Raw genomic sequence first — 72,089 nt, 5'->3', positions numbered from 1 at the left:
CAATCTGTTTTGCCTACGCTCAGATGCAGCTGTAAGGTGAATTTTCTATCAATTCTTTTGCAAATTAACATTGAAATCAGTGGATTTGTAGCAGTTTGTATTATCTTAGAATCTGTGTTCCTGCATATATTCTTCTTGAAATGCAAAATGACAGCTGAGAATGCTGTTGTCTCTAGTAATGTATGTGCCAGCGTAGGAAACTCTGCTTGCATTCACATGTCTTAACATGTGCCTCTAATTCCATTTTGAACATGCGTTTGTGTTCAGAAACACTAAGAGGTCACAGGGAAATTTTAGCAAGATCTTTGTCTATCAAAAGTATTCAGGTAAATTTAAATGCTTAGATTTATTCACATTTTGATACATACTTTTAACAAGCACATGTGTTCAGATTACCCAAACTCATTTTTAAAGATCTTCTATATCACTTTGAAAGCATAAATGCAGGGTTAAGTACAGCAGTATTCACCCATGTAAAAGCAAGATATTTATACTACTACATGTCAAAATTCAGTATTTTGTTTAGAAGATGTATTAAATTACTTCACCATTTAAGTAACTCTAGAAAATGTAGTAAATACCAGGATCACTTTATTCTTTTATAAAAGGTAGAAAAGCAAAGCTTACTTTTTTTTTAATCAGTTTTGCAGGTGCAAGGCACTTCTTTGTGCTCACTGAAGGTAGATGACATGTGAAAAATATATAGAAAATATTTAGGGGTTGTTTTTGTTTAGATTTCTATTGTAGTCTTTGTGACTTGCAGAAATATGTACTTTAATAATCACCTACATATGTATTTTGTAGCTATAGAACACTATTAAACGATGTGTTATGGCTTTCTCAAGGCATAAAGAATATTTTCATGCTGTTTCCTTTTTTTTAAGGTGAAAATGTCAAAAAAATAACTGCTTTTATGACCCATGATGTGAAAATCTTTTTCCTCTCTCTTTTTAAAAGACAGTGGAATTTAAACAAAACTCAAGAGGAAGAACATGAAGAACAACCTTTATGATACTATAAAAAGCTGAATCACTACAATAGGTAAAAAAATAATTATTTTCTCACCAAGTGCCAGAAGATTTTACAAAGAACAAATCACCCTAACAACTCCATCACAAAGCAGTGAGGTCAGTTAGAATGACGCTTGCAGTTAACATACATTGTTATTTTCGAATGGTGTCAGCAACTCCATAGCTCAGGTGTTAATTTTTTTCAGAAGTTGCTATTCTCAGCGGTTATTAGTAACTTGACCATTTGGAATTGTATCAAAGACTTGGCATGCATGTTGTCATTATGGACACTTTTGTTACATGCAAAAGTTCAAATTTGATAAGATATTTTCTTCAGTTTTTTGGTAAAATGAGCAATGATACACTTCAAAAGCGCTAAGAAGTAAATAGCTTCCTCTTTCATTGTTGGATAGTAGTGGGGTTTTTTTGCAACTTCTTGAAAGTGTGCACCCATCATGATATTCAGAAGCACTTGTAAATGGTATAGGTTCAACTTAGAATGAGAGCAATTAAATATATGAGCTTTTGAAGCTTACAAATGTAGTTTCTTGACCACAGCCTAATAAAAGAACTCATGAAATAAGTGCATGAACTGAACTCTGCTACATTATCATTCTACATGGAATTAACTATATCTAAATTAATACTGAGAAATTAGGCAAAAGCTAATTTACATAAATTCCTCAACACTACAGACTTCTTTTAAATATACTAAAATCAACTGATTTCCCAAATGTTTTTTGAAACAATTCTAAAAATAATGTTCACACATTCTCTGAAAGAACTTGGATTATTTTGGAGAAGCTTTCTTAGCATCCAGTTTTATAAATAGATAGATATACAATATTTTGTGGATAACTGTGGTACAAACTCAAGAAAACAATGGCAAGAAATGATCGGGTAGAAAGTTATTGAAATAATACCACCTATGCTTGTTTTCAAGCAGTAGCCAGAATCTCATAACCTCTTTATGGTTTTCCTGAAATTAAAGCTCTGTTTTCATGCAATTTTGACACTAGAACTGATTCCAAAATAACCATTTAAACATCTTAGAAAGAAGTTCAATATCCTAAAATTAATATACTTTCCTCTGCTTCTTTTCAGATGCTTATAAGCCATGTGCTGGTTTTAAATGTTAAAGAACAGATTTATAACAAAATACATAAGGAAAGATTATTTTAGTTTAGAACTACAATGTGTTCAAGATTTTAAATGGCTGCTCTAACACAAACAACATTTCAACTTATACATCTTCAGGTTTTGATCTTCACAGGATTTACCTTATGAAAAACTAGTGAGTTGTTTATTACATCTCTGCATAGAGTATACATGTATATATTTACTCATAGGTTCACACACATACAAACATACTCACACAGAGCCTACAGATCAGACTTTCAAAAGGGTTACTCGAAAGAAAAAAGTGATGAACTACACTAAAAATGGAAAGAATCATAAAGTCATATAAAAAAGGAGGTTGAAAGGGACCTCAAAAGGTCACATATTCACACATCCTGCTCAAAGAAGGAGCAACTTCAATATTAGTTCAGGTTGTTCATGGCTTTATCTAGGTGAGTTTTGAAGATCTTCAAAGAGAGAAATTCTTCATACTCTTGAAGTAAGCTGTTCCAGTGCTTAAACTCTCACTATGAAGAATGTCTGTAACCAGTAGAAATTTCCTTTCTTTCAGCCACAGGGTTTTTGCATCTTGTCCTTTTGCTGTGCATGTATAACAAGTGTCTGACTCCATCAGGTATACAATACCTCTTTAAGTAGCGGTAGAATAATGTGAGCTCCCTACCCCAGTCTTCTCTTCCTCAGGCTGGACAAGTCCTGCTCTCCATCCTCTCTTCCTACATCTTCTGCTTCAGAGCTCTGAACACCTTGGTGTCCTTGGCTGGACTCTCCCCCATTCGCTGACACTTTTCCTATGCTGGGGAGTTGTCTTAGTTTAGCAGGTGGGACCAGTTAACACTGTGTTGGGGTGATCAAAGCTGTGTATTCTACCCCCTCTATTCATTTCCCAAGGACAACGGACCATTAGCAGCAGCTTCCCAGGGAGCCATTAGCACCTTCACACCTAGCCTGGGGGGGGGGGGGGCATGTCTGCTAGTGGACCATCAATGGTTCAACAATGCCCCATGACTCCCAGAGTTAATCACCCATTGTGCGAGTCCCCACCCTGGGGGAAGGACTGGGTGCTCCCTGAGGGTACATAAGTGGTGGGTAAGAAGACCTTGAAAACCTCTCATCGGATCCAGAGAAGCAGCAGGACCTCAACAGGAGGAGATCACCGCTCTCAACCAGACTACAGCCATCACCTGCACCAACAGGTTTCTCACTTCTTTTTGCTTTGGACTTGGGGGGAACTATGCGGGTCTCAGCACAAGGGCTAACAAACCCCTTTGGGTTTGTGCTCCAGGACACTGGGTTATACTGCTGGGTTTTGTGAGTTGAAAGCAATTTCTCTTTGTGTCAGTGTATTTATTGTAATATTATTATTAAATTTTAGCCTCTGACTTATAATCTCTCTCGTGGTGATTTCATTTTCCCTGCTGGTTCACCTTTGAACCAGCACAGGAGTCCAAAACAGAACACAGTATTCCAAAGGCCATCTCATGAGTGTCAAATAAAGAAGAATAATATTTTCCTTAACATGTTGACTATATTATTGCTAAAATGACCCAGTTAGTCTTTTTGCTGACCAGGTGCACTGCAGGCTCATGGTCAGCTTATTCTATATTAGGACTCCTGGGTCCTTTTTTCGTAAGAAAGCTTTCTGTCCAACCAGTTCTGAGCCAATACTGGTTATCAGGTTATTTTAACTCAGGAAGGACTTGCCTTTCTTTTTTTTTTTTTTCCACAGAACATAATGAGTTGTTGGTTGGCCTATTCCTACAGTTTTCCCTGATTTAGTATCACCCACAAAATCGCAGCTGGTGCATTCCATCTCATTGTCTAGGTGACTGCTGAAGATACTATCCTTAAAGGCAGACAGAAAGGATGTTATTTGGAACTCAAAAAATTGCTGAAAAATGTAGTTTGCATTTTCTTCTTAATTTTGTCTGCAAAATGGTGAATATCAAGTTTCAAAGTTATAGGAAAAGCACCCCTAATATTAACTTTTATCGTTTGAGAAGATTCTTAGCATAAAACAGTTAAATTATATTAATCTGAAATTATCACTGAAGCAGAAGATTAATGGCAGTTTGTCTCAACAAAGTTCTTTCAGATTGTCTGAACATTCCTATGCCTTTAGGTTTTGAATACAGAATACACCACTCTTACAAGGAATGAAGACTAAATAATAAGCAAATCATTTTAAAGTCAACTTCGCAAATTTCACCACAGAACCTTTATTTGCATTTTAATTTAGTCTGTTTCTCTACTGAACATATAATAATTTATTTTCATCTGAAAGCTGAATCATTGCCTAGAAGTAGGATGTCTAGCAGTTTTGATGGTAAACACACAGAACAAAAAAGAAGCAATGAATACAATGCTCTATGTCTGCCAAATCACTTCCTCTCTCTGTAATATTAAAAACTAATTTAAATAGAGAATTTTTTTCTAAAATTTTGGGAAAATTTCATTCCTCAAAAGCATAGTTTGTTTGCATTTTTACTATATTTTTTACCTTTTAATATTTTTGTTTTGCTATTTACTGTTAGTGATTTACAATTTCAACAAAGACCTTTTCTTGCCAGCATTCAGCCTCAATGCTTTTAATTTTTTCATAAATACTAATATACCACATAAAGAATGAGAACCTCATTCTTTATGTTGAATGAATACACCTTTTGGAGGAACTCCCCTTTTTCACATCTAAAATAAATGAATTTCTGTATCTTTTTCTTTCCTTCTTATTTTATTCTGTCATCTTGGGGTTTTTTTCATTGTCAGCTTCCCTCTTTCCTACTGATCTTTCTCTATTTATCTAGTAAGAATTGCTTAGTCTTCTTAATAGGATCTCTCTACTCTTTATTTTCACCTTTTCTCTCTCTGGGAATTTTCATTTCTCTTCTGCCTTCTTAGAGAAGGAGTTCAGTCACCCTTGAGCCTCTCTTTGCTCACCTCTGCAACTCATTGAAGACTTCGTGGTATTAAGTGGGAAAGGACAGGTTCCCTCAACTTCATTTAGCTTTACAATAAATAAGTAATAGATAGCATTCTATCTTTCTCCAGAATAACGTCTTTTTTTGTTTAATAATGTCAATAATGTTAGGACAAGGGTATTTTGTCCTTGTACTGTAAATTGTGCCCTATATGTGACATATGATGTTCATACCATAGTATGACAAACAAATACAGTGATTTCTTTTCTAGAGATTTGTTTCAATTTTCTTTATGTGTTTTACAAAGACATGATGGAATAGAAAACATTTTTTCAGAGCACAGCTTCCTTAGATTAGCTATAGCTTCATTTACAGTGGTTCCTTTATGATTAATATAATATATAAGAAATTAATTTCCATTGAAAATACTGAAGATTGAAGTATAAGAAACTTCAAAAGTCTGTCATGATGATTAAAACAAAAAAAACCAAGCAAGCAAACAAGAAAATATATTAAGTAGGTGAGTATTTGTCAACAGTGGTCAAAATTTTTTAGAGCCTCTGATTAAAGCACTAAGTAATAGCGAAGAATACCTAGCTCATTATTACTCAACCCTAATTAAACAAAACAACAAAATAATAAAACAACAAAAAAACAAAACCATGGTTTCTTTCTAGTCAGTCTCAAAACTTGATGTATTGGTGTGCTGGTTTAATGGTAAACCGGCAGGAGAAATGGACCCACTACAAGAGAGATTACAAGTCAGAGTTACAATTTAATGAAAGATATTAAAATAAATACATTGACACAAAGAGAAATTGCTTTCAACTCACAAATCCCAGCAGTATAACCCAGTGTCCCGGGGCACAAACCCAAAGGGGTTTGTTAGCCCTTGTGCTGAGACCCATCTGGTTCCCCCAAGTCCAGAGCAAAAGGAAGTGAAAAACCTGTGGCTGCGGGTGATGGCTGTAGTCAGGTTGAGGGTGGCAGTCATTGTCTGGTCAAGGTCCTGCTGCTCCTCTGGATCCAATGAGTGGTTCATGAGGTTTTCTTACCCACCACTTATGTACCCTCAGGGAGCACCCAGTCCCTTCCCCAGGGCGGGGACTCACACAATGGGTGATTAACTCTGTGATTCATGGGGTATTGTTGAACCATTGATGGCCCCTTAGCAGCCACGCCCCCCCAGGCTAGGTGTGAAGGTGCTAATGACTCCTGGGCAGCTGCTGCAAATGGTCCATTGTTCTTGGGAAATGAATAGAGGGGGTAGAATATAGACCTTTGATCACCTCCACACAGTGATAACTGGTCCCACCTGCTGAACTAGGACAATTGGTAAATCAGATTTATTTTATAAATTAGTATAAAGCTGAACCTGATTTAAATACGTTCTTATTTAGAAAATGTATGTTGCATCTTCACAGTATGAATCCTTTTGCTTTCATTATTTGAAAATTATGTGATCTATTAGTAGACAGAATATCTTACATAGTTCGCTCTTTGCTATGCTTGTTTTGGTCACTTTGATATTATGTGTAATTAGGAGTGCAATGATGAATCATAAAAATATTAAGCAAATATAAAAGCTACTTACTGGAATATTTTATGCTGAAAACAACTCAGCTTTCAGAAAATTGTCTCAAGGCTATCTAACATTATGTAAAGCAATGAAGTAGCCACTTCATGAAAAGTTACATTAAAGATACCTATTATAGGGTTTATACAAGTTTATGTATATTGAAGATTTTTTGTTGTTTGTTTTTTTTTTCTGTTATTCACTTGAAAGTGACTGCATTTAGCTTAAAATAGCTAATGATAGTGCAAAATGTTTGAATTTGGAAGCACACATCTTCAGATTTCTAATTGAATACTTATATCATGGGGATCTAAATATCATAGAACTGAAGTTGGAAGGGACCTCTGTAGACCATCTCACCCAAATCACCTGCACAGGTGTGGTTACCTAGAGCCAGTTGCTGATGACCATGTCCAGATTGCTGTTGAATATTTCTAATGATGGACGCTCCACAACCTCTCTGAGCAACCTGTGCCAGTACCTGGTCACTGTGACCATAAAAAGCAAAACAAAACAAAAAAATGTTTCCTGATGATCAGGTGGAATCTGATGTTTCACTTTGTATCCATTACCTTTGGTCCTGTCATCATCATTGAAAATGGCCTAAATCTACCCCGTTTGCACCCTACCTTCAGGTATTTATAGATTTTCATAAGATCCCCCTAAGCCTTCTCTCCAGTGTGGAGAATAATAAAGAAGACATTGCAAGGACTTCAAGGGGAAAAAGAAACAACAACAACAACAACAAAAAACAACAGCAAACAAAAACTAGTGTAAAGTACTTCTTTCTGAGGTTACATCCTATGACCCAAAAGTGTTTGTGTTAAATGAACTTCAGGGTGGCTTTATTATAGCTGAGTTTTTCACTTCTGAGGTCAGCCCTGACTATCACTGTAATTGTAATTATAACGTTTTTTACATGTGATATCAGCAACAATAAGGTCCCTTTAATTACAGGACATGAAAGGTCACTTTCATTCTCCTTTGTTCTCTTTTCCCACTCTTCTTCTTTCTTTTGTCCTTGACCCTGAAGATAGGCCATACTTCTGAGCCCTGTCTTCATATTCCAGATAGGTCGCAAGGGCTCTTTCCCCTACAAGACATTCTCAGGTTTGAAGAACTTCAGCATGTATCCTCATCAGGGATCAGAAATGGAAGGATTTTACAAAGGGTGTGGAGTTAAGAAAATAAGCATATGCTGTGAAGTTCAAAAATGATTCATTATTTCCATTGAAAATCATCAGAAAACCAGCAAATAAATAATGTACTGTTGCCAAAAATAAAATAAATTCAATAGCTTCACCTCCAGATGTAAGGGTATGGCTGAAGGCATTTTAATTGCCTAGTGTAGACAAAACCTTTGAGGTCAATGCAAGCGAGGCATTGAAACTGCACAGGGAAGCAGAAAATGTGAGAAACCTTAATACAGAATGGATGGAAAACATTACTGCCAGGAAGGAAAAAAGATGAGAAATAAAAGAAATAGGAGTTCCCCATGCCAATTTATATTTGTTGCTGAAATTATTCCATGAGAGTTCCTTCATCCAATTAATATTCCTCTTTTGAAATATCAAATTCTGAGCAGATAAGGTGATATGCACAATCTGAATAAAAAAGGCAATATGCAATTGAACTTTTGTCTAATGTAATATATATATATATATTCATCCTATATATCAGGAAATGGACAAGCTGTCCAGGGGGAAATTAGGCAGATAGTTCTGGTCATTTAGTAGGCAACAAGTGTGCGAAAAAATGCCAGTCAAGGCAATGGATATGTTATGCACCCATAATCGGGCTCAAGGATTTGTGTGGCTATGAGGACTATGCCCTAGCAATAATGTGCCCATGAACCCTGCTAGAATAATCCAAAGCAGCATTAAATATCAATAGCCTTATATGTGCAGTGCCCACCTAGGAATATGGTAGTGTAAGGTTGACATGCCCCAGACATGGAGTATGGGAATGCCTGTAGAGTGGTGGAAGATAATACTCAGACACTTTGTTGAAGCCATAGAACAACAGAATCCATGAGTAATCATGAGCAGAATGTATGGGGACTTTCCTAAACAACTGGGAGCTGTACTGGATCATGAACTCAAGGACAAAACTCTCTCCTTTCTGGCAAGTGGCACAGAACTTGTTGAACAAATTGCAGAAGCAGTGCACAACCGCATATCAAGGCATTCTTAATGCAGAAATTACTCACTGCACAACCAACCACTGGGTACATAGAAAATACATAGCTACCCTTGAGTACACCTCCTTTGTATTTCAGTTTTGTCAGATGGTTGCTGTTGGCTTCCAGGCTATTATTAGATTCAGCATTACATCCTATCCTAATACTGTTCATAACTGCTATGATTTCTTAACTTTCTATGGTTATAACTGTACTGTTGTGCACTGGTAACAGCATAAAGAGCAGGAAGTGTGGATTGCATCCAAGGTGATCTCTGAGCTCTGAAGTATTCTGGAGCAGCTTACAGAGTGGCACACTGCCCTGGATGACAGCAGGTTACAAAACTTAGTGCTGAGAGAACAGTGTCTTTGCCCAATATCCTGAACAACAGTGATTCCCTTGGGGAAATCAAGCAGTGGATTGTTACACAGTGTCACAGATGCCTTAATCTTTGTAATGCTAAAGACCCTCCTATTTGCAATTCAGTGCTTTGTTTTTCACTTGCATCTGTGTAACTTTTGACCTAAGCTATTGTGATATTTTTCTGAAACTATTGTGGCAGTATTTTTTCCCTTGTTGCTTTCATGCATACTTAAGAGTTGCTGTCTAATAAAAATGAGTTGAGTCTATCAAGTCTTCTCTTAATGAACAGTTTTCTACTGATTTTTAAAATTTGCCAGTGTTTTTCTTATGTCTAGCAAAATGGATTGAAAAATAAAACCATGTGAGTATTTTTTTAAATGGAACAGATGTTCTGTTTTGTTGTGTTTTACCTGGATTTTCTTTTTTTTGTCCTAATTTTTTTCTGTGTCTGTATCCTTTAGAATTTCTCTCAGTCACCTCTAAAATGATCCTATGTCCTGTCTGCATCTGCATCTGGATTAGGAGACCACTGCAGATGTCTTTTCTTATCCCTTAATCATAAGATAATGGAAGACATCAAAGTGTCTATATATGTGCATTTCTGTAGAACTCATGAAAACTCCTTAGAATTATTTATGTATTTTCTTATCTCAGAAATATAGTGGCCTGACTATGCCATTTCAAAGAAACATGACCTTTTCTGTCTTACACTTGTTTTTCCAGAAGATCAAAGTCAAAGTGAAGAACTGACTTGAAACACTTTCTTGTTAATATATGATTTTTGGTTTTGATGACTGCTCAGGTATGGACAAGAGAATAATTACCTATTCCAGTAATTATTACACCAAAACAACAGTACGCTCTGGGTGTATTTTACATTCTCATGTCAAGAGTTTCAAAACATTTATAATTGGCTTATAAAAAAGTCTTTTCCTTTTTTTCTCCACACCAGGATAGAAAACTGAGAATTAAATACTTGCAAAACAGCATTGCTGCCTAAGTATAATATACTTACAAGATGCCATGCCATAAAAGGTTATTGTACCATATTCATGACAGGATACATTTCATTACTCTTTCAAGAATAGAAATGTAGACTGATCTGTTTATGGAAGATGTATTGCCATAGGCTTTATTATATGAAATTGTTTAGGAACTTCAATTTATGCAAAGAGTATACATATATATTGATTCAATTCTGGAAAGTCCATACACATTTGCTGTGCTAGTGTTTTCAATATGTTATATTTTTACAGTTGGAAAAATGTCAAATTTAATTTTTACTCATTCTCAGTTCATAATGCATCAGCATTATATTAACTGAATTTCACATATATTAGAATATTTATATGAAAGTATTTCTCACCACATACTAATTTACAGAAGAAAGATAGTTCTCTCTTTCAAGGCATGAAATTATTACGCTGTGAGAAAACACAGAAATAGCTAATGAAGAATTTCAAAATCACATTTTCCTCCATAAGTATGCATTCAAGTAACTTCAATGAAATGACTGTTTGACTAATCAAATTGTAGCATTAAAAAAGATGGAAATATTAAACAAAAAAGCCTGGAAAATAACCCCAAACTTCCTTACTCTGCATGGTTGTTTTCCAAACTCATCTAAAAAGCTTACAGGGATTTAATATTACAGTTGAATTTCTCAGCTGTATTTAGATATTGTGTGGGTGGATTGAAAGAAAAAAATTGATTAGCTGTTTTTGTTTGTTTGCTTGTTTGTTTTTTCCTGACTTTAAAATTGTGGATTTATTTTCTATTTATTTCTCAATATGTCCTTTTTGACTAACACTCAACAACAGATTCTATCTGTTAGAATTTTGTCCTCTAGGTGCCATAGAATAGTGTAGATTATAAAAATCTTTGAAATGTCTGCAGAAAAATAAACACAGTTCCATACTTACCATTTTATTGATAACATTAGAGAAAAATAATAGCCAGTTTGAAGATTTTGCATAGGGAAAAGCTTATTTAAAAAAAAAGAATCATGAAGAATTAAGGTTGATGATTAAAAAACTAAATAATTATCCACAAAATGAAAGTACACTACCACAAAATAAATGAAAATACACTAAAATGAAATAACCTCTGCTAGTCAGGAGGTGAGATCAGATGATCTAATGTTTCCTTTTGACCTTAAATCCATGATACTTTGAAATTTCTCATCTCGTTATGGTGCAGCAATTTTTTCTTGAAGAAGTGGTATGTTCAGCCAGACTCAGGATCAGCTGAAGAAGAAGCCTTTAAGAGGGACAATAGCAATTGGATTTGGGGAATAAAATCCAATGCATCAAAAGTGACAAGACACAGGACAAAAAAGTATGAATTGGAAACTGGGGAAAGTAAATGATGGGAGTAAAGGACAGAGTAAAAGGAGGCATGAAAAGGTTTAGCTGTGCTAAATAATCTAAATGCAAATTGTTAGAGTTCTATCTTCCTCTTACATCTTTCATAAGGCATATGCTTCATTTCACAACTTGCTGTGCTTGACTCCTTGTTGCACACACATTGATGTGATTCCACTAAAGGATTACCTGCACTGTGTATAACCTGGGATGTGCAAGTAAATTGACTAGTTCTGCCACTTTATGCAATCACTATCCATCTCTAAAGAAAAGCCTGTTTCTTGTAAGATCCATCTGCTCCTACTGCCTGGCAGCTCCGTGAAGTGGCAGAAATCCAGGGCTTGGCCAAGTTTCCAAAATAATGAAAAAATCTTGGCTTTTGTAAACCTATCTGGAAGGTCATGACAGACATCTGACAATGAAACCTAAGGGCTTTCTGGGAAATATGATCACATTAGCACTGAACTATTCAATGTGCCCATTGTGATGAGATCATATTATTTCATATTTAGTATTTATTCTACGGGAACTATGGTATCAGTATTCATCTCTCATCAGTAAATAGTAACTGTCAGAATCCATGTGGTTTGGCAAAACACATGATAGACTTTGGTGACAGACAAGCATTTCCTAGCCCACTGTGAAGCAAGTTGTTAACAGAAAAGCCCATAAGATTCACTAAAGGTATTGGGAACAGAAGTCTGAACTGGAGTTTAATGCCAGGGTAAGCAGGATATTTTAGGCTGCTGGCATAATTACACTCTTCACAGAACAATGGCTTTCATTTCAAAGCCAGTTCAGAGAAATGTAGATAAACTTCCAGTTTATGGAAAAACTTAAAAATAAATCCCTAAACTAATGTAAAACTGTTTAGTTTTTTAATCTCATCCGAGGTTTGATTAGTTTTTTCCTACCATTTACTTTTCCTGCATCTATATTAGATCTATATATATGTGTGCTTTTTTCTGTGTTTTGTTTTGTTTTGTTTTTTCTTTTTTGCTTGCTCATTTTGATCATATGCACAGTATTATTAAAGTCTGCTCCAGAGAAACACACAAAAACAGATCTAGAATCCACTCACATTTCTATTATAAAATGCTTTTCTATTTCATGGCTTTCAGATCACTAAATGTTTTTTACTTGTGTTGTTCTCCAAAGTAAACCATCTTCCCCATTATGTTAAGTTCTACCCCAGTCTTGGGTTTGACCTCTGAAAGGGAAACATGCAAAAAGTGGTAAGGTAATATTCATCTATGATTATGATAGAAGTATAGAGGATAGAAGTATAAATTTCAGTGATAAAGAGTAATACAAAAATGTAAAGCCAAGTTAGAAAAGCTGTGAGTAGAAACCAGAAGCAGTAGACTGGATTTAGATGCAGGTTGATCACATGCTTAGTAAGTTTTCTCTCTTACATGTTTAGATAGTCTTTAACTGGTCTGTCTTTACAGTGTTTACAGAGTTTTAGGCAGTTATGCCCCATGTGATTAGTGTTATTAGTATTAGAAAATGCCAGTCATTAAAAGCAGACATTCTCTATAACCTTAAGACCAAAAGATACTGCTAAGCACAAAGATGCATCTGTCACACATTTATTCTTGTTGTAGTCAAAGCATTGTTTAATTCTCATCTGTTTATAATATAACACATAACATCAGTATGTTCCAGAAAAGACACAAGTGATAAAAATTGCAAAAAAAACATATTTGAGCATTACATCAGGTGCCTTCTGTTCCCTGGAATTACTGGCCGTCTGTCAGAAGTTAATATACTTGACAGAATCATTGTGCTGTTTGGCATGAAAAGTTTTTATAAACCCTCTTTAAGTACTGGAAGGCCAAAATGAGATCTCCTCAGAGCCTTCTTCAACGCCTCTGATTAGTAAGCCATTGATTTTTCTTTGTTGCTAATTTTCAGGAATAACTGTGTCAAAATACATTCCTAGATTCCTGTTTCCCATTTCTGGCCAACTCCTCCCTTCTTTTATGTTTTGCAGTTCAGGTAAATGAATACATTTGATTTGTACACTACAAGATGTTCTCTTTTCCTTGTGAAAATAAAGACTGTCCCTTGTTCTTGTGAAAATAAATTCATTCTGTTCAACTTTCCCTGTATCATACACATCCTGGGATGAAAGATCACTCCACTGTGAAGGCTCTGAACCTAGTCAGCTGCAATTGTTGTTATATACAGTGCTAAAGACTTTCTTGATTATGTTGTGCTTTTTATTCCCCCTCCCCCCACCCAACCAAAGAGAGTAATTTTTATATCAGAAATTAAGCCAAGAAATTGTATAAACAGTAGATCTGACCTTTCGTATATCATTCGTATGAAAAATTGAATTAAATGAAATATTATCATAATTAAAAATACTATAAGTTAAATGGGACAAAAATTATCATGCTTTTATTGAAATAAAATTATAAATAATAGAAAATCACACAGGAATTTTGATGCAATAAAATTACCTGGCTGAAAGGAAATTTATAGAACCCATCTTCAAGAATTTAAAAAAATTAGAAAATTTCATAGCTATTTATAAGGAAAATCATACATGTTGAAGGCTAAGTCGATTTTATTTTTTGATTATGTTATTATCACAAATCATAAGAAGTCAAAAATTACAGATCCAATAACATTAGCTGTTGATAACTGAAGTTTCACAAAAGGTAAAAAGATTTAAAAAAAAAAAGAAAAAAAGAAAAAAGAAGCTTACAGATTTCTTTACAAAACAGTATACTGCCACGAAAATGCTAAAGTTAGTACTTCTGTACTGGAGCTCAATAGGTACATACAACCACTTTTCAGCACATCAGGTCTCAATGTGCGCTAAGTATGTTTCGGGATGTCTTACAGTGTCATTAAATGGATTGGAGAAGGATGGATTGGGAAAGGGAGGCCAGTATATTAGTATAATTTACAATTATTTGATGTATGCACAGACTGGGAAACAAGAGGCTGGAGAGCAGTGCTGTGGAAAAGGACCTGGGGGTGAAATGTAGAGAAGGAAAGACACACGAGGAGCAGCTGAGGTCACTTGGTTCGTTCAGCCTGAAGAAGAAAGTGAGGGGACACCTTGTTGCAGTCTAAAACTTACTCATGAGGGGATGAGAAGGGGCAAGCACTGATCTCTTTTTTCTAGTGACCAGTGACATGACCCAAGAGAATGCCTTCAAGATATGTCACGAAAGGTTTAGATTATGTATGAGGAAAATGTTTTTCACCCCGAGAGTAACTGGACATTTGAACAAGCTCCCCAGGAAAGTGATCATAGCACCAAACCTGAGTTCAAAGAGCAATTGGAAAATGCTCTCAGCAACCAGGTGTGACTCTTGAAGCTATCCTGTGCAGGGCTGGGAGCTGGATTTTGATAATCCAAGTAGATCCCTTCCAACTCTGTGACTCTGATTCAATAGTAGGCAGTTGTAGTCCACTGGGTGAACGCATAATAGTAAGTAGTAATATGGACAGGAATATCTTTATCTTACAGTCAATATCTACATTTGCAATGTGGAGATCTGGGCATGAAACTGGTCAAGGGCAAGCAAGCCCATGTATGTAGTCTTCTGTGATAGTTTTTATATTTTCATATGATATTTTTGCCTAGATATTAATCACTGCAATAACAGAAGAATGTTTCTATAGAATGGCTAAAAAGTATAGAATAACTGAAAACTAAAAGTCTTATGTTGCATATATGCTGTATGTATGACTATAATAACCTGGAATGTTTCTTGAACTCTAGTCTGTCAGGCCAGTGTTTCATAATGCCATAGAAGATTTGATTTTTTTCTGACCTTCTTGAAAAGTTGCTAATTTCTTTTTTATGGAACATAGTGAAATCATTTGTAGAACTGATAATGTTATGTCAAGTGGGTCTATCTTTCCAAATATCTAAAATTTATGTCAAGGAATTTTTCTTTTTCTAAAATCAAAGAATGTCATAATTATCTGATTACTATAGAATAAACCTATGTGTTTTGGTAATCATTTGACTTTTCTAGTGAATTTGAAGGTTGTTTGTTTTATCCCGTTAGTTTGATTATATCACTTTGGATTATAGCTACTTCAGTTTTTTTCACCTTTTTGCATAATTTAATAGAGCATGAATTTTACCAAATGTTATATTATTATTATTATCATTATTATCATCATCACTATTATTATTATTACTACTACTACTGAAGAAATTGTGGTATAACTGAATGTAGTTGAATTGCATTAGTGAAATACAAGATGTCAGAGAAAAAAAAGAAAGAATGAAGCTTTTCTACAACTCTCAAAAAGAGAAATGATGGAGATATAGCATAGCCTTTGAAAGCAAGAGTTTAAGAAGTTTTCAAAAAGTTGCTGCTTGTGTATGAAAGGAAAATTAGAGGGAAAAAAGAATAAACTACAATTTCTGTGTGTATATCTTGTAAGCAGTAGTGGAGAACATATTTTGAGTGCAGTATGTATGAAAAAAAAGGTTACCACACTGAGTGAGATGTCTCTTTTCTGCTGGTGATTGACAGCCATAGTGGAGCAATCTAAGGCAGAGTAATATTTGCAAGACTGAAGAACAAGAATTTATTTGAATATTAAAGGATCAGCATACCAAGAAGGAGAAAAGTTCAGTTCTTAATGCAAGATGAATCTGTAATGCAAACCACTCAGGAAGTTACTCTTCAAGAGCAGTAGTAAAAACCCCCATACCTTTGTCTTCTTACAATGATGAAAAAATGTATTGTTAGCATCACATCTGTAAGAAAAGGCTTAGTGAATATGACAGGGTGATTATTTCTCCTTGTCACACCACTTATCTTGCCATCTGTGCATATAAATTATAAATACACTGTGACACTAAGATTTTCCTTCAAAATCTTCCTATATTCCTCACTGCAGTAGCCACCACCTTTCTGTTATCAAAACTGAACTACCTTTTTCCTTGAAAGGTATTTTAAGTGACCTCTGCTAAGATATAGTGCACCTATATGATTTTCTTTTGTGCTTTTATTTATGACAGATCATTTATCTAAACATGTATTTAGAAAAAAATTATTCAGTAAACATATGTAAAAAGAAAGGAAAAATATTTTCTGTATTAAAGTGTGTCCATCAAACTTCACTTTTAAACTTATATAATTTAAATTGTGTTACTTTAACACTATGGCTGATTGTTATTTTTCAAATAAGTATAAGCGTGTATTTCTGATTTAATTTGTGTTTGTATTTTATATTATTTTCATTTTACCAATATTATTCTATCAGTAACAATTCCATTTTTCTTTAAGAATACTTGAACATTTTTTGAAAAAAAGTACTTGTAGCTCTTGAAATACATTATTTGATATTTGCTCATTACTTTATATCCTTTTGGAGTTGTTTCATAAAGACCCTGGAGAGGAGTTCATATGACATGAATTTGTCACCTCCAGTAAAGATGACTGTATATCAGCTGGTCATTCTTGGCTTGTTTTTTTAATTAATTAGGAGCAATGTCATTCTTGGGGTTAACAACATCTTGTCACACCAATAAAAAGAACACAGAAGTTCAATTCGATTGTCTTGACATAGGCATCTTATGCTTTCTAATCCACATTACAGCCTCCAGAGCATCTCTCCAAGAGTGACAGAGAGGAATTAGAAGCACACTCCCTTGATGGGGCAGAAGAGAAACTAGAACTAACCAAGTATTTTGGTGCTATAAACCTAGGTTTAAGCAGCAAATGGAGCTCAAGAACATAAGCTCTTAAGTAGGTATCTACAAATGTTTACACTTAGTCAGAGGAATCATCCTTTTATAGACACAGTTGTGCTTCATAAAGATGCTTCATTCTCACCGTAGAATGGAGTGGGTTTGTTTTTTTACTGTTACTTTATCAATTTCCTCCAGTCTGATTTCTAGTCTATAGATCCCTTAGAGTTACACCATATGGTAGATTGTTGAAAAGGGTCAGGAGTAAGTAAGTTTTAGCACTGCTTTTATAGCCAGCCTATTCTTGACTAATCCTTGACAGGATGTCTGACATATTCACACCAACATATACAGCTCACACCCTCATAAAAATGGAAAAGGGTGTCCTCAGAGGATAATCTTCAGCCAGGCTTTCATAATGTTTGGTAGAGCTCTCCATCAGACTGAGTTGGGATTAATGCTTATTCTTGTGTGAAGTGCCTGTATAAGGTAAAAGAGATCATATGTATCTGAGTGCACGTGTGCTACTGTGTGGCCTGATTTATTGAAACACTGTACATTTAATAATGTAGGACTTATTTTAGGGACTATTGATTCAAATTTCAAAAATTTTTTGAAGTGTTGCAGCATTTAACATCAGCAAATTTACTATTATCACTATTTCTCCAACTTTATCAATCTGTGCTTGTCATGGCAATTATTTTATATCAAAAAATGTGCAGTAGTCTTCATTGCTTTATAATGTTGATTTATTAGATAGGTGTGTTATTACTTTTTGAAAATTTCCTTTCAAATAGAGAAAAAAAATCTTGCACTTTTATGTTTTTGCTGTTCTTGTTCACTTTGCTTAGTTGATAAATAATGTGAATGCTACATATATTATTTTAGATTGCCAGAGAAAATATAGTGAGAAGAAAGAATAAGACTTATTTTCTGTAGTCATTGCTTAGATGTTTTTACTAAAGATAGGTGTGAACACAGAAGGCATCAAAGCCTGTCATAGAAAATGCAATTATTGTCAAGTCTGAAAGTTTGATTATTCTTCCTGATATTTCAAATGTGCTGCTTGCAATTTATTTCAGAGAGTCAACAAAAACATGACAGAAGAAGGTTAGAACCGTAAAGTGCTAAGAATTGACATATCTACTTGGTAAAAGCAGAATCAGAAATCTAGTTGGTTATCTGCACACTTAGAGTAGTAAGGCTACAGAAATCTACCCTTACAGATCTTCCACTCACATCTTCTGATGGTGACTAAGTACTGCAGAGGTGGCTGTATAATAGCAGTAGGAGTGGAAGGATTTTGAATGCTAAAGCAAATATAATTTGAAATGTCAGATAGGAAACTCTAAGATGTCTCTGTCTTTTGCCCACAGGTAGACATTCCCATGGCAAAGAGTTTACACTCATTATTTATGAAGTACATAGGTGAGTTTGATGGTTTTGATGTAAATCCAAACCATAGCCCTGTACCAGCTACTATGAAGAAAATTAGCTCCATCCCAGCCAAAACCAGGACGCTGAGCTACAAACCTACAGCTTTGTAAGGAACACTGCGGAGGCCCTTACAACTGCAGAAGCATAATGGGTGCAATTTCCCGTGACTTAGTTTTTGCTAATGGTGGCAAAACATAGATAATTGCCTTAGAGCAGTACGCCTGTTGAGAGACAGATGAGCAATAGTCATGCATCTTCATGTTCTCACTCCATCATAGGATAAAGAAGCAATGAGAAGTTCTTATGAATTATTTTGTTATCCACCTTAATGCATTGAGGCTAAAGAGGAAGCTCCATGGCTACCTTTTCTTCCATTAGTTAGCATAAGAAATATTTAAATCTTGTCTCTTGGATTAGAAAATTTGGGTTACAAAGTATACAGATACCAAACAATCCTTTTGCTCTCTCCTGTTTCAAAGTTCTTTCTTTCAGCTAATTCCTGCTAATGTTTGCTATTTGCTGTTAACCTGAATATGGCATATTGTTTGTTCTGTTTCATGCTACAGATAGTAGGGACAAAAATCTTTAAGAGAATTTTAGAGTGGCCTTTCTGTTGCAAAGGACCAGTACAAGAATAGCATAGCACTGAGTTTCTACAGTGCTTTTAATGACATAATAACAGCAAATATGATTTATTATGATTGAAAGAAAATGATAGAATGAGGAAATTCATTTAAATGAGAACTGACCACCTCCTAGTTCTTGGTGTCTTTTAAATATTGCTAGCTTGTATGTCAGACTGCAGGAACCCTTGAAAGTAAATCTTAGAAGGTCTATCTAGGAAAAAAGTTTTGTGCTATAATATATCAGAACAGATTTTTCCTCTCAGTCAGTGGATCTTGCTGATACAAACCCTCAGAGAACTAGACTCAGTTAATAAATTCTTCAGTATATTCAGCCACCTTTTATTTTTACCTGGAGTATTAAACACTTCAACTGAATTGAATTATATAAACCTTCCTTTCATAAATCTAAAGGAAGAGGAATATAGACACTCAGTGTGCATGTAAAGTATAAAATCTCTATCTATTCCGTCTATTATAAAAGTCATATTAATTGGCTAAAGCTCAAGCTCATCAGTAAATCTTGGATAAATTCTTAAATGCCCATATGACAGTATGTCACACATATATAGAACAAAAATATATGATTTGTTCCCTTTCAGTATTTTTCACAGAATCAAAAAAATGCTGAGTTGGAAGGGACGCACAAGGATCATCAAGTCGAACTCCTAGCCTTGCACAGGATCATCCCCAAGAGTCACACTATATGTCTAGGACTATCATCCAAACACTTCTTGAACTCTGTCAGGCTTGGTGTTATGACCACTTCCCTGGGGAGCTTGTTCCAGTGCCCATACTCCCCCTGGGTGAAAAATCTTTTTCTAATATCAAACTTCAAACTCTTTTGACACATTTTCAGGACATTCCCTCAGGTTCTGTCACTGATCACCACAGAGAAGAGGTCAGTGCCTGCCCCTCCTCTTCACCTCACAAGGAAGTTATAGACTGCAATGAGGTCTTCTCTCAGTTTCCTCTTCTCCAGGCTGAGCAGACCAAATGAACTCAGCCATTCCTCATACAGCTTCCCCTCAAGGCCCTTCACCATCTTCATTGTCCTTTGAACGTTCTCTAAAAGCTTAATATCTTTCTTATATTATGGTGCCCAAAACTGCACACAATATTCCAGGTCAGGTTGCACCAGTGCCAAGGAGAGTGGGATAATCCCCTCACTCGACCAGCTGGTGATGCTTTGCCTGATGCCCCCCAGGACATGGTTGGCCCTCCTGGCTGTCAGAGCACTGCTGACTCATATTCAACTTGCCATCAACCAGGACCCCCAGGTCCCTTTTGGTGGCACTGTTTTCCACCATCTCATTCACCAGTCTGTGCAGACATCCAGGGTTATCCCATCCCAGGTGCAGAATCTGGTGCTTCCCCTTGTTGAACTTCCTATGGTTAGTGATTCCTAAGTCCTCTAATTTATCAAGGTCTCTCTGCAGGGCCTCCCTGCCTTTGAGGGTGTCAACAGCTCCTCTGACTTGTGTCGCCTGCAAACTTGTTTAGTATCCCTTCCAGTCCTGTGTCCAACTTATTTATGAAGATGCTGAAGAACACAGGATCTAAGATGGAGCCTTGTGGAACCCCACTATTGTCAGATCACCAGTCTGATGTTCCCCCATTCACTATTACCCTCTGTGCTCAACCCATGAGCCAATTGCTCATCCACTGCATGATGTGTTTATCCAGCTGTGTGCTGGATATTTTGTCCAAAAGGATCCTGTGAGAGACAGTATCCAAAGATTTACTGAAATCCAAAAAGAGTGCCTCAAATGTCTTCCCTTGAGCAGCTAGGTGGATTACTTTTGCATAAAAGAAATAAAGTTTGATAAACAGGACTTTCCTCTCATGAAAGTCTGCTTTTTTAAATAACACAATATTTTGAACTGAAATACACACATGCAAATTAAAAAAAAAGCCTAAGAATGTATAACCATTGAAAATTCTATATAAGTTTTCATTCATCTGCCACTATCCTTGTCCCTTTCCCTCTTTGTCACATATGAAAAGCTGCTCACCAAGATGAGAACAATGTGGTTAAGCCTAGAGACATTTCTGAGCAGCCTTTCTTACAGGATGGATATGAGTTCTTTAGCATCTATTTGTGACTGAATCACCAACAGAAGCACCAGCTATGCCAAAACAGTCCCAGCCAACAAAATGAGAACGTTGACTGAGAGGATAAGGTACTTTCCCCCCCCCCCCCCCCCCCCCCCCCAGTTTATTGGAGATTGTGTGTGAGATAATAGAGACAAGATAAGCAAAGTGTATTTAGCAGGTACATGGATAGCTGGGGAAATCAAGGCTCTGGACTAGGCTACACAGGGAAAACCATGTTTTGGGAGGAGCATGCCAGCCTGCAGCCATTAGGGACTGTCCTGACCAGTGATTTGTGGTTCACTGCTCCTATGTCTCTTTTCTCACAGCATATCTCAGTGTCACTCCATGCTTCTTTATTCCTCTTTCTGTACCCTCCAATTACCTTTGTGCTTTCAATGTACTAGCCCCTTTCACTTTTCTTACTACTGAGCCTGTAACTTCCTTAGTATTTTCCCATTTCCCACTAATCTGTATTACTGAAATGTTTATGTTTTGAGCTCTGTCCCAGACCGGTGTCTGACCTCTTCATTTGGATCACCAACTCTATCCAATGAGCTTAATTTTAACAAAACCCATTGAAATGGTTGTTTTAGATTAAACACATTTATTTTGGATTCGGGTTAGAAGGAGATACTCACCTGATTTCTCCCCCTTTCAGGAAAGTAATTAGTGATGTGTACAGTTTTGGATCAACATTTGCTTTTTTTATTTGCTGGCTCCCTATAGGAAGGGAATTGTCTACTGTCTGCTAACATCATACCACAGAGATAATATAGACAAAAGAACAATCATGAGGACAATGTGGTTGTTAGTGTAGTCTTGTATTCATTTTATCCTCTGGAAATGAAAATGTTTTCTTTCTTTTTTTATAATGCAGACTGATCTGGTTTATGACATGACTCCAGCAGTTACACCATCAGCAAATGTCAGTGCATTTGTAGAAATAGAGAGCTGAGAAAGAAAGCAAAGCAAAAGGTGGCAAAAATTTATTTAACAGATTTTGAAGTGCAAAAAACATTTCATTAGATTAAATGTCATGGAACTTAAGAACTGTTCTGAAAGGTATGGCTAAAATCACAGCTTCATGTTCTGTAGAAAAAACTAAAATTCAGTAAGACTATACTAGGCATTTAGTAAAAAAAAGGTTTAGTTCTCTCTTCATCAAATTCAGGGGTTAGACACAAAAGGGTTTCTCTGCATCAACTCATTTCATAGTACCCCATCCTAATCTGCTCTCTCCTAGGCTGTTTTCCTCCTTCTGTGTCCTTTCAGTATTCCTACAAAAAGTGGTAGTCATTCTAGACTGAGGTATTTTGGTCTAAGTGTCTGACCATAGCTGCTTAAAGAAAAGTCTAAGTATTGACAAAATCAACAAGATCCCTTCAGTACACTCACATGAGGAACTCTATAGGATGGATGACAATCCCTATACACATTGTTTGCTACATGGACTAGAAACTTGATCCAATTGAGAACACAAATTTTTAGTCAAACTGAAGATACAGGAAGATTATTGACCTCACCTCTAAGTGAGTCTAGTATCTTAGGGCAAAGAAAGAAGAGGTTCCATCTGATATTTTCAGTCCTTGGGGGGACATGGAACAGGGTGTTTCAAATGGTTCTACATACTTAAGTTTTGGTAATTGAATTAATCTTCCAGTTTATGTATAAAAAATACATGGCAGACCTCCCAGAGAAGTCAAGTCACCGTCCCTGGAGTTATTTAAGAAGATACTGGGTGTGGTACTCAATGATCTCAGAGGTCTTGTTCAAACTAGTTGATTCAATGATTGTATGTTTTAGATTTTGAGTATCACTGAAGATGTTGAAAGGGCTAAGTCATACTGTAAAACATTGTCTTTTTACTGTGTCTATAGATGCAAGACCAAAATAATCTATCTATCTATCTATCTATCTATCTATCTATCTATCTATCTATCTATCTATCTATCTATCTATCTATCTATCTATCTATCTATCTAATATGCTTAGCAAAACAGGAACAACTTATTCAGAAAATTGGCAGATCATGTAACCTTGTAAGTGTGCAGATTTTTTTCTAAGAAACCTGATTGTCAGACATTATCTACTGTCTCAGAATCTGTTACATAAAATTGGAAGACCATACTCATATTTTTTTAGCATTTGTTGAACAACTCCTCACATTAAATAGAAATATTAGAAAGAACAGTAAAAACCTATTCAAAATGTTCATGGAAGTAAACCTGCAAGTATGTTCAGATTTAAGCAAATTTTAATGGACTGAGTAGTAGCCATTTGCATACTTCTATGTTTGTAAGATCACTTGCTTTTTTTCATTTCTTTTTTATTTTCTCTGGGTCCCACAACTAATATTATATTCTATTATGTATTTTCTTGGCTTGTTCTTTTGTTGCTTTGTGCATTTTAACTTCATATAATTCACCAAAGTAGTAACAGTAGTAGCAACAAAAATAAGTAAACAAAAGATTCCTAATAGACACCAAAAGGTGTACTAATAGGACAAAAAAAAAGTATTTTTAATTTTAGACTACTCCTCTAATACTTTAGTTAAAGTGTTTCATCGGTGTTAAAACAGTTCATACTTTGTGTAGTATGTTATTGAGCAAATAAAGATATATTTAGGATATGTTGTCTACTGATAACTATCAGAGTTATTCTCAGAAATGTCAGAAATCTATTAAAAAACTTGGGTTAGATAGCTAATTATAATTAGAAAAGTATCTGAAACTTTCCGAAAACTATTGCTGTTCTTCAGTTGCTGTCCTGAAACAGCCATACACTGACTAGAAAAGGGGTTTTTATTATTGTTGACAGTTCAGACAGGTTCTTTATGTTGTTGTTTTGTTGGCTTGTTTTTAATTCCTTTAAAGAATGAGAATTTGAAAGTAAAATTACATCCTTTTTCACCCAACAAGATTTTGTTTTTTCCTAGTCCTGTTGTAATCAGGGTACGTCTTACAGTGATGACTCATCATGATTGCAAATTACCTATATCCTTCAAGGATTATCAAGACTGCTAAGTCAGACTGTTTTTGTTGGTAAAAGTAAAATTTCTGGAGCAGTGAACTGTCTTGGTCACAGACTCTTCATCCCAATCTACACACAGTCACAGAATCATAGAGTATTAAGGGGTTGAAATGGACCTTAAAGATCATCTGGTTCCAAACCCCTCTGCCAAGGGCAGGGACACCTCCCATTAGACCACGTTGCTCAAGGTGCCATCCAGCCTGGCATTGAACACAGCCAGGGTTGGGGCATTCAAAACCTCCCTGGGTAACTTTTTCTAGTGTCTCACCACACAAAGAGTAAAGAATTTTATTCCTAATATCTAGCCTAAATTTCCCCTCTTAAAATTTGCACCCATTACTCCTTGTCCTATCACTAAAGTTACTGATGAAGACACCCTCTCCAGTTTCCCTGTAGGCCCCCTTCAGATGATGAAAGGTTGTTTTGAGAGCTCCACACACACTTCTCCAGGCTGAATCCCAACTTTCTCAGCCTGTATTCATAGGAGTGGTGCTCCAGTCTTCTTATCATCTTTCTGGCTCTCTTCTAGACTTGCTCCAACAGTTCCATGCCCTTCTTATGTTGGGGTACCAGAACAGTGTGCAGTACTCAGGTGGGGTCTCTCAAGAGCAGAGCAGAGAGGGAGGATCTTACATCATATGTAAGACCAAAGATCACAAATACAACCATGTCTCAGACTTGGCCATTTGGTTGTCTTCATTGTTTATGGAAATATTTTGAATTGCAATAATTGCTTCTTCAAAATGCACATAAAATTACGCACATTTCTTTCAGCCAAAAAGCATATTGGATTTGTAGTAAAACCCAGGGAATGTTGCCAATATTAGATACTTGTTACGCACGCTATTCTGCTATAAAATGTCTTCCAAACTCAAAAGCTTATGGCCAAAAAAGCAGTGTAATCTAATGCTAGAAAATAAGGAAGTATCACTCTCACCATGACTTTCACCATTTACAGGTGGTAAGATATAGTCAATTAATTAACTTTTCAATGTAAACCATATTTGTTCATTTACACATTTGTATGAAATACCTAACACAAGAAAAGATTATATCCAAATCATTTTCAGTTTATTGACAGTAAAATTGTCCTTTAGATAATGTGCTTGTTTCAGACACACTTGCATTGTCCTATATGTCACTGAGGTCTCTTATTAGAGTACTGAGTTTTCTCCATACTATTCACAACATTGTTTGACATCAAAGCAATGTTTTCTTGAAAGAATGATTTTATGGGTACTCTGAAAATACATGCAACATATCCACCTCTCATATTGCTGAAGAATATTTTACTCATATTTTATCTCTAATTTTTTGAAGAAATTAATATGGCTTGTCTTAGCACTTTGTTCCAGGTGAAATGTTTTTTGTGTAAAATTCCTTTATAAAACTCAGTGAAAAAGTAATCTTTTTCACTTCGCTTTAGTTCTTGTCATTTTATGTCTTGACATTATAATTCAGTTACATTTTTTTCATCATTACCAATCCACAATACTGTATGTGAGGGGAACTGCTATGCAAATAATAATGACTTTGTTATGCATGTAGGCAATACTATTAGTCAGAAATATTTTCCCAGAGATTTAAGGCCATATATTTTAACTTTGGCTACGTCCTCATTTTCTTATTATTTTCTTTTAACAACTTGTCTACCGCATATGTGTTTAATTTCTCTTCCCAGGTGCTTGATTTGTCGCCTTTTTTTTTCAAGAATTAAATCTGTAAGTTATTCCTGGAGTTTTAGTAATGTTAAAGAAACTCTCTTATACATGTAATAACTTAGGGCCTTTGGATTTTAGGGTTGGGTTTTTTTCCCCCTACTAATAATGTCAAAAAAAGTTACATTTTTGGTATTGATAACAGCAATAATGTCAGAGGTTTCCCTTGGTTACCTTCAGACACTGAACACTCTATATTAAGCAGTTCACAGGAAACAGAATGAAGAACTCAGACTGGTCATGACAATGCTTGTCTCTATCCCAGGTTCCACTGCTATAGTGCAAATAAACTGGATTAATGCAGTAAATAAAATAGATAGTCTTCCTGCTAGCCAGTTATTTTAAGAATTATTTATAGATCTATATGTTTTCCCAAGCCAAGCAAAGATCTGAAGAATCAGTTGGTCTTGACTAATGCATAACAATGCTTTACATAAAGTTTTGAGTTGCTTAGAAATTATGAATGTCAATGCCATATGTTGACACTAAAACTATTCATGGAAAGGCACCAGTTTTGAAGAAACTCCAGAACATATGATGTTTGTTCTAAACTGCAGAAAATGTAAGTACAAATCTTTGTCCATTTAACATTTTATTACTTATACAAAGTGGAATATTCCCAGCAAAAATCATTATACAAAGTGCATGTAGTTAGGCTAGCACCTCAGCAATTATGATAGTATGATCTGATACTCTAACCTACAAGCTTCTGGGTCTTCTATATTCTCACTCTTTTTTCTGTAGAAGGTAATGTACCTTGTAAAACATAACAAAAGAAAATCAAACATATTAAAGACATCTCATTGGAAGGAAAATTGAAAGGAAAATTGTTTCCTATGCAACTCTGAGACATGATTTTCTAAGTTTTATCCATGTGTAGGTAGAGAGGGATTTTTCTACGTCGTACTGAAACACCAAAATTGTACATACTTGTGCACTTTCTGGGGAAAAAGAAAGGACTAAAGGAAGTGTCTGAGTTATGAGAAATGAGGAGAAGCTGTACTTTTAAATGCTACCAGAGGTCAACCCTTCTCAATTCAGAGCCCTTATGCCTAAATTAGTCATTAATGGACTTTGTTTCTGGTGGGTAAGGAGAAAACATTACCTGGAACAAATAATTGATTTTTTTTGCCTTCCCAGTAGAACAAAGTGCATCTTAGTTATGTTTCTGCTTCATGTAAAGGAAAATGAGAAGAAAGTGAAACACAACAGGAAATAGAAAAGACATAAGTTCTATTCTACTTATGTCTCCACAACTGGTCAGGAAAATAAGAAAAAAAATATAATATTTGAGACAAACAGAATACCACAGGGACAAATGAAGGCAGAGTCACAGGAGACAGAAGCAAAATCTTGATCCATTGAAAGCAATTAAATCAGTGGTGATTTAATAAAGTTGAAGATGTAGTGAGAGTTTCTGGAGGACCTGATCATCTTCTAGCCTGTTTGTGAAGCAAAGGATTGTTTGGATGTACTAAAGAGGTATAGTGGAAACACCTGTAAATTTAAAAGATTGCTTTATGAAGCAAAAAGACTCACTGTTGGGTTACTTGTGGTTCTGTGAGGATGATACCATGTACACTAGCCCTTCTTCTTCTGCACCATGGCTTAAGAAGTCTCTCTCACTGAAGATATTTAAGAACCATTTGAACAAAATCTTGTGCAATGTGCTCTAGAATGACTGATTGAGGAGGTAGGCCCTTCCAACCTCATTTTGTGATTCAGTTGTTTTTTCCTCTGCATGATTACACAGCTAAGAGAGAAAGGGATCATAACTGCAGGTAGCAATACATGGCCATGGAACAGAAAATAACTTAATGCACTAGAGTGCATCAGGACAACCACTTTCAAATAACAGAGAGCTAATTTATGTCCAGACATGTTTTTCCTCTTTCTCACCGCTGTTCTCTGGAAGTCAATCATAAAACCTTCTCTTTATGAATTGTATACAGCTTCCAAATAAAACTCAAGACAGAGGATGATGTACACAGTACAGTCATAAGTGAAAAAGAAACATAACCACATGCTTTTTTGGCTTGTTATATGAAAAGTCTCACAAGCTTTAGGAACAAGTAAAAATTTGAGTACGATAGGGAGCATAGCTTCCCCAGTGATTAGAGCTACTAATACTAAATATATTGAATTATCACTTTTGAAAGTATTTTTGAAGGTGTTGCAATTTATAGAAATCATAATGTGGTGTATATCTTATTTAAAACTGAACTTCAATTTTATTTCAGATGCTCATTACATGATATCAAAATTCTTAAATAGAACTGCTCTGAGTCTTTTAAATAGTTAATACAATTACGTTTAATCAAACTTCTTAAAATTTTTAATTTTAAGCTGCAATGAACATTTTAAAAAAATCCAATGTCCGTGTATGTAAAGCAGGAACTTGTAATGGACCATTTCTTGAAATTCTGTTGATTTTTAGCATTAATAAATATCAGCTTTAATAATTTTCTATTATTATTAATAAAATCAGATATCCACTTCATTGTCTCAAGTTGTAATATTAAAGCATGGAGTAAATGAGAACATCAGGTCCCCATGATCTAATGGCTACAGTGCCTTACCCTCAGTTAATTCACTAAACCTATATGTGTAACATATTTCAAACATAACCCATATGAATGGAGGAAAAAAAACAATGCGTGACATAAATGTAGAGGGAATTAAAATTTAGGGTAAAAAATATGAAAATGTACTAGACTAGAATTGTATAGAAAATCATGTAAATCCTATAGCAGGCAGGAATGGAGGATGTCATGTAGACAGAGCTTCGATTTATCATCATAGTAATTGCAATTTTAATAATCTCGTCAAATTATTGCTAACAGCTACAAGTAATTCAGCCCTATAAAACAAAGATTTATTGTTTCTTCCATCACAGGGTCTTTCAGGCCTGTGATCCAGGCCTAGGCAACTTAGTCATTCACAAATATTTTTACCCCCTCCTCCTCCCTCCTCTGCAGATGGCAACAAAAGCCTTATAATCCTACCTTAATTTGGTTAATTCAACATTCTTTGAAGAAATGTTGGATGGAAAAATCCTCCAGAAGAATTTTTTGGAGTGACTCCTTAAGGCTCCACAGACAACCTGTATGGTGGTCTATGAATAACAGAACTGATTTCAAAGACTCTTCTGATTAGAATCAGTGTCTGGTTAGGTTGATAAGGTAGCACTTGATAACCTGTAGTGAACAGCAGGACTGGGCTAGAATAAGGTCTAAAATCATACTGTTGAAAGCCCTAGAGAAGGGGAAACAGAAAGTAATTTAGAAGATTTGTAAGATTAAAGGGAAAAAATGGATAAATGTCCATTTAGATAGCCACAAAAATGCTTTGAAGAGACCAAAGGAGACAGCATTTATACTACCTAGACCTGAGAAGACAGTCCAATACTAAAAAGGAAATGGATGGAACTGTGAAAAGTCTAGTGGAAGTATTAATTCAGAAGTGTTACATCTTGGATATGACATATATGTATGCTAAATAATGGTCTGAAAATATGAAACTCTCAATATTGCCCTGAATGCTGAATCAGGTGGCACCTAAATCTTTATAGGCTTTGCTAGAAACACTTTTTTTTTTTACAAAATTTTCCCATCTCCTTATCACTGAAAAAGTGCAAGTACCATTTGAGTTTGTTCATCATTAAATCAAATCTGTATATTTCTTTATTCCTCATGTTTTCATTAGAATGTTAACACACTCTGTTATCTCCACTAGAACAAGAACTAGACTCCCAAAAGCAAGGCATTGGATTTTTTTTTCATGCCTCTCTCTGCCTCATGCTGTTTACCATTCCATCTATTTTGGTGATCTTCTCAAGGTGAAAACCTCAGAAAACAATTACAAATCAAAGACCACAAGTTCCTCTAACATTACAGCAGTGGTTTGGGATGGTGATTGAGATGTAAACTGTTTTCTACAGATTAATGTTGTGTTTTTATTATATTTTTATGTTTTGCCTCTAGCTAGGTCAGGCTGTAGAAATATTGAGTTAGGAAAATAAGGAAGAAATGAAGGAACAAAAACTTAGCCTTTTGATTTGCAGATAGATAGATAGATAGATGTAAATCAAATCTATGTTACCTTGAAACTATGTGGAGGGAAAATGTTGGGATTTCTCTGGATGGATAATTCTAGTAATTTACTAGTGATGATAAAAGTGATAAGAAAAGATGTGCACATATCTGCTAATGCCAAATGAAAAATGTAGTTGAGAAGAACACTTTGTACTTGATCACCTTGGACAGCTACTACTAAACTGCTTGAAGGCATTACCCTGTGTTTATTCCTTTCAAATATTGCATTACCCTGTGTTTATTCCTTTCAAATATTGCATCTAAACACAAGAAACACTAGATATCTTCTTTGAAGAATCTTCAATGAAAGAAATATAATTTACATGTGAACAAAGGAACCAAGAATAACAAAATCTTCAGTCTTTCAAGATTTAGGATGTACTTCTTTCTGATAACACATAAATATTTTGCACATATGTAACTGCAAAGATGCTATAAATAACCAAGTAACCTGGCTACTATTTTTCTGCCTGCTTTCATATCACACTGAAATGTCTCTCAAAAGAGAACATTTATTTTCTCATAACTGCCTAGAATGTGGAGGTTTTCCAATCATATTATTAAGAGGCTATTTAAAATAAAACTTGCTGCACATATAGAAAATCTTGAAAATGTGATTAGAGTATGTTGTTTCATCAAACTATACCAGAAATACTGAAAAAGCTTACTCATAATTTATTAAGTTCTTTTCCTTTGTCATCAAACAAATAGCATGACAGAACCAGAAAACAAATAAATTCAGAAGTCTGGTCTGCAGAGAGTCAGATCAGTTAGATCCAGCTAAAGGTACTCTCAATATCTTACAGCACTTGAAAACATGGGGTTTTTTTTACATCTCTATCAAGGACAGAGGAAATATTTTAAATACCACAATTTATTATTTAATAGAAAGAGGTGTGCATCTGCAGAGTCAGAAGTAAACTTATCTTTACTATTTCATAGAATGAAAGAATCATAGAATCGAGTGGGTTGGAAAAGACCTCTGAGATCATCGAGTCCAACCCTTGGTCCAACTCTAGTCCATTTACTAGGTCATGGAACTCAGTGCCACGTCCAATCTGTGTTTAAAAATCTCCAGGGATGGTGAATCCACCATCTCTCTGGGCAGCCCATTCCAATGCCTGATTACTCTCTCTGGAAAGAATTTTTTTCTGATATCCAACTTAAATTTCCCCTGGCAGAGCTTAAGCCCGTGCCCCCTTGTCCTATTGCTGAGTGCCTGGGAGAAGAGACCAACCCCCACCCGGCTATAACTTCCCTTCAAGTAGTTATATATATATTTATATTTATAGCTATATATGTATTTGTCCCTACCTTGTCTATTAAACTTTGAAATTTACATCGCTACTTCTACAGCTTATTTGAGCTTAACAGCTTTTACATGGCGTATTTCTGATAGTTAGATCATGACTCTGAACAAGGGACATTTCAAGTGATGTTACTTCCTTTGGAAAAATATAGATAGGGGTCATCCAAATTGTTAAAGTATACTTTAGAAAAGACAACTTCTATTGTGTCATGTGTTGTACAATAGGAAAGAGTAAGGAATGCCACCATTTAGCATATGAAGTCTAAATACACAAGGAATGTAGTCAGTCTGAGATATATTTAAATATGTTTTCTTTTTGTCTGTGTGTGTGTGTAATCATATACATGTAATTTTTACTTATGTGATTAAACAAGGAAAAATATAAAAACATGTATTTACCTTTCTAACTAATGATGTCTTCTCCAGAAAATGGGTATATAAACAATCTGTCCCACTGATGAAAATTAATATATTTTCTCTCTCTCTGTAGTTCTTTTAAGAAACTACTATTAATAATAATTATTATTATCTTTCCATTTTCCTCTCTTTTTCCTATCCACAGAGCTGTAGGTTGGATCAAAACTAATGGAAAAGGACAAAGTACAACAGGTAAATGATCTTTGCAGTCTTTTTAAGTTTAAATTTAGTAAGAGAGAGAATTTCTCTCTGTGTGTGGATGTGTGTGTGTGTTCTACTGTTCCAAAATCTTCGATTTTTTGCAAAGCTAATATTTTAACACTGTCGTCAGGAAGAAGGAAAAAAAAAAGCAAGCACAATCTGCTGTTATGAAAACACTGCTCTTGTAATTCTAGGCTTATGTTTAGTGTCCCCCTGAGTGCAATTCTTCCAGTACCATTGGCTTCTCTTCTGTTCTTACAATTTCTGTTGATTGTGTGTGAATGGCCTTTTTCATCTGCTGACATTAGGTCAAGGAAATGAGCAATATTGGTAAATACTTTTCTTTACATAAATAACACTAAATTTTGAGTTAGACAAGAAAAAAAAAGTAAGGTCAAACTTACTGATATTTTCCCTCTAGCAGTGCTCATCATATATATTTGTGTAATATATGAGGAAAATACTTAGGAAAATAAAATTATTTGAATAATTTGGATATGATACTGCTACATGTACTTTTCTCAGCAATATGTTGCATCCAAGTTAAAGAGTAAACTAAACAAACTCAAACCACGATGGGGAGAGAAGAAGAGAAAGAGAAATCCTAATCTAGTTCATACTGTTAGTCAAAATGTATTGGTTAACACACACTCAGGTAGTTCCAAGTGCTTTTTACACACACACAAGTGCACTCATGCACACAGACAGACATGCATTAATTGAGACAGATGTACAGAAGTACCTTAAGTATCCATAGTTACTGCAATTACATTTTTCCGCTATGTATCACAAATTGAAAGCAGACATTAGTGTTCAGAGCAATACCTATATCTGTTCCTAATATCTGTGATAGCTTCCCCAAAGCAGCAATATAAAACACCAATATTATGTAGCAGTAACAGGAATTGCACCATCACGTCTTTGTTGGTCCCCACCTTTTTCACCCTCTTATCACCAAAACTGGCTCTAGTTCCTAAGTTTGCAACGGCTTGATAACTATAATTGACATCTATAGCCTTGAGGCCTTTGATAACATATTCCTGGACTTTTAAGGCCCCTAAACATGCACCTCCAAGCTCAATGTTTTACCTTAAGGTCATAGAAAATTCATTCTACTTATCTCTGTCTTTATGGTTATATTCCAAAATTACTGTAACCATAGTCATTACATTAAATAATTGTATTACACTGAAACTTGATGGAATTTTTCATGTTACAGTTTGAAAAAGTATTCACTCTTAAACTACTAATAACATTTCTTCCTCTTCTTCTGTCCTCCCTTCCCCTATATTTTTTTTCCCCTCTTCTATTTCCTTGGGGTTTCTTTCAATCTAAATTAACTGGTTACCATAACCTTCTTCATGTTTTTTTTTTCTTTCTGAGACTAGAGGTCTACGGAAAATAAAGGAATCAAATTCCATTACTTTACTGAAATAATACCAAACTATTTTTAGGTAAGCTTATACAGAATCATTAAGAACTCAGTTCTCTCCTTTGTGTTCAAGGCCAGAAAGATGAGAAAGTTATGAAATGCTTGAAAAAAACTGTGACACGTAAGAAAATAAATTTTTTTAAGATACTCTGAAGTCATGTTGAGGAGACTTAATTTTCAATAGCTTTTTCTGAAAAAAATATGTATTTATTACATAATAATTTGGTTCTCTTTCACCAAACTATTTTCTGTGTAGATAGCGTTCCATGCAGCAGTAATTTCACACTGATTACAGCAGCAACTTTGGGTTGAGGAAACAGGAGGAGCTGATAGTTGGCCAGTAGAAGCCTTACCAGGTCCACAATAAACCTTGTTTCGTAAATCCTATTGAAAAGAATATTCGTCAGGAAACAAAAAGGACATAGTGCCTTTAGACTGCTCATATATACTTTGAAAAAAGTATTGACTTTGAGCTAGAGTAATGAAACAGTAGCATATTCCTGCAACTTGGTCCACATAAGACGTCAATCTGCAATTGTTGATTGGATCACTGCATACTGTATGAAAATTCAATGCAAAATTAGTTCTTATTAAAACATACATATTACAGCATTCATAAGACTACCCTGAGAATTGCTGCTGGTTTTAAACAGGATGGATTACACAATTGTATTATTAAACTATTTCCCAACAACCATAACAATACTATATTTTTCATTTGCAAGGAATTTATTTTGCAGGCAGTATAAAGATTATCATGTCATAGTTATTTTTTTAATACATCTCAGTTATGTTATTCCAGAGATTATGTCAATGAAAAAGTGAAATTGCATCTACTTTTTTGACCTGTGATAAGTTCAAACCATGATAAATCTGGTGGCATTGTGTGCTGGTTTAAAGGCAAACCAGCAGGGGAAATGAACTCACCATGAGAGAGATTATAAGTCAGAGGTAAAATTTAATAATAATATTACAATAAATACACTGACACAAAAGGGAAATTGCTTTCAACTCACAAAACCCCAGCAGTATAACTCAGTGTCCTGGGCACAAACCCAAGGGGGTATGTTTGCCCTTGTGCTGAGACCCCTGTGGCTCCCCCAAGTCCAGAGCAAAAGGAAATGAAAAACCTGTTGGTGCAGGCGAGGGCTGTGGTCTGGGCAAGGGAAGTGATCTCCTCCTGTTGAGGTCCTGCTGCTCCTCTGGATTCGACGAGAAGTTACCAAAGTCTTCTTACCCACCACTTATGTACCCTCAGGGAACACCCAGTCCCTCCCCCTGGGCGGGGACTCACACAATGGGTGGTTGAATCTGGGAGCCAGGGGGTATTGTTGAACTGTTGATGGCTCATTAGCAGCTCCGTCCCCTCAGGCTGGGTGTGAAGGTGATAATGGCTCCCTGGGCAGCTGCTGCTAATGGTCCATTGTCCTTGGGGAATGAATAGAGGGGGTAGAATACACAGCTTTGATCACCCCACACACAGTGTATACTGGTCTCTCCTGCTGAACTAGGACACGTTGTCATTACAAACTCTGGATTATTAACACTATTCTGACTGTGTATACATTTATGATTGCCATAGGGCCAGTCTTCAAAAGTTTCAGAGTGAAAATGAAGACCATGTGAGTTTTCAGATGGTGAGAAAAATAAGCCTGCAATTTCTAAAGGAAATGTTGGATGTACCTGCTGAAGTAGGAGTATTGAGAGGTCAGCTTTTACACTAGATGAAAAGACAACTCTGGAAAGATGTTTACACATGACCATGAGAATAAGGCAGATGAAGAGACAGACTAGTGAAGACATAACAGGAATGGGACTTCTCTGTAAGGGAAGATGAGCCCTCAGCTAAGGCTGACCACAGCAAAAGGACAGGGCAGTGACTGGACAGCAAGGAACAGAGGTAATCCAAAGAAAGCTGATTCCCACTGATGGTCTAGTGATCCTCAGGCAAGGTGCAGAAGCCAGGCAGGTCCAGGGTCCATCCAGAAAAGCCAGTCAACAAGCCAGGACACCAGGACATGGGAAAAGACCTGTCAACTGGATTATTTATCATATAGCTCAGGCAAGCCCCGGGAGTCTGAGTGCCCTGACTATCAAAGCTATGAAAGAAGGTCCCAGATAATATCTATGAGGGTAGGAAAGACCTATTGGTGCACACTGGAGTCTGATATATCTAATGGAAATATTTTAAATCTGGGGATATTACTTTGAGACAAAGAATTCCTTCTGTTGTGAATATATTTTATCATGATGGCCATTTTGGTAGAAAAAAGAAGAGATTTCCATAAAGGTGTTTAAAATTTTTTTCCTTCAATCATGTTATGATGATCTATATCTACACAACCTACAGAAATATATTCACAATCTAATATGTAAAGAAGGAAATATAACAGAATTTTTTATCTTATTAGTGATTTCCATTTTTGCCCACATACTAATAAATATTGCAGCTCTTTGTGTAGGAAATCAGACATCACGCAGCATCTCTAATTAGCTGTATTATATTTTGTACACACAGAGTGTTATACAATGCTTTCACTTAATAGAAATCCCGGAGTAGCACTGCATTTTATTTTTTGAAATAATAATTTTCAAGGCTTATAAAATGATTTTTCTTTTCTTTTTCAGCTTTTTAAAATTTTTTTTATCTTCTTTTTAAGATGATCATAGAGAAAAGATAGTTTAACAAAATCTCAGTTATCGGGGCATGCTGTCAAAGCATAGCACTTTTGCATGTCCTTAGGTATTTGGAGACCATGCTATAGACAAAAAAGCTTATCATAAGGAATTTCAAGACTGAACTTATTTGACTGTATTTTCCTTTAATAATACCATTTTTCGTTGCCATGATTTTCTGAGTAAGACAATAAAGTTTTCCATTTTGGATAAGATGTGAAGGCATAACATATGTGGCCTGGAAAAGAAGCAATCCGTGTAACTTGCATCCCTTAGAAATTAGGCGTCTAGATTTAATTAGTCACATGGAATCTCTGTGAGGATAATGGAAGACAGCTTCAGAGGGAAATTTGTCTTTCATTGTATCAACTCTAAAAAACAGATGGACTTTCTCTTCTTTTTACTTTCACTCTTAGTCCGTTACCAGAAGGAAACCATTTACCTTAGTCCAGATAGAGTAGGTGTCTGAAGTTAGAGAAGATGGATTATTTTCTTGGTATGTTCACTATGTACCAGTTAGGTTCCTAGCCCAAAGTAAGTTTTCAAATTTATATCAGTCATGATTTATTGGTTTTGTTTACTTGTTTTCATTGTAAGTAAAATATTCTTCCAAAAGCACTGCAGAATATAATTGATAACCTCTCACTGGTTAAAAAAAAATCAGAATGTTTGGATATTGTTTTGCTGTTTGTTCTTTGTTTTGAGAGTATTTTTTAAAAACTATGTTTGAACTAGTCAGATTAAAGTCCTTCTATAATTGGAAGGAGTATTTTTATTATGCTTTGTTCATCAATAATTTGAGATGTCTATAGGAGGATGAGGTAAGTGTACACATAAATGATTGGTAAATGAATTTCATCTAGTAATACCCTATTCACTAACACATGCATGGGGAGAAAAGGACATAGGAAACCATTACAAAGACACTCAGTTTATGCTTATATGGAAACATATGAGTACATCTTGGTCCAAAAATCATGGAACCCAATGGGCAGGTGGTCATTGACAGCTGCAAGACTTGAATCAAACTCCCTAAGTACCCATACATTTTGCAGAAACAATGTGCTCCCAATATTAGCTTTTTAATGAAAAAGTTGTGTAAGGGTTTATTTGCTTGGCTGTAATCCATTCTAACAAGGGGTATATTTTGGAGGAGGAAAGAGGTACATCCTGTTCGAAAGGGCTTCAATAATTTTTTCTGTTATGCAGATTTATTTCACTGTTCTTGAAGAATGACATTCAAAATGCAGATAAATACTAACCTGTATGAAAATGAGCGTGATGAGTACCAAATATTTGTCTACTATCGAACTTATTTCTTGTTTCATAAGTCTTTCTGAGTTAATTTCAGCTTGATGACATATATGCCTTGCTTTGTAAAAGCAAAATTATTTGAGTTATACTCTGCATCATACATTAATTCAACTCTAAAATCAACCTCTGTGTGTGTCTGCAGTAGGATCTTTCTCAAAAAAATAAAGAAATATGAGTTCAAAAATTTTAAAACCAATAAGATTTTAATTTTAATGTCTTTTCCATGTGTAAAAAAGGATCTCCTCATGTTCCACATATTAAACAGGCTAACACAAAGTCAAAACTTGTATGGAATTTGGTGGAAATTCAACAGTGTCTCGGTTTGAGATAGCAAACTGCTAACCTCTCCCTCCCCCCGAGTGCAGAGAGAAAAGCCTCCCTCCTATCACCAAGGAAAGGGAGGAAAAGAGGGGAAAGAAAAAAACACTTCAAACCGCGTTTATACTAAAACTACATATATTTTTCACAGAAAGAAAGAGACAATTAGAAGAGAGTACAAATATACACTCACATAAGTCTGCAACAACAAAGTCCCCACTTCTTAACGAACACATAAATTCTACTGTCTTAACTACACATTACATAAGAAAAGAGTTATTCCCCAGGGAGACAAACTCAAGCAGAAAGGAGAGACCCAGAACAACACAGTTTACTTTCCTGAGATACCCTGTGAGCCAGTGGTGGGCCTGGTCCTCTCCATCCCCCCTGGGACAGCATCGTGCATCCTCCCAAGAGGAAGGCTGAGAAGCGACTGCCTTAACCACTCCCACACTGGTTCCTACTTCCCTGGAGATGATGTCATAATGTGGTATGGAATACAAAATTACTGGCTAGAAGAGGTCAGCTGTTAACTCAGCCCAGCTCAAGTCAGCTGACAGCTTTGGCCTAGTTCAAACTTCAGAGCCCAAATCTAGGCCCACCTAGGTGAACCCATACCAAACAGTGAGTAGCATGGGAAAAAAGTTTTACATAAAAGACTTTTTTTTTAATGAAGCCCTATTTCTAATTGAAGAATTCCAACTAACTCACAATAAAAAGGTTACAACAGATGCAAGACTAAAAAAATACATAAATTCATGCCATAATTATCTGTGATGAACAGTAAGTTCTTTAGGAGACATCACTGTTAAAACAATTTCTTTTTTGGCAAAGAAGGTGATGTCCTAGAATTTTTGAAGGTTTGAACATTCTTTAAACACATAGACCTGATGATTTTATTCTGAATACTCTTCTGTATTTGTTGAAAATAATTTTTAATTAAAAAAGAAAAACAAAAAGAAACCCCAAATAAACCAAAACAAGATATAAGACCAAAGTCTTCCTATTTCACAATTATTGACCAAATGAACATTTCTTTTGGTAACATAACAGCAAGACCTATTTCACATATAAAATTACCATGAGAGAATGATACAGTTGCTACCCATTAGCACTATACTGGGTGCTTGATACCTTAGAGGCTTGCATCTGATTAATGAATCATGGTCACAGAATTGATTCATGAACTGTCTTGCTGTGACACACACTGTTTAGCTGCCAGTATGCTTAAGAAGTTCTTGGGCAATGAAGATGAACTACGGGAGCAATTTCAAAAATACAGATATGATCTGTGCCCTGCCGTTTCCTTTTTAGGGCTCTGCCTCTATTTAATTTACAAACTCCTTATGTGGTCAAGGCCAAAAGTTTCTTTCTCCTATTCCTGAAAATAATTCATCTGCTAACTTCATGACTCAGTCCTGTACTTTATTATTTTACAGAAGACACTGTTAAATTTTTAGAATCAAAAGCCTAAATGAAAGTTGGAGAACAGTCTAAATATAGATTTCTGCTTTATATGATGCAAATATGTGTCCTGGTATTCAGACAGAAAAGGAATCTTTACATCTTTGTAAATATTGGCTAATATAAAGGAAAAAGCATACTTCAAATACAGGATTAGTCTGAAGGATCATATGGATTATTACTGAATTGCTGTTGTTAAATTCCCACAAGGACTTCTTCAAAGGACAGAAAAGAATCATTGATCACCATGGGTCATAGTGACACCTGTATATAACTGCTGTAAAGAAACTCCCAAATATGTCTTTAAAGCCCCCGAAACCTTATTTCAGGCTCTGTAAAATCTTAGACTCAACACACACAAAACTTAGACTTTATATTTTTGTCATTGATTTTACTGAATTTCATAAAACAGTTTTGGTTTGAATTGACATCAAGGATCATCTAGTTCCAAACCTGCTGCCATGGGCAAGGACACCTTTCAGTAGACCAGGTTGCTCAAAGCCCCATTCAGCCTGGACTTAAACACTTTTGGGAAAAGGGGCATCTATAATGTCTCTGGGCAACCTGTTCCACTGTGTCACCAGTCTCACAGCAAATAATTTCTTCCTAAAATCTAATCCTAACCTACCCCTTTTTGGTTTAAAACCATTCCCTCTTTTCCTGTCTCTACACACCCTTGTAAAAAGCCTTTTTCTTTGTTGTCAGCGACCTTGCTGAGGAAGCATTTGATCCCATTGCCCATGTCATCTCCAAAGGTGTTGAACAACACCGGTCCCAATGCCACCTCCTGAGGAACATCACATTCTCAATTTCACTGTGAAACATCAATTTAATGGCAATTATCAGGGCAGAATACTAAATACATTTTTTTCATTTGATCTCAACCCTGCTCTTTTTGCATTTCAGTGTCTAAAATCCACTGTTTGAATTTCCAGGTCAGATCTCATTCTGCTTCATGACCCTATATACTATGGCTGAATAAAGACAATTCAATGTATTACTCTTTTTTTCTGATATTCATTTGTTCACTAGAATGAAGTTGTCGAACACAACCCAGGAACTCTGGGGCATTTATCTTGAAAATCCAGCCCCATTAACTGATTCTACAATGCTTTTTGTAGTCATGATCATACCTAGATCCTGATCACTTCATGAGAAATTTTTCCATATCAATACCTTTTTTATTTCTGCAGATAATTTGCCTATTTGAACATTTTTTTTAGAGATCTTTTGCTTTTTAGAGATCTTTTGCTTTTTCCACAGGCATTACGTTATAAGGACTGAACAGAATGTTGCCAGTTATTTTATGGTGGTCTGTGGAAAACAGGAAGCAAGATTTCTTTGAATAAATAATCTGGTCTTTGTAGTAAAATAGGCCTGTAGTACACAAATACTTAAGCAGTAGTTAAATGAGCAATTAGCACCTCAGCAGGTTATGACACTGCTCTATTGCAACTGAATACAGGCAGACATCAAATATTTTTTTCCTAAGTTCATATACTCATTTCTTTGGTTGGTTGTTTGATTAGTTTCTGGTTTTGTTTGAGGGTTGTATTTTTTTTTAATATCTAGTATGCATGTTTATCTTATAATGATAATCACTTAAGGCTGTATGTAAAAATTTGATCACAATTTTTAGATTTAAAAAAAAAAGTCACAACCTGAACCTGAAAAATACAAAGACATACATTTGTGTGTAAAAGAGAACTAATTTCCAAATTAAACAAAATTTCTGTTATGGTTGCAAAGCCAACAGTGGAGCTTTAGTAACAAACATTCACACCATCATGGCATCATGGAGGGTGTTGTTGGGAAATCACATGGTCGCTGCCATTTTGTCTCTTTTTTTTTTTGTCATGGAAGTTGGAGGGGCTAGAAAACGGTTTCTGCCTTAGTTGGTTTAAACCATTTTCCTTTGTGTCTTTGTAATTACTGATATTTCCTTTTAAAAATTGTTATTTTTTACTTACAGCTCTTTGTCTTTTGAGGGGAGAGATTGAAACAAAAAGGGAGTGGCTTATTTGGAGGTCTGTTTCTCTGGTTTGTTTGTCCAAAACCAGCACAATTTCTTAAGGTGAAAGATTCAATTCCATTTTTTCTCTTCTTAACTTAAGCTACAGATGCAAAGTTCAGACTTGAAATTCCAGTTATGAGCTTTCATCATCAGTTATTACTGTTATAGTTTGAGCTGGCAAAATGCCAAATGCCTGGTACCCAGTCAAAACGTCCACTCCCAGAGCAGGAGAGTGAGGGAAAACAGCAGAAACGAGGCTTTAAACACAGTGAGGTTTTTATATTTATACAGAGAAGAGGAGAGCTTAACACAGAATATGAAATAGCACATAGTGACAGGAAACAACAACAGGCTCGCTGAGGTCACCCCAGCTAACAGGTGAAACTCCAAGCCAACCAAACACCCTCCCCAAAGGAAACCTCCCAGCAAGAGGGAAAGAGGAATTAACAGGAATGTGCTCATGTCCCCGGGTAAACAGACGTGCCGACCGGCAGGAGGGCCTGATATCAGCAGTCAGGGAGCGGGAACTGTCCTGGTCAGAAGCATGGACCGAAATGAGGGCGAGACTCCTCCCACCTTGCTTGTTATACTCCCCGACACTTCCTGATGATGTCAGATGATATGAAATACCTCTATGGCTGCTTAAGTCAGATGATACCTGTCCCCTCTAATCTGTGTCACAACCTTTGAGGCCTGCTAAAAACTGAGGCCTAAATGGGGACCTATGCTGACTAAAGCCAAAACTACTACAATTACTGACAAGCTTTCTCACTATTTTTTCTAAAAATTAAATAATAGTATTGGCAGAATTTGAAGAGGAATCACCTCTACTTTCAAAAGAGTCACTAGACATAGTATTGCCATGTTTCGCATCAGATCCTGAAGTTTAGTTTTCTAATTTCATTCTGTTTGAAGCACAGACTAGGACAAAGAAAACTTGTTAGTATCTGGCTTTCGTTGAATGTGAAATGGTACCCCATAAATTCCTGCAGAACTATGTTTTTTCTTTGCACATGTACCATCTATACTTCAAATCTAAGTGGTACTGATTTTTCAGTGGTATTACCTTGGATTTTCATCTTTGATTTAACAATACACAATCTAGAAAATCATATTAAATCTGTATCTTTCACAATCCATTTCATTCGCAGTGGATGTGTTATGCATTTTTCTGTGACAGTCAGTCATAAAATCAGTTACATAATCTGTTGTAATTTGAACCATATAGATGAACACTGGAAAATATATCGGTAATTAACTTTTGTATCAGTCCTTATTTTTCCCAACACAAGAAGTCTCACAAGTGTACACGAGATATTTATTACAGTAGACATTCTTTAAGTCTTTCATCTATTGGTCAATCTCTGATGTCCTAATATCCTCTAGTTTCAAAATTCTACAAAACTATTGAACAATGAATTAAAAGAATTCATGATACTATGACAGTGGGAAGTTGTCCTTCTCTCTCTCTCTTTTTTTCTTTTTTTTTCTGTACTAACGCTTGTATGCTTTCTCTTTTTGTGCAGAGATAGTTTGATCTTTTACCAAGAATGGGAGCTTGGAACTTCCCCGAGGGTTGTTACTCTCTTGCAGAAGACTATTACACATGGACATGAAAATCTCCCCAAATGGAATTATTTTGGTATAGGAAACCCTACGACAGTACAGATTAATTTCTCTCCTAATAATTACTGATTTTACACAGATTTCCCAGTACCCTATTTTGTTCCAACATTTTGCCAGGGAAAAGAACAAATATTGCAGCTGGGGGTAGGTACAACAGAGGAAACTATTCAGGGTTTCCAGTTCTTCTCCCTGTAGGAGTGTGCAAATCAGTGGCAGTGCCACGCTTAAAGAAAAAAAATAGAAATAAGCTAATTATAATATAGTAGATTTGAGTTGTGCAGGGTCCTGTATAACAAGGTGAAGTGAAATAAGACAAAACCATGAAGGCAATGGCAGGTGAATCTCAGCTATTTAGAGGTATGTCCAACAAAGGATATTCTCTGCTCTTTGGGCATTACAGGACACAGAGATAAACAAGTAGCAGTATATTGTCTAATTTTAATATGCATTTATTTTATAAAGTGGATCTTGACAGTCTTGTGGGATACTTCTTATGGTAGACTGAAAAGATTTTGGTTCATACTTACTATATCTTCCCTGTGCTTTGGCTAAAATATAGCCCATTGCATCAGCCTTTTTTCCCTTTCAAGATGATTCAACACATTTAACATTAGCCTTTGATGTGGACTCCTCACAAGGGATCTCTAAAAAATCTTCTCAAGCAATGTTTACTGCATATCTTCATCATTCTGGCAGTCTGACTAACACTGCAATCTGACAAATTGGTAAGACATGACCTTTATTTTAAAAGGATAAATGAAAAAAAAGCACTTTTTTTTTGCGTTAATCAAGCTGTGTTTTTCCAAGTTATCACTCCTAAAATAGTTTCTAAGTTTTCAAATTGCTGTGAGTATAATTGATCTATAAGCTTTTGAAGTACTCTATGGGGTTTTTCTCAAGTTATTATGTTATAATTATTCAGTGCTCCCAGAAACTTTTCTTCTACAGATTTCATAACAAATAGTAATCCTGATTCAACAGTTTCTTTTCTTAATTGTTCCCTTAGTTCAGTAATAAAAAAATTTATAAAATATCAAAAAATGTCTGTTATGTATTTGGTTTTTTTTTTAAGATTGTTAGGTAACAACATGTGCGTATATAAATTTTTAATGTTTATTTACATAAGTATATAAAAATGTAAATGATGGGCAAATTTTGCCAACAGGGTTTTTTATGTTGTTTGGTGTTTTTTTTAACAGTGACTCAATGTTTTGCTTTATTAACACATGATACTTTCTTTCTCTGTGAAGTGAAGCCATGACTACAGCAAAATATCTGGGAATAATTACTGTTAAAAACATACTGGTAATAATGGCAATAGGCAGTACTGAAATATCATTGGACCATTACAGGATGACAATAGTCATCTCTCAAACAGGGCCAGAGAAAAGCAAGAGGTATTTAACGCTTTCTTTGCCTCTGTCTTCAACATAAATAATGGAGCAAGACGGTCTCAGTACCCTGGGCTGGAGAACCATGACTGAGAGAATGATCAGCTCCCGGGTGACCCTGGAATCGTGCATGATCTGCTGTTCAAGCTGGATCCCTACAAATCTATTGGGTCTGATGGGATTCATCCCATAATGCTCAAAGAATTAAATTATTTCAAAACCTCTCTCACACAGCAGAATAAACACATTATGCAGTGGACGTGTGATTGGCTCATGGGCCAAGCATAGAGGGTAATAGTGAACAGGGTAACATCAAACTGGTGATCTGTTACTAGTGGGGTTCCACAGGGTTCTATCTTGGGCCCTTATGCTCTTCAACATCTTCATAAATGAGTTGGACTCAGGACTGGAAGGGATACTAAGCAAGTTTGCAGATGGCACAAAACTCAGAGGATCTGTTGGCTTCCTCAAAGGCAGGGAGGCCCTGAAGAGAGACCTCAAGATGTCTGGGCAATCACCAACCATAGGAAGTTCAACAAAGGAAAGTGCTGGATTCCGCACCTAGGATGGGGCAACCCTGGATGTTTGTACAGACTGTAGAATGAGAGTCTGGAGAACATGCCATGGAAATGGAAATGAGGGTCCTGATCAATGGCCAGTTGAATATGAGTCAGCAGTGCCCTGGCAGCCAGGAGAGCCAACCGTGTCCTGGGGGGCAGCAGGCACAGCATTGTTAGCTGGTCAAGGGAGGAGATTGTGCTGCTCTGCTCTGCTCTGGGGCAGCCTCACCTGGAGGCTGCACCTTGTGTGCAGTTTTGGTCTCTTCAATATAAGAATGATATTAAGCTATTTGAGGGTGTCCAAAGGTGGATGATGAAGGTGGTGAAGGGCCTTGAGGAGAAGATATATGATGAGTGGCTGAGGTCCCTTGGTCTGTTCAGCCTGGGGAAGAGGAGACTGAGGGGAGACCTCATTGCAGTCTACAACTTCCTCATCAGGCAGACACTGATCTATTCTCTGTGATGACCAGTGACAGGACTCAAGGGAATGTTCTGAAGTTGTGTCAGGGGAGGTTTAGCTTGGATATTAGAAAAAGGTCCTTCACCCAGAAGGTGGCTGGACACTAGAACACGCTCCCTAGAGAAGTGATCACCACACCAAGCTTTACAGAGTTTGAGAAGTGTTTGGATAATACTCTTAGGCACATGATGTGACTTTTGAGGATGGTTCCTGTGCAGGGCTAAGGGTTGTACTTGATGACCCTTGTGTGTCCTTCCCAACTCAGAATTTTCTGTGATTATGTGATTCTGTTCTCTTTATGAGCAATATTGATATTGCCTAGCTATTATGTGTTGCTTTTCCCTCTGGAATACTGAAGAAATTTTTAATGGCAGGTAATATCACTGCCTTCCTGTATGAATAATATTCATGAATCATGGAAGATTGTTTTTCTAAGCTGTGCTATCAGAGAAACAGTGGTGAAATTATAATAAGGTTCGAAAACTTGGATTGTCTTTATTTTCATGTCAATGTGAAATCCTAATTCTTTCTTGTAGAAAATACAATAAGAATTTTTTTTTCTCTTACAACCACATAGATCTTAGGAAAAGACAAGCAGCAGAAAAGCAAGTGGTTTCTTCTGGAATGTGTGAAAGACATTAAAGACCTATGAGTACACAACTCAATTGAGCTACAAATAGCTGATCTTCAAACCTGAAACTCAAAGATGAAGTTTTTTGAACTGTGTCACTTTGTGGCAGTTAAAAGTGACTTTTCTGTGCTGGAGGATTCAGAGCACTGAAGTTATAGAAACAATTTTTTGCCTCTTTTTTTCCAAAACACATACACAGAATTTGCTGTCTTTCTGAATTAGAAAGTTAGTCAGATTGAGAAGTATCATGTTTTCAACCAGTTTAATTTACTTAATAATTCATTGTTTTAACACAGGCTAATTTAAAACCCAGACAATATACCACATAACTTCCATTTATAGCTTTCAGACTCATGATATTTTCATCACTGAATGATATTGTCATTAATATACAGTGTCTGTGCATTTGCTGGAAAGAAGTTCAAACAAACTATTCCTGTAGTTGCTTAAATAAAATGAAAAAAGTAAAAGTTTTGCTCATGCCTGGAATATACACTCATGTCTAAAAGTAGCTCAGCTGTTATTCATGCAATTTTCTCAGGAATTAAAAATCCCATGATTGGTTTTGGACCACCTTGCAGACACATTTTAATACATGTTTTCTTGTTTGATTCTTCTTTTATTATTTTCATTTCAGTAAAATCCAACCAACCAACCAAACAAAAAAGTCATATATTGATTCCTAGACAACATAAGTTATTACTATATTTTTTGGACTAGCGTGTTTTTTTAACCCATTTTCCTTTACATATTATAGATACAGTCAGATTACGGATGCAGAAAATCATGCCTGAAGTTATTATGTACTATTTTCTTACATTTGTTGTAGGAACGGCAACCAGGATAGAGATTGCCTTTTATTTCTTCTGCAGTTACTGCAGTAACTTCTTGTGCAATATATCAGTTTTATTTTTCATTTCATATCACAGGCAGTTGTGCACCACATATGCAACTGTTGTGTAATCATGAAAGTTGTGAATATTGGATGCTGTTGTAACTATGCACAATATAACATTAGAGCTGCATGGTCTCAGCTTATCAAACAAGATCTCATGGAAGGTAGTCGATAAGCATACACTCCCTTTTTAGCACTTTCCATATATGATAAAGGAAGACATGTAAAGTAAGGAAAGAGACCGACTAAACATATGCCTCTCTAATCTACATGACCTGATTTTATTAAGAGCTGTTATTAAGCTACTGCACCTCAGATCTGTCAAAACTTCTGTTTTAAACTCAGTTCATTACCAGAAATGAAAAGAAATGCATTCAAATTGATTCTGTCACTGGAAATATTTTTTAATTTAGAAAACTGAGGGAAAGGCAATAACCAATAGACTATTTCTCTGTCCAAATTTCTTGGATTCCAATGAAGTTTTTAAGAAAATACTGTAATGAAATAAAAATCATGACTATACTGGTTTTTGCAATGACTGGTCGTTGAGTATGGTCAGTGTAAGACAAAATTCATTCAAATAATCATTTCTTTTCTAAGTAGTGTCACAGGAGTCAATACACTTGCTGGTGTATAAAGGGAAAGTTTGCATTCCTTTTAATTACATGCTGAGCATTGAAACTATAACTTTTTCATTGAATATAGTTCAGTGAACTCTTTGAACATGATGGTGTAGGAAAAATAGAGTGAAAGGGCATTGGACCCAGCTGTTGAACAACATGTATAAAAGTATGTTGCATTTTTCAAAGAAATTTGTTGAATTGTGTAATAGTAGCATTAACTATTCCTACATTGCTTCATATTTTGGGATGCCAATACCAGAACATATTCTGCTGAGCATTTCAAAATAAATTTGCATGGGCAGGAATTCCATAAGTAGTTTTGTCACCTGAATTCCAAGTAGATTAAGATTTACAAACTGAAGTTACAGCAATAGGAGGCAGGAAAATCTCACCTAATTTCCTGTGCTGAGGATGGTACTCAGTTTATCAAAGCATACAACCACTGCATAAGTATTGTGGGCATCTATGTAGATGGATGTCTTAGTTTCAGGGAAAAACCAAAATGTTTACCAAAAAGCAGAGAAGAGGATTCCTCCACAATAATCACATCACTCCTTATTAAATTTAAGAAAAAGGAACTTTAATTAGAAAATGAATATAAGAAGGATAACTGTTCTCAACTACTATATATATATATATGTTCGTAGCTATAGATATAACTGTAAACAGACCAGAGCAAACTACTGTCCCAGCACCAGAAGTGAAAACAAAAGAGAACAACCCCCAAACAATAGATTCCTCCTGGAGCAGTTATATTTATGGACTGTGTCAGTGTCACACCTCAGCTGGCTGTGAGGTGAATTCTCAGTCTTTTCCCAGCAAGGTAGAGACAGGGAGTGAACACTCCTTCCTTTGTTCCAAACAAAGAAGGAAAAGCTGGGAGTAGAGGGATGGTGATAATTCCCAGAAATCTCCTTGCAGTCTAAGTCAGTCCCCAGCAAGCAAAAAAAGGTCTGCAGCATGTCTTGAAGCAGCTGTGACTCTCCCCTCTCTCTCTCTGAAGCTCAGGGTGCCCAGAGAGGAGGGGGGAAAAGCAAATAGCAGAGCCAGAAAAAGAGCTCTCACTAGCAAGCAGTGCCTCTTTTTCTGCTGCTGCTACAAAAAAAAAAAAAGAAAAAAAACCCACAAAACAAAAAAAAACCAACAACAACAACAAAAAAAACCAACCCCCAAAAAACCAACAAACCAACAAAAAACAAAAAAGTCAAGCCAGCACAACACAGGGGAAAAAAAAAAAACAACTTCTCCCCACCCCAAAGTGCTGTGGTTCTGTTTTCTCACCTCCATCCCAACATTCAGCTGGAATCTGAAAGTCATCAGCCATCTTTTGTCCTCAGTCCTGGCACTCCAAGCCCAAAGCTTTTGTGTTGGTAAGGTGAGAAAAATTCTTTGAGGGACGCCTCCCAACACCACCTTCCTGTGCATGAACCTTTAACAATGGATTAATTCAGAAATATCTATATGTATTCTGGAGATCATTAGGTTATGTGATAAAAGACTTGCCACTGCACATGAAAAGGAGCCTGGAGAAACAGTCACAGGCAGAGGAATTTGAACAAACTAATAATCAGAAAAGTGAGCAGCCATGTTCCCAGCTGTTCTCATGGCTGTGACAGGAAAGCCATCACCCCATGGTCTGGGTATGAAACAGAATTAAGTGAGAAGCACCTCTCTGGATCACCTTTCAGGCTAAGGGGGGTTATGGCCCAGAGTATTGAACTCACGGGACAAGGGGAATCTTTGAATTGCACAAGATTTATTATGGTATCTTGAGGGAAGGTAAAGAGACGGATCAAGGAAGTTTGGGAAAAAAACTATTGTGAGAATGAAAGGGAATAAAAGTGGACAGCTGCAGGTACATAGGCTGATGGTCAACGTACTTCTCTGGTTATTCCTCATGCCTGGTTACCAAAGATTGTTCTGCCTTGTTAAATTCCATTGCTAACAATTTTCCTGTTAAGAGGACTGTGAATTCTGTGTGTGCTTGTGTGTGAGCAGGTGTACCTATGGAGGTCAAAGTGCCAGCAACTGTGATAAGTCTTAGGGTCACAGAGTCTCAGATGAATCCATGGCTTCCAGGTAGAGGAAGTGGGGTTATGCAAGTCAGTATGTGATCATTAGTGAATGTTAATCTGGATTACCGAGAAGGTAAAATAAAGGGCTTGGAAATGATGAACTAGGGTGGCTATAGGTAGGGGCCAGAGACATGTCTATCTCTGAGTGAGACAGATTGAGGACTCACCTACTGGAGAGACCAACTTGTCCCGATCAGCTTCCAGAGGGACTGTAGGATGTGGTGGTTGACTGAAAGACAATGCATGAGGCAACAGGGTATGAAAGTACCCAGGACCAACCACTTGACAGACTTATTGTTTAAGATCAGTTATTGTAGGATCAATATTTACATATGTACATATGTATCATTTTCTCACTTTTGGCGTTCATCCTGACCATTCAGAGTGGTGAATGGGATGAATTGGTCAGTGCCTCCTGTTTCCTTGATTGGTGAAGGTTTCTGCTGGAATGATCTTCAGAAGCAATTTTGTGTGCACTTACATACACATTGTATACATGTGCTTGCTTATGTGCATGTTGGAAATATATGCTGGTTTGCTACTGATTGGTGTAGAGGCATGGAGCTTCAGCAGCCAGTTCTCTGTTGGGCTGGAGGATTTGGCAAGCTGTGACAAGGAAAAAAGGAGTATTACAAAAAATGTGGATTTTCTTATTATAAAGGATAAAATCACAGCAGAACAGATGAACATATCTGTGCCGGTTTAAAGGTGAACCAGCAGGGGAAATGAACTCACCACGAGAGAGATTATAAGTCAGACCTAAAATTTAATAATAATATTACAATAACAACACTGACACACAAGGGAGATTGCTTTCAACTCACAAAACCCCAGCAGTATAACCCAGCGTCCTGGGGCACAAACCCAAGGGGGTTTGTTTGCCCTTGTGCTGAGACCCCTGTGGTTCCCCCAAGTCCAGAGCAAAAGGAAAAGAAAAACCTGTTGGTGCAGGTGAGGGCTGTGGTCTGGGCGAGAGCGGTGATCTCCTCCTGTCGAGGTCCTGCTGCTGCTCTGGATCCGATGAGAGGTTCCCGAGGTCTTCTTACCCACCCCTTATGTACCCTCAGGGAGCTCTCAGTCCCTCCCCCTGGGCGGGGACTCACACAATGGGTGATTAACTCCGGGAGCCAGGGGGTGTTGAGCTCTGGATGGCCCATTAGCAGCTCCGCCCCCTCAGGCTGGGTGTGAAGTGATAATGGCTCCCTGGGCAGCTGCTGCTAATGGCCCATTGACTTTGGGGAATGAATAGAGGGGGTAGAATACACAGCTTTGATCACCCCCACACAGGGTTAGCTGGTCCCTCCTGCTGAACTAGGACATTATCCACCCCTTATTCTACTCCATCTAGTCATTCCCAAATTAATCCCCTTTTTACCTATACAAATATATACACATATATGCGATGAAACATTACAAACTCTTCTCGCTCAAAATTAGGTCCCCTTGTGGTACACATCGTGTTACTCCATCTTTTTGCATTACCCACCAAGTGCAACCAGGTCCTTGAGCAAAGACAATCCCTCGGATGGGTTTGCCTTTGTTTGAGGTGGGACTCACCCAAACAGTCTTTCCTAACATACCTCTCATATGGACCACAGGGACTTTATCTCCATCTACAGTATTCAAGAGTTCTGATTGGGCAGGGCCAGCTCGATTGATGGAGCCCCGGGTGTTGACCAACCACGTGGCCTTTGCCAAATGCAGCTCCCAGTGTTTGAAAGTTCCCCCACCCAACGCCTTCAAGGTGGTTTTCAGCAGTCCATTACATCGCTCAACTTTCCCAGCAGCTGGTGCATGGTAGGGGATATGATACACCCACTCAATGCCGTGCTCTCTGGCCCAGGTGTCTATGAGGCTGTTCTTGAAGTGGGTGCCGTTGTCAGACTCTATTCTCTCTGGGGTGCCGTGTCTCCACAGGACTTGTTTCTCAAGGCCCAGGATGGTATTCCGGGCAGTGGCGTGAGATACGGGGTATGTCTCCAGCCATCCAGTGGTTGCTTCTACCATGGTCAGCACATAGCGCTTGCCTTGACATGTTTGGGGAAGTGTGATGTAGTCAACTTGCCAGGCTTCCCCATACCTGTATTTCGACCACCGTCCACCATACCATAGAGGCTTCACCCGCTTGGCCTGCTTGATGGCAGCACATGTGTCACAGTCATGGATAACCTGTGAGACACTGTCCATGGTTAGATCCACCCCTCGGTCACGAGCCCATCTGTATGTTGCATCTCTGCCTTGATGACCAGAGGCATCATGGGCCCATCGGGCAAGAAACAATTCACCTTTATGCTGCCAATCCAGATCTACCTGAGAGACTTCAATCCTGGCAGCTCGATCCACCTGCTCGTTGTTACGATGCTCCTCATTAGCCCGGCTCTTGGGTACATGAGCATCTACGTGACGGACCTTCACACTCAGCTTCTCTACCCGGGCAGCGATGTCCTGCCACATCTCAGCCGCCCAGATGGGTTTCCCTTTGCGCTGACAGCCGGCCTTTCTCCAACGCTCCAGCCATCCCCACAAAGCATTGGCCACCATCCACGAGTCAGTGTAAAGGTAGAGTCTTGGCCACTTCTCTCGTTCGGCGATATCCAAAGCCAGCTGAACAGCTTTCAGCTCTGCAACCTGACTTGACCCACCTTGTCCTTCAGTCGCTTCTGCAACTCGACGTGTAGGACTCCATACAGCTGCTTTCCATTTCCGGCTTGTCCCTACAATGCGGCAGGAGCCATCTGTGAAGAGAGCATATCGCTTCTCCTCTTCTGGTAGCTGGTTATATGGTGGGGCCTCCTCAGCTCGTGTCACCTGCTCCTCTTCTTCTTCAGAGGACAATCCGAAACTCTCACCTTCCGGCCAGTTGGTGATGATTTCCAAAATCCCAGGGCGATTAGGATTCCCTATCCAGGTTCGCTGCGTGATCAGTGCGATCCACTTACTCCATGTGGCATCAGTGGCGTGATGGGTAGAAGGAGCTTTTCCTCTGAACATCCAGCCCAGCACTGGTAGTCGGGGTGCCAGGATGAGCTGTGCTTCAGTGCCGATCACTTCTGAGGCAGCTCGAACTCCTTCATAAGCTGCCAGGATCTCTTTCTCAGTTGGGGTATAGCTGGCTTCAGATCCTTTGTATCCCCGACTCCAGAATCCCAGCGGTCGTCTTCAAGTCTCCCCAGGTACTTTCTGCCAGAGGTTCCAGGATGGGCCATTCTCCCCAGATGCAGTGTAGAGCACATTCTTCACATTCTGTCCTGTCCTAACTGGCCCAAGGGCTACTGCATGGGTAATCTCCTGTTTAATCTCCTCAAAGGCTTGTTGTTGTTCAGGGCCCCACTGGAAATCATTTTAATTCTGTGTCACAAGGTAGAGAGGGCTTACAATCTGACTGTACTCAGGGATATGCATCCTCCAAAAGCCCACGGTGCCTAGGAAAGCCTGAGTTTCCTTCTTGCTGGTCGGTGGGGACATAGCTGCTATTTTGTTGATCACCTCTGTTGGAATCTGACGACGCCCGTCTTGCCACTTCACTCCTAGGAACTGAATTTCCTGAGCAGGTCCCTTGACCTTACTTCGTTTAATGGCAAAGCCAGCTCTTAGGAGAATCTGGATTATCTTCTTTCCTTTCTCAAAAACCTCCCCTGCTGTGTTCCCCCACACAATGATGTCATCGATGTACTGTAGATGTTCTGGAGCCTCACCCTTTCCCAATGCAGTCTGGATCAGTCCATGGCAAATGGTGGGACTGTGTTTCCACCCCTGGGGCAGTCGATTCCAGGTGTACTGCACCCCCTTCCAGGTGAAAGCGAACTGCGGCCTGCACTCTGCTGCCAACGGAATGGAGAAAAAGGCATTGGCAATGTCGATGGTGGCATACCACTTGGCTGCCTTGGACTCCAGCTCATACTGAAGCTCCAGCATGTCCGGCACAGTGGCACTCAGGGGGGGTGTGACCTCATTGAGACCACGGTAATCCACCGTCAGCCTCCACTCTCCACTGGACTTTCGTACTGGCCATATGGGGCTATTAAAGGGTGAGTGAGTCTTGCTGACCACCCCTTGGCTCTCCAGCTCACGAATCATCTTGTGTATGGGGGTCACAGAGTCTCGGTCAGTGCGGTATTGCCGACGGTGCACTGTGGCTGTGGCCAGCGGTACCAATTGTTCTTCAACTTTCAGCAGTCCCACAGCAGAAGGGTCCTCTGAGAGGCCAGGCAAGGTGCTCAGCTGTCTGATTTCCTCTGTCTCCACAGCAGCTATGCCAAAGGCCCAACGCAGTCCCTTTGGGTCTTTGAAATATCCATTCCTCAGGTAGTCTATGCCAAGGATACATGGGGCTTCTGGACCAGTCACAATGGGGTGTCTATGCCATTCCTTCCCAGTCAAGCTGACTTCAGCTTCCAGTACAGTCAGCTGTTGGGATCCCCCTGTCACCCCAGAAATAGAGATGGATTCTGCCCCAACGTATCCTGATGGCATCAACGTGCATTGTGCACCAGTGTCCACTAAAGCTTTGTATTTCTGTGGGTCTGATGAGCCAGGCCACCGAATCCACACAGTCCAATAAACCCGATTGTCCCTCTCCTCTACCTGGCTAGAGGCAGGGCCCCCCTAGTTCTGGTCATGGTATTCACTGCGCTCTCCCTGTGAATATGACCGGGAGGTTCCTTCAAGAGGGTTGGGCATAACATCATCATTCCTATACTGTCTGGAGCCTTGCCCACGAGAGACCGGAGCAGCCTTCAACCTTGAAGAATTCCCTGTGTTAGTTGTGCCTCTTTGACATTCACATACCTGAGCTGCTAAGGAAGAGGTGGGTTTTCTATCCCACTTCCTCATATCTTCTCCATGCTCATGGAGGTAAAACCACAGATTGCCGCGTGGAGTGTACCCTTTCTCCTTAGCTGGAAGACGCCTGCTTCTGATGGCAGAGACTCTCGTTTGTTCTGGAGAGATATGGAAGAGTCCTTCCTTAATCTTCTCTTCCAGTTCAGCCAGTTTTGTTTCCACAGCTGAGACATGGGCTCGTAATGGAGCAGTGACAGTGTCTTCATAAATCCTGAGTTTGCTGACCAGTGCACCCACCTTGTCTTCTCCCTCTCTCCACTGCAATGTTGCAAGGTAGCGAGAATACATTTCTGGCCCAAGTCGTGCAAATTTTAACCACATCTGGGATGTGCACTGGACACCATCTGGACTTTTAGGGAATCTCTCATCCTCTGAAAAGATTATCTCCAGTACGGCTAATTCCCTTAAGCACCGGATACCATGTTCCATCATGTTCCATTGTCCTTGCTGTACGTGGAGGTCCTCCTTACAAAGATATCTCTCCCTCACGCTTGACAACAGTCGCCGCCAGAGGCTGAGAGTTTCCTGCCTCTTTCCAATGCCCTGATCAATGACAACATCTCGAGAAAGGGATCCCAGCTGCCTTGCCTCACTCCCATCTAGAATTGTATCATTGGCTGCAGCATCCCAGATTCGAAGTAGCCAGGTCAAGATGGACTCATTCGCCTGTCGTGTGAACTCTCTCCGGAGCTCACGCAGCTCTCCCAAGGATAGGGACCGGGTGATTATTTGTGGCTCCATTTCTTCTGCTTGATGTGAAGGTCCTGACTCTTCCTCATCATGCGCTATACGAACTGATTTGGTCTTTGATTTTCTTTTCTGGACAGGGGCAACTGCTATCGGTTTCTGTTGTCCTTCTGGCTCCTCCATGGTTTGTGTGGACATGGTGCTGGTTGATTTGTTTCCCTTTCTCTCTGGCTCAGCTGTGGCTTGTGTGGGCATGGTGCTGGTTGATGTATCTCTCTTCCTCTCTGGCTCAGTCATGGTCTGGGTGGACATGCTGCTGGTTGATGTATCTCTCTTCCTCTCTGGCTCAGCCGTGGTTTGGGTGGACATGGTGCCTGTGGATTTGCTCCTTTTCTCCTCCTCCTGATGATGCTGTACCACACCAAGCAGTGTGCGGTAGGCAGTGGCCAGGGCCCAGCAGGTTGCTGTGAGCTGCACATCTCTGGGACTGCCAGAGCATCTTCTTTCACATAGCTTAGCATTTTGGCAGGGTCCTGCAGTTGTTCTGGGGTGAATTTCCAGATCATTTGAGGAGAGAAGGTCTCCAAATTCTGGCCCATATCTTCCCACTTCCCGTGCCATTCAACATCATCCGCTCCCAGGGCAGGCCTCCAGCAAGCCTCCTTAGAAAGCCCAGTTCTGACCCTAAACATGGTGTATACAGTACAGAGGAGACAAAGCAAAACTAACAGCACTAACAGTAGGATTATGCTGTCCCTAACATCAAAAGGAAGCTCAATATTTTCAATGATTGTTGTAGCAGAGGTGAAAAGGTGGAAGTAACCATCTCCGCCTGTTTTCCCCACAGTCTGGGTGCTATTCTTAATGAGACCCCAGAGGTAACAACCCAAACCAGGACAGGCAAACCAGACTGAATATACATTCACAATGAAATTCATTGCTTCTGATGTTATGACAACATAAACATAGTATATTAATAAAGCAATTTTGATCCTTCTCCCTGGTATTAAAGAGAGCATCAAAATAGGCACATGGTTCCCCATGTGTCGAAATATGAACAGGCCCAGATACACCATCCACATGAATACATCAAGCAACATGGTAGTCAGGGAGTTTCTGTATCCAAATACACAAAATGAAATTGTAATTCTGACTTCTCTCTCGTGCCCCACGTTGGGCGCCAAAAGATGTGCCGGTTTAAAGGTGAACCAGCAGGGGAAATGAACTCACCACGAGAGAGATTATAAGTCAGACCTAAAATTTGATAATATTACAATAACAACTCTGACACACAAGGGAGATTGCTTTCAACTCACAAAACCCCAGCAGTATAACCCAGTGTCCTGGGGCACAAACCCAAGGGGGTTTGTTTGCCCTTGTGCTGAGACCCCTGTGGTTCCCCCAAGTCCAGAGCAAAAGGAAAAGAAAAACCTGTTGGTGCAGGCAAGGGCTGTGGTCTGGGCGAGAGCGGTGATCTCCACCTGTTGAGGTCCTGCTGCTGCTCTGGATCCGACGAGAGGTTCCTGAGGTCTTCTTACCCACCTCTTATGTACCCTCAGGGAGCTCTCAGTCCCTCCCCCTGGGCGGGGACTCACACAATGGGTGATTAACTCTGGGAGCCAGGGGGTGTTGAGCTGTTGATGGCCCATTAGCAGCTCCGCCCCCTCAGGCTGGGTGTGAAGTGATAATGGCTCCCTGGGCAGCTGCTGCTAATGGCCCATTGACCTTGGGGAATGAATAGAGGGGGTAGAATACACAGCTTTGATCACCCCCACACAGGGTTAGCTGGTCCCTCCTGCTGAACTAGGACAATATCAGATAAATATTTTTATGTAGATTTTCACCTTCCTCACACTCCCTAGGAGATAAATTTTCAAAGTGTAAACCTTCTTATCCTAACATAGATGCCTATGACAGTTTGGGTGTTATCTTCTGGACACTGTTATTCCTTACATTGAGGAAGACAGCCTAGAAAAATAGCTTTACTAGTGACACTAATTTTACACAATTAAGAAAAGATGAAACACTGTTCTGAAATTCATGCTAAAATGCTTGCCACTAAGTGTTCAGGTGACAACCTCTGTTGCTTCATTTAAGGTACTAAATGGTATGACTAATTGTCTTTTCATGATTATTTTATATACTCTATGAAGCAGAAAACTACCCTACTAAAACATTGCTTTCTGCAGATTAAGACTTCTAGATAATGTTTTATGCTTTGTATTTTATATTTGGAAGAATCCTGTGTCCCTCTTACATGTACATTAAGGTCAGTCACTGTCATGTTGTGTTCTCTTGTCAGCATATCCTGTATTTGTTCACTAGATCATTACTTTGGACCACCATATACTGTTTCCTATCTTGCTACTTCTTTCATTTCTTTCTACTACTGTGGTTCTAGCTTTGGAGACGTCATTCATAAGGACAGTAACCTTGATATTCATGTCAGACACTAGTAATTGTAAAAATAATAAAGAAATTTCAGGAAAGTATACACCAGATATTGACAGATTTTTTTGTATAGCGACAGAAAACATTATTCGTAAACTTGAGGGTGACCTCATTTCTAATTTTTTCTATTCATAAAATAAATCTCAACAAAGTGATTATACATATTTTTTTTTCATTGGAAAAGCAATGTGGTTTCCTTAACCCTCTTTTGTGGAGTAAGAAAAATCAACCTGGAAGTCTGAGACATGTAAACAACTGAAAATGGGGGTCTATAATGCAAAGTGTTTGACACTTTTAACTATAAATTTTTCTGTCACTGTCAGTCATCAGTCTTTCCTCAGTGAAGAAGAAGAATGTGGAGAAGGGTTTGAAAAAACTTGGAGAGACCTCAGATCATTTGGAAAGAAGAGAGCTGAGAGTAAAGAGAGGTAATACAAATAATGTATTGTTTCAATTGGAAAATAGCACACAGGTAAAAAGGAAAAGATGTCAAATTATTTTTCAGACTGCTTGTTTTCAATTTTTCTAGTTTGTCATGAGTCATTTAATTTTATGGCATATTGTCTAGTCCTTTTTTGTGTAACTTAGTTTTAACTAGTTGAGATAGTGTCATATATTTGGGTATAAATTCACATGACTTTCACAGTTAATTTTTTTAAAAATGAAAATAATTTGCGAAAAGAAACACTAGTAATCATTCATCACCATCTGATGATTTGAAATTCTGAAAAAGCTCCACAAGAGAATTGATTTTTTGCAAAAAATAATCTGTACATTTTATGTGTCCTACAATGTGCTAAATAAGAATCAGGTGCTGAGAAATTACATTGCTTTTATTATTGTTTATTTCTAAATACAATGGTTAGTATTTTAAATATAAAATGGAGATATCCAGATGTGCCCATTTTTATTGAACATCTGTGTTTGCTATGTATCTTTTGTCTTTCATCAGTTCATCCATTCTTTACTGCTTGTTGCAATACTTTGTTAGAGCAGACCTAAATTAGACTCTAAATAAAGCAAAAAGAGGTCTTGACTTGCCTACTTGTGTAAATGGGAGTATGAAGCCCAAACTAAAGAGGATAAAACCAGAAATCTATTTCTATTTCTGAACATTGGCTGAATAGGGATGGAAATGGAAAATGTGAAATATAAATATGGAGAGAGTATCCAATAATCTTCCCTTTTGCACAGTCTCCCATCTTCCAGCAGTCAGTACTCTAAAAGCTTGGATTAAGTTTACATCACGTGTGTGCAAATTTCACTATAATTTTTTTTTTTTATTTTTGACTGCAGTTAGAACAATTTATGTAAGTAGAAGTGTAGTAGAATGGAAACTGGGCCTGATAGCTTTTGGACATCTCCACTATGAAGGGTGTCATGAACCCAGTTCATTGTTATAAGTCAAACCATTTTCAGATTTACTTTAGATCTACAGGAAATCTAAGTCTTGGAGTGTGAAAACACTGAATATCCTGGATTTTCAGGTGTTCAAGGGCATCCAGACTTTTTGACGTTAATGCAGAGCTGAGTTACTGTTGCATACTGGCTAATCTGGATTTCTGAAACGTCAAACAAACTCAGCTCTTCCAAGTTTTTCCAAACAGGCAGATATAATTAGGTGTTGTACCTACATAAGAAGGTTGAGTGATGCTAGAGGACGTTTCCAGGCTAAGGACTTGATCATTATACTGATAAATTCTTAAAGCAGTCCCCATCATGTATTTTGTCTTGGCTAATTAGTTCTTTCCCAAAGAATCTCTGAGTAGCGGACCATTTGAAACAGATGGTTTGGATGTGGCCAGCATGCTTTGGAGATTAGGAGAACTGAATTATGAACGATAATCATTCTATGAGGAATCTCAGTTTCTTAGAGTGGTCCTATGTGCATTTATCTATCTATCTATCTATCTATCTATCTATCTATCTATCTATCTATCTATCTATCTATCTATCTTCTTAACATAAACTGAGTTACAAGATGTTCCAAGTTAAAGCTCCTGTGATTGAGGATTCAGAGGTTACAGCAAAGAGCTATGATGTAGGGATGCAGGACTGGGAGCCAAACACCCTTAGCACGGGTTATTGCTGTGATTCTTACTCAAGGTGGAAGAAAATCTAGGGAGACATTTTGCAGTTGTATTCCAGCTACCTTCCCAAGTGAGTTTGGTTCTATTGACTGGTACATCAAAGAATCTGATCTCTGTCTCATTGGAATGCTACATGCTCTCCCCTGCTGTATTGAGAAGCAATTGTGGAAAGGGCTTATTTGTACCGCATCTCTGTATGTACAAAAGGTAGCTGATGCTAAGAATTATTAAACCTGCATGGTTGACTTTCCACTGTTTCACTCTGCCTACACATTTCACATAGAGCACCTTCTAATATAAAATAGAACTTTCCCCCTATTTTTTTCTACTACAGATGAGGGAGATAAAAACAGTGACATAATATATGCATACAGGTCAACCAATAGCTGTAAATAAGGACTGTTTCAGAGTGTTGGCTAATTGAAGAACAGGCCAGTATTTTATGCAATCTATTTAGGCAGTCAGCTGTAATGCCTAATAGTTTTTCTTTTTATAATCCAATGTTGTTTCTCCCACATTTACTTGATAAAGTGAGGATGATTTTTCTAATTTGAGTTTAATGGTGTAGTGCAAAAGGAGGGACTTGTTCACTCCGAATGTGTTAGCTAAACTGTGATTATGAGCATTCAGCTATGAGCCTCTGGGTTCCACAGTCACAGTTCAGTGTAAAATATATGCCACTGCTAAAAACTGATCCTTCAAGGGAGTCAAGATCAGGGTTAATTTTCAGCCAAATTATTTACCTGATATGGCTCCCACCAGGGCAATGAAAATACCAGTGCCAACACAAGGGAAACAGGGGGAATAAACATTTGAGAAGGCAAGTAAAACTGTTTTTATAAAGAACACTTATGATGTGTTAAAAAGGATTGATAAAGAAAAAATTAAAGTGGGAAAATATGTCTTAAGATTCCCAATACCTTCTTTTCCCAGAATTGAAATTTTAATTATTTAGGGTTGCAACACTGTACATCACATTTCAGATTTCTTTGTAAGTTAGATCACTTTTTTGAAACTCTCTTTTTTAAACCATGTATTCTTCCAGTTTCCCTATAGCCATTCTATCTGGCAAGGATAGGAAAATTGCAACTAGCATCTCACAGTTCATTCTTATTTTACTTCCTGTCCACTTACCTCATTGGAGACAACAGACAAATAGCAGCTTCTCTACAAGTTACAGTCCAGTTCAAATAGGTTGTTATAGCAAGGAAAAAATCTAGCAATTTCACATCATTAAAACATGGTTATAATGATCCCTCAAGAGATATTAAAATAGTTTTCTAGTGACCCAAATTCCAGTATATTAAATGGTGCATGCATTTCATAAAATGCTGTTTATTTTATATACTTATGTATATGAATATATACTATATATGCAGCAGAGAAAACACATTAGATAATATTATAACTGACATTGAAATATTTCTTGACTTTTAAATACATAGCTCTACAACTTTAATCTTTTTTGATGTATTTTATTGCATTCAATATATCATCTTATGTACAGATAATGCATTGCATTATACATTCAGTGAACTAAACAATTTTTTATTTGTGGATTAAATAAACTCACTTTTGTCTGTCTTTCCTTCAGGCAGTTGGATTAGACCAGGTTTAGAAGGCATGTAGTTTGACACCTACTGGGAGTATTTTAGCAGTGGGGTAGGTTACTTCAATTAATCAATAGTGGAACTTGTGAAATCAGTGATTGTGAAATTTGACAACGAAAATTCCTAACCATAGTTTCTTCATAATCCCAATGGTAAGGTGGTTACAAACAAATGAACCCATTTTATTGTCTAAAAGCTTTTCATTTAATATTTGGCATGGAGAAGGCAACTGGCGATATTTCATTTCTATTCAGCAAACATAGAAGGCAGTCATTATGCAGCAGTTAAAAGCATACTCAAAACCTTCAACCCTGGTTGATTTTATATACCGATGGATCATTTATATACAATCATGCAGTGTCTTGTTTTAACCAGACCACTGTTTTCTTTCAGTGAAAAATGCAAGAAATAAAAACCTGAAAAAATCCTTTGTACAAAGAGATTATTTTAAGAATATATTTAAACCCCTGAAAGCTAATGTCTTCATTGAACATATCCAGGTCTGACCTAAACAGTAGTAATTCCAGGATACCAAAGGAAATCAAAATGCAGTGAAACAGAAATGTTTTGTTTGCGTGTTCTCTTCCTGTTTTGTTTGGTTTGGGGGTTTTTGTCTTGTAGCAAGAAACTCCTAGAGGGGGATTTTAGACGCCTTTTCCCTCAAATGTGCCAGGAAAAAATCAGTAATATTTGAAAAACTAAATTTAGATCTATAAGCCACACTACAGTCTAACATTATGTCTGAAAACAGAGTGGCGAAAGATGGAACTCAGCACTGATGTAGAGAAATATTCATTTTCTTCTTGTTTTCTAGAACTTTCACATTGTTGAAAAAAAAAAGAATACATGGGCCAGAAAATATTCTGAAGTATGAAGCATTTACATTTTCACAGTGTTAAATCTGGAAATTCGTTTATGAAGTTCTAAACTGTTTGATTAGCACTAGAGTTGATTTTTTTTCACCATTCCAGAAGACTGAACAAAGACCTTGAGAGAGGTTTACAGGCAGAGACACATTTGTGGATCTCCTGAGGACTATTAGGGTCCCTCTGGTCCTCCTCATGCTCTTGCTCAGACCAGGTTTGATTCTGGTATTTTGTTAATGCTTATTAGTTCAGTTAGGGAGAGTTAGGTTGTCTCCTTCCCTGTCCTCATCCTCTCAGTTGAAAACATAAAGATTTTCACACTCCACATCTTCTTACCAATTAGTGTGACTTGGTCAGGTTTGTCTCTACACATTCTGTTTTATGGCCCCTATGACACGGTATCCCTGAAGATGCAAACACTCTCCTCAAACACACCCTTGCAGAGAGCAACGGGAGAACTTGTGGAATTTTCTTTCTCTTCTTTTTATTTCCATTGTCTTCCTGATACAATCCACATTTCTATGGTACTTTCTGCTAATTGGAAGGCAGTGACTTGGTATTATACTAAAGTAATATTTCTTTAATGTGTTGTTAAAAAGAAAAAAACATAAAATGAACTTTGATCTACTGATGAAAAGAGAGGTTATCCAGAAGACAGACTTGGTTGTAGGTGTTTTTTGTGGTGTTTTTTTTTGCATGTGTGTTTTTATTGTTTATGTGAATTTTTGTTTGTTTTTGTTGTGTGTTGGTGGGTTTGTTTGTTTGTTATTCATTTTTTAAATTTTCTGACTTTTTTGGCAGAGAATAATTTCTCATCTATATGGTACAAAAGACTAAGACAACTCGTTTGTTTTCCATGGATGCCATTCTTTTCTTTAGATCCACAAACTGGGGATAGTGGACTGCACTTGCTGAATGTGATTCTGTGGAGTACATTCTCTTTTCAACATGCATAGATTTTCATGTGTAAGATACATTAAACTTCATTTATGAACCTGAGTAAATAACATAGTTTTTTCAGCAGTTACTATTTTTATGACATTTATGAGGTAGAGGAAACATGAAACACTTAACTATTTTTTATTGAAGCTCCAATAACTGGGTGTTACCCACTCTGAAGCATCCCATAAAGGTTTAAGTAGCAGACAGCAGTTGTTTGTGCTGTCATACTGAAGTTCTTAGCCTTGCAACTGCTCTATATGTAACTATATGCTGTACACTTATTTTTCTTCACTTTCAAGAGATGGGTTACTTTTCTTCCCAGTTTTTTGTTGCTTAGTTGCTTCAATGCTGAACTCTATTTCTAATGTGTTTATTTCAGTATGTACAGTATAATTTCCATATGGCTCTGCTTTTGATGGCAATATGAGTCACTGATAATGATAGGAGAAGGAATAGTCCTCTGAATGTACTCTCCTTTTTCTAAAACTGTGGAGGAGTTAAATCTACCTACTATTTTCTTTAAGCCATTTATCAAAATAAAGATTAGAAGAACACAAAACCTTGTTCCTGTGGCCATTTTACAACTATATGTATCTCTTAGATTATATGTGAAAAGACAGAATGTTATAGCAATGTTTTGATAAACATCTTTGGCCCTCAGGCAACAGATGTTAAACAAGCAGGTCATTTTATTCAGTTATGAAGTCAGTCATTTTATTAGGCAAGTTTATAAGGAGAGGTGATGTCTGTCAGACCAAGTTTTCCAATAGCAGAAAACAGAAAGTTCTAATGCACAAAAGCCCTGTTTCAGGTATATATCCATGTCTGTGTCATACATTTGTAACACCTATAGGAGGGCATTCAACTGACAAGTACCTCTGGTTTTTGCAAGTATATTATATAGTATAATAAACATATTACCTCTCCTTACAAGGTCTGCCTTGGATATTATGCTCAGACAATCAGGGATGCAGCAACATGACTCATATATGATTATACAACTATGATTATCTTTGTTTTTGCACAGAAACCTATTTAGAATGTTCTGTTGGTAGCTATTAATTTCTTTCAGACCTTTCTCAAAGTAGCACTGTACAGTGAGTCTCTAAATCATAACTCCAATCATTCTCTATGTAACAACACTGGGTAGTACTCAAAGTACCACCTAACCCTTTGTCTTTCCCTTCACAAAATTGCTGGTTTTGTTGTGATTGTGCAAAGACCTCACTTAGAGAAGTGCCAGGGAACTTGAGTAAGATAGAGGCATTGTAACTACAGCTATCAAGGTGGCCCAGAACAAAGCAAGTAGGAGAATCCCAGGCAAAGACTATATGATTTAACACTTGGGAGTCTGAATTTGTGGCATCCAATTACTGACAGGCACATAAAGAGGCTATATGATAAAATCACAAATTTTTGTATAGTCATACTTCAAAAACTTAGGTAATTTATTCTGTCTTACTGTGATTCACCATGGTTTTTTTCACTTCTTCCATTCAGTCTACTCATTTTCCCTTTCCACCTTTTCTGTTAGGTTGTTTTTTTTACTATATTTGCAATACATTAGAAAGCTCAAAGTCCTATTCCTGTAGAAAGTGATCACTTGCCCTGAGAACTCTTCATGTATTTCTTTCCTCAGTTTTTCCTCCGTAGTAGATATGCAATTGTGTATGGAATGTCAGATACTCTCTTTTAAATATGCAGCTTCTATCTTGTCTATTTCTGCATAAATAAAGTTTCTGTTTCTACTTTAAAGAATTTTCTTCACTAACATCTTTTGCATTTCTTTAACTTGTAGATAGTTAAGATTCTGCTCTAATTTTTTTGTCTTGTTTTTTCTTTCTATTCTCTTTCTGCAGTTCTAATGAAACATCCCTTTAAGCACTGGTCCAGTTTCATGGTTATTAAAAAACACACGAAAACAAAATACCTTTAAATCTAACACAAATTTTATTGAAGGTGATAGGAGCTACTTCCCTGTCAATTTGGCATACTAGATTAAATTTCATGTGAATCTGTGATGCACAGAATCAAACAGAACTGATTTTAGCTGTCAAACAGGCTTCTCTGGAGTTGCAAACCTTAAGCTTTACAATTTGCTTTATAACTCTACAGACACATATTAAAGGATTATTTCTCAATGAACTGTACAATAAAAGAGTAATAGATATTTTCATTATCCACTCTCTTAATAGGATCTAATTTCTGCAAGTATATGGAAACACATTTCAATACTTAATAAAATTTTATTTACTGTGTTGCTATTCACTTTGAATTTAGTATTACTCTCTTCTAGTTTTACTATGAACAAAGAATTGTTATCACAATTACAATGTGAGGAGATTATTTACATTGTTTACTATAGATCTTCTCCTGGGACACCCCCTTATCGCAGGGGAGAAGCTTGCGTGCCCTCATGAGGTTGAGAGCTATGCTGGAGGTGGTTTGTGCCACCGGTAGGGTCTCCCATGCCAGACAGGTCTGAACTGAAGGGTCAGACAAAGTGTGTCCACGGGCAGGATGGGCTCGCTAGCCCTCTGGCAACCATCCTAGGAGAAGGACAACTCCAACCCCAAACCCGGGCAGATGGAGCTCGTTTAGCCCTCTAAGGCCATCCATCTAAGAGAAGGATACTCTAACCAAACCTACGTCCTGAGGTATTCGCTGTCACCGTCCAAGCTCGCTAGGCTGTGGCAGATGAACCTTAGGAGTAAAGGGTGGGGCCAGTTCTGTGCATGCTGTGCCTCACCTAAAAAATCCATTGCGCAGGCTTGAAGGGTTCACCCACATTGCAAAGCCTTGTAGCAACAGGTGAGGGTCGAAAACGGCAGGTGATAGGAAGCAGCTGGAAGCCGCAGACCCAACCCTGCATGCAGGCGGTTCAGGATACGGGTCATTAGAGACTTGACCCCGGAGATGACAGTCTCTTGCGGCAGCATCCTGAATGACCAAGCAGCCTTTTCTAGGGACAGCACTGCTTCCTCCACACAGAGAGGGGCCTAGCAAAGGTGGCCTAAACAAAGCTCATCTCCACACCCAGTTGGATAACCGCGTCCAACCGGCATCTTTCATGCGGTCAAACAAAAACAAAGAGATTTCAAAGGCATACACCTGCCTGCAAAGGTGTGCTCAAACTAACACTCACATGTTGGAACATCAGAACCATGCTCGATACTGGGGATAGTGAATGTCCTGAGCATCGTTCTGCTCTAATTGCCCATGAACTGTCACGGCTCAACATTGACATTGCTGCTCTCAGTGAAGTTCGTCTTCATGAGGAAGGCATCCTTAAAGAACATGGTGTTGGCTACACACTCTACTGGTCAGGCAAACCCAAAACCGAAAGACGCCTTTCAGGAGTTGGCTTCATGATTAAAAACTCCATTGCCTCCAAACTTGAAAATCTGCCGACAGGTCATTCCAATCACATTATGTCCTTATGCCTCCCTCTACACAACAAGCAACATGTTGTTCTTTTTAGCGTTTATGCCCCAACTCTCCAAGCTGACCCAGCGGAAAAAGACAAATTCTACACAGACCTGCACCTCCTCACCCAAAATGGTCCTGCAGATGATAAGATCATAATCCTTGGTGACTTCAACGTCAGAGTAGGTAAGAATTCTGAAGTCTGGAAAGGAGTCCTGGGCAAGCATGGCATTGGAAACTGCAATGACAACGGACGCCTCCTGCTAGAGTTTTGCACAGAATGGCAGCTCACCATCACCAACATTATCTTTCAACAGAAAGACAGCCTGAAGACAACCTGGATGCATCCTCGATCCAAGCACTGGCACCTCATTGACTATATCTTAGTACAACAGAGAAATGTCAGTGATGTCCGTCATACTCGAGTGATGCCGAGTGCAGAATGTCAAACACACCACAGCCTTGTGCGCTGCAAACTTAACCTCCACTTCAAGCCCAAACCTAAGAGAGGCGGCATCCCAGGAAGGAGGCTCCAAGTCAGCAATCTTCAAACAGCCACAGTGAGAGACAGCTTCCAGGGAAACCTTCAAACTAGACTTAAAGATAATCCCATAGATCCCTCTCCTGAAGTGCTTTGGCAACATATTAAAAGTTGCATCCTGCAGTCCTCTGAAGAGTCCCTAGGGTTCTCCTCCAAGAAAAACAAAGACTGGTTTGATGAGAACAATCAAGAAATCCAGGAATTACTGAAGAAGAAGAAAACTGCTCACCAAGTACACCTTGCTCAGCCATCTTGCCATAGAAAAAAAGCCGTCTTTCGTCTTGCATGCAGTAAGCTCCAACAGAAACTTCAAGACATCCAGAACAAATTGTGGCTCAACCTAGCAGAAAAGACACAACTATGCATAGATTTGGGTGACCAAAAAGGATTCTATGAGGCCTTGAAAGGAGTGTACGGACCCACACACCAGGTTCAAAGCCCCCTACTCAGTGCAGATGGTCAACTGCTTCTAACAGATAAAACCTCCATCCTGAACCGATGGCCTGAGCACTTTCAGACTCTCTTCAGTGCCAACCATGTAGTCCAAGGCTCAGCAATTCAGCACATTACACAACAACCGGTGAAACATGAATTGGATGCAGCCCCTACTATGGGAGAGATACTCAAGGCCATACAGCAGGTGAAAACTGGCAAGGCAGCTGGGGTTGATGGAATTCCACCTGAAATGTGGAAGCATGGAGGTCAAGCACTCCATGCCAAATTCCACGAGCTTGTTGTGCGTTGCTGGGAACAAGGGGAACTACCACCAGATCTCCGTGATGCAGTCATCATCACCCTGTACAAGAAGAAAGGAGAAAAATCAGACTGCTCAAATTACCGAGGTATTACTTTGCTCTCCATTGCTGGAATAGTTCTGAACAGATTAGTACCAACTATTGCGGAAGATCTTCTACCTGAAAGCCAGTGTGGTTTCAGAGCCAATAGGAGCACCACAGACATGGTGTTTGTTCTCAGACAACTATAAGTGTAGGGAACATAACAAAGGTCTCTATGTAACCTTTGTTGACCTCACCAAAGCTTTCGACACTGTGAACAGAAAAGGCCTGTGACAGATCTTGGAACGTTTAGGATGTCCCCCCAAGTTCCTCAAAATGATCATCCTGCTACCTGAGGATCAGCGTGGACAAGTCAGATATGGCCATGCACTCTCTGAGCCCTTTCCAATAACCAATGATGTGAAACAAGGTTGTGTTCTTGCACCAACTCTATTCACAATCTTCTTCAGCATGATGCTCCAAAGAGCCACAGCAGACCTCGATGAAGAAAACGGCATCTACATCCGATATCGTACCGATGGAAGCCTCTTCAACCTAAGGCGACTGAAGGCCCACACCAAGACCCTGAATCACCTTGTCCATGAGCTGCTTTTTTGTTGATGATGCTGCCCTTGTTGCTCACACAGAAGCAGCTCTGCAGCACTTAACATCCTGCTTTGCAGAGGCTCTGAGCTTTTTGGGCTGGAAGTCAGCCTGAAGAAGATGGAAGTTCTCTACCAACCTGCACCTCAAGAAGTCTTCCATCATCCTCACATCACCATAGGCAATTCAGAGCTTAAGTCAGTCCAGCAGTTCACCTATCTGGGAAGTATCATTTCCTCAGACGGTAAGATTGACAAAGAGATAGACAACAGGTTAGCAAAGGCATACAAAGCCTTTGGAAAACTCCATAAAAGAGTCTGGTCCAATAAACACCTTAAGAAAAGTACAAAGATTAGTGTCTACAGAGCCATTGTACTGTCTATTCTTTCATATGGGTCTGAATCATGGGTCATCTACCGCCACCACCTGGGGCTTCTCGAACGCTTCCATCAGCACTGCTTCCATTCAATCCTAAACATCCACTGGTCTGATTACATGACCAATGTGTCTGTTCTTGAACAGGCAGGGGTCAGCAGTATCAAGGACATGCTGATGAGAACGCAGCTGTGCTGGGCAGGGCACGTCTCCAGGATGGAGGATCACCGCCTTCCGAAGATTGTGCTCTATGGTGAACCCCCCACTGACTGCCACAAGAGAGGAGTCCCGAAGAAGAGATACAAGGACTGCCTGAAACAACACCTCAGCCTTGGCCATATTGACTGCCACCAATGGTCCACTCTGGCCTCCAATCGGGATTCATGGAGACACACCATTCACGACGCTGCTGCTTCCTTTGAGAATGCACGGAGAGTCAGTCTTGAGGAGAAAAGACATCACAGAAAGAACTGTTCCTTGCCAATGTCACCTAGGGAGACGTTCCACTGTGCCTTTTGTGACCGGACCTGCCTATCCTGTATCGGCCTTTTTAGCCACCAGCACGCTTGCAGCAAGCGTGGGTAGTGCTCTTCTCAAATCTTCGTTCGCGAAGCCTGGCCATGATGATGATTACTAAAGATATTTAACCCTGCATTAAATATCACCAGAAATTGCAAGCATTGTGCAGCATTAATAAAAAAGACCCAAATGCCTGCATTTTCACTAACAACACACAAACTGTGTTTAAGGTCAATTTTATACAGTCAGTTCTCCATTTTATGAAATATACTCACAGAATTAATTCAGCCTGCTAATGCTGAAATTCATGAACATGTTGCAGTTATGGGTCTAATGTAGCTGTCTTTGAGTTGGTGTTTATAATCCTTCTTAAACACAATCTATACCAAATACAATTGCTCAGATGGCTCCATAGTGCATCCTCCAAGAAGGGATTGTTATGCTAGCACACAGGTGAACACAGTATAGTGTTAATATTGTGCTGCTATCAAGATAATAGCTGTAAGTATAGGAGACCACAATGCAACAAATTTTACTCTGTTTTTCAGCCTTCAGGTAGTGTTTCATGGAGATTATTTTGGTCAAGCAGAGTTTTATAACTTGGTCCCTATCCAATCCAAAATAACTAAAAGGACTCCCAAGCCCAGGTGTAACTAGAAAATGCTACAGCTGTATTTGTATAATCCTGTCATTAAGCTAATGTAGACACAGCTCATTATCTTTATTTTAGTGAAATGGTTAATAAGATACAACTCTCATAAATTATTTCAGTGTTATTATAATAGGCTTACCATAAAGAAAGTATGTATTGAGATGAAAATTATTATTAGAAATACTAACAGAAAAAATAATAATAGAAATTCAACTCTGAAAATAGGATAAACTAACTTTAAATAACTACTGTTGTGGGAGGTACAGAAATCTATCATCTCATATGATGAGTTGCATGGTCTAGAAATTGTGGAATAAAGCTCCATTCATGCAATTTTCTGTGTGGATCCTGCATCACCTGTGACTTCCAAGAGATTCCAAGTGGGCTTAAACTAAACAGCTGAGAATACAAATAAATTATGCCTGTCCTTCAGGTAATAGCACTCATTTCCTCTTGCATGTAGAATGGCTCATCTGTTTTATAGGCCTCTATATTCAGAGCTGTTAGAATGTTGAAATTTTCATGTTCAAGTCCTGAAGTTAGGTAACATAGTGGGAAACTGTTGGTCCATTCACGATTTCCACCCATAAACCAGAAAGAATAGGTTAGCCTTCTCTGAACTGAATGTCTTATAATATAGGAAAGGCAAAAATCAACTTTTTTCCATTTTTGAATTGACTACATAAATATGCTATTATGACAAAAAGAAAATAAGCATTTTGAATCTTCTATCAGGATGACTTTTATCAAAACCTAGAGCATAACAAGTGGGAAAAATTGTTGAAGTATATCTGGTCATTAGTTTGTAAAGGCTAGATACAAATATAGAAATCTTCACTGGTTCTATCTTGCTAAAATTAATAGCTTCCAAATTATATGTTTTCCCATTCTGTGTTGTATTATAAAAGAATCCTGATTATACACATTTTGTTAATAACAGATCATCATGGGTTGTTGGGCAAATTCTTGAATTCATGGTCTTTAAAATGTGTCTTACATTGAAGACATATTAAAATAAAATTATTATAGCTACACTATGTTATGCTGTTTAGTAAAATTTATTTATTTTCCATTGTCCACCCTTACGTTATGATTTAATATTTTTAAAAAACCAAACAAAACCACTAGAAACATAGAAGCAATCAAACCAAAACAATCTCATGTTCCAACAAATAGTTGTGATGGTGGTGGGTTTGCTTTTACTTTTTTTTATTATTGACAGTGAAATAATATCCTGGGTATTTCCAGGATAAAAATTTTACACAGGATAATCCTCTGATCACCATCTTATACATTACATACTTTATTCAGAGGAAAGGATAGCTATCACTTTAATCTTCTGTACTCTTTCTACTACACATTAAAAGAATCTCAAATTTAAGTAACCTTTAAGTAACATTTAAAATCTATTTATTACAATTAAAAATGCATAACATATACATGTGCAAGCAATGTCATCTACTTTTAATCTCTTTCTGTGATCCTAGATGTTACTGTGACAGCAGAATTACAATTGTGGCTAAATCCCAAGAGATTTCTTTTTTACATTTCATTATTTTACTTTTGCTAGGATTTAAATACAGTATTTCTATTTTAAAAGGGCTAAAGAAACAAGGGTTTCTGCAAGTACACAGGCGAGAAAAAGAAGGCTGAGGAAAATGTGGGTCTATCATTCAGCAAAATGGAGGACCTGGTCACATGGCATTTAAAAAATGCTGAGGTACTGAATGCCGTTTTTGACTGTCTTTCCTAGCAAGACCGGTCTTTAGGAAGCACAAATCCCAGTGAACAGATGGAATTACTAAAAAAAGGAAGATATACCCTGGGTGGAAAAGGATCAGGTCACAGAATACTTGAGCATCCAAGACATAAGTAAGTCCATGGGCCCTCATGGGCCAGAAAAAACTCTATATAGAAGTATACACAAGTATTGAGGGAACTGATGTTATTGTGTGGCCAATCTCAATAAACTTTGAGGGAAATACCACTTATCTCTTCAAGAAGTACAAGAATGAGGACTCAGGGAATTGCAGCCCACTCAGCCTCATTTTGATCCCTGGGAAGGTCATTAAGTTACATTT

Source organism: Pithys albifrons, chromosome 1 (assembly GCF_047495875.1).
Source record: "Pithys albifrons albifrons isolate INPA30051 chromosome 1, PitAlb_v1, whole genome shotgun sequence".
Taxonomy (NCBI): domain Eukaryota; kingdom Metazoa; phylum Chordata; class Aves; order Passeriformes; family Thamnophilidae; genus Pithys; species Pithys albifrons.
The sequence above is the reverse complement of the archived record's forward strand: the minus strand, read 5'-3'. Positions refer to the sequence as shown.